General features: G+C 36.8%; 2 protein-coding genes across 6 annotated transcripts; both read right to left on the reverse strand.

Moving 5' to 3' along the window:
* Nucleotides 1-6,855: 6,855 nt before the first annotated feature.
* On the reverse strand, nucleotides 6,856-45,092 carry MS3_00009371 (uncharacterized protein). Of its 5 annotated transcripts, none has more exons than XM_051217738.1 (7): nucleotides 44,847-45,092; nucleotides 44,713-44,808; nucleotides 43,676-43,853; nucleotides 43,352-43,513; nucleotides 42,234-42,413; nucleotides 41,146-41,241; nucleotides 40,108-40,473 (listed from the first exon to the last, which is right to left on the reverse strand). In XM_051217738.1, the coding sequence occupies exons 1-5, from the start codon at nucleotides 44,982-44,984 to the stop codon at nucleotides 42,403-42,405; spliced, it is 585 nt and encodes a 194-aa protein (XP_051065179.1). In that variant the 5' UTR covers nucleotides 44,985-45,092; the 3' UTR covers nucleotides 40,108-40,473; nucleotides 41,146-41,241; nucleotides 42,234-42,402. The 5 variants fall into 5 exon arrangements, with proteins under 5 accessions (XP_051065176.1, XP_051065179.1, XP_051065178.1 ...); XM_051217737.1 differs by having other exon boundaries at nucleotides 42,296-42,418; nucleotides 43,352-43,648; XM_051217739.1 differs by having other exon boundaries at nucleotides 42,296-42,418; nucleotides 43,622-43,853.
* MS3_00009372 (uncharacterized protein) lies at nucleotides 19,594-21,672 on the reverse strand. The gene has a single exon (XM_051217741.1). The coding sequence runs from the start codon at nucleotides 21,622-21,624 to the stop codon at nucleotides 20,782-20,784; it is 843 nt and encodes a 280-aa protein (XP_051065181.1). The 5' UTR covers nucleotides 21,625-21,672; the 3' UTR covers nucleotides 19,594-20,781.
* Nucleotides 45,093-72,089: the final 26,997 nt, after the last annotated feature.

Below are 72,089 nucleotides of genomic sequence, written 5' to 3' on the forward strand. Positions count from 1 at the left end.
TTGAATGTGCCAATCAAAAATACTACTATCTTATCTCATGAATAGTAATATAGGTCACCCAATAGCACAAAAAGTCAACTTTGCTGTCTTTGTCTTAACTAATACTCACTGCCAACGTCAAAGTGTACCACAATCATTACATCATCGAGCTCTACAAATTACCAAATTTGTATTTAATAATATCTACAAACGCTTTAAACTAAATAACAATAGGCTTCTTTGGTCATTTGTAGGTGTTATGACTACGATCAGTCCTACGAATGTTGACCTATATCATTATAATCCTAAATCTAATAAGATATTTTATACACGTTTCTTAAGTTTTACTGGCCTAACCATATTAGAAAAACCAGATAAACTGTAAAAGAAACCATACTTTGTTGCAAACATCATGCACAAAACTAATATGCACTTTAATTTATCCAGATCACCACTCATTAAAGATATTGGAAGCTAGACTGGATTATTATTAAATAAATTGGATGTGTCTAGCAGTGGAATCCAGTACACACGTTTTGTCCGTTTTGTAATCTGTCAGATGAAGTTACTGTCATGCATATTGAGGTCCGAGGAACAAGTCGCACGGCTGATTGTAGGGGGCTGTACTATCGTCAGACAACCAACATGTACAGCCGAGCTGCATTATCACAACAGAAGAGAGGGGCTGACAGAGGTGAACCCTGAATATTTCACACCTCACTTAAATTTATGGAAGTGACAACAGCCCTCATACCTTATCTCCAACAGCACCTGAGATTATTTTGTTCACCATCCGATCCCTCCCAATCCCACGGCCAACTCTTTTCGCATACTTTTGCCATCAATGCTAACGGTTTGAAATTACTATGCATTATTCTTGGTCTCCTGAGACCACTCCAGAAACGTGTTGGTGCATTTAATGTTCAAACCTTGGTGTGGTAAATCGTCGAAAGCTAGAGCAACACATCGTCGCCTCTTCCTTGTCTCTACCAAGGCTCTCGCTGATTGCAGCTTGGAAAAGTTAAATGCCTTTATATGGTCATAGTATCGTGTGATATTGATCCCTAAGTAGTTAAACTAAACCAAAACCAAAGAGACCTAGATGGATATTATAGTACTGAGTTCAGCAAACAGATAATGGTGACCGTCTACTGCGACTATGCACAGATGATCGTCCATTTCTAGCAAGACCTAACTTAACCGCCTGATGAGGAAAATTTCACAATCAACTCATCGATGGAGTCAAATAGATCACGTTTTCATTAGCCATCGCTAGAGAGGCCCGATTAAAAAAAGTCACTCAATCAGAAATACATGTTTAAAATCGGATCATTCACCAGTCCGAGCATGCATCTGTCTCCATTTTATTGGGCTTAGAAAAGCTACGAATGAGTAACCCACCAATGTTCGGCTCACTGACGACAAATATGAGGATGTATCTCAGAGATAAGCAGAGTAGGAGTAACTCACCAACAAATTGATATCTACTCCGAGGTGGCTCGGTATGTTATCCATGATGCTGTGAAAATGGCAGTGATATCTGCCAGTAATTTAAACGTCACCCAAAGTTCAGTAAGAAATAATGGATTTCAGAGGCGACTTCAGAATTGATAAATGCTTGAAACTTCAGCACTTATGGCTCTGAACATGATGAGAAGTGAAAATGATTTCACCATAGGCTGATGGAAAGCCTAAGAGGTAAGTGTGAATAGCGAAAGCAGGTGGAGTGTGAAAGACAGCAACAAAAATTAGCAGCAGACAACTGTTTAGGCTTATCAAGGGAACAAATATTTAGAACCCAGCTAGTAGTGAGATTATTTCGGAAAAAGATAGAGCTGTTATTCATCCTTATTCCAGAGGATCTGAACGATGTGCATAATACTGCAAGGAACAGTCAAACTGACATTCAGCTACACCTCATTTGCCCACTATCTGCATTCAACCTGAATGTCAAATTTATATATGTTTTACGATTCTCAGTGACGTTGGATAGGCTTTGAGCAGTATAAACGAAGTGAAAGCAGAAGAGCCTGATAGACTAAACCCCAATAATTTCCAGAATGTTAATCACATCTTAACAGTTAGATCCCTGGAGTATTAGCAGGAATCTGAAAATTTGGTACTCTTCCATCTGGCTAGTCTCGATCTCTGGCGAACTCACTTCGTAAGAAAAACAAAAGGAAAGACTTTAACTAACAGTGTCTAAAATACTGGGCTCAATATGAATTCAACGCGCAACCAGAGGCCATGAAGAGCGAACCTGAGAAACCTGTCTATTTTAAAGACTGGACGTGGAGGGCGTCCCACTCTTTAACCCTGAGGTTCTCTTCCAGTGTCTTTTACTGAAGAGCATATCAAAGAACAATATGAAGCTTGCACAAACTCTCTACTTGAACACTACTAGTTGAGTCACAGCTTATGGCAAACTGTTTTAGTGGCCCGTGGATCTGACTCCAAGACCGTATAAATGTTTGTTATCGCCTATTCTCGTATATCATCGTCGACTTAAATCGTGTTATCCAATAACGGAATTAAATAAGTCGAATAACGAGAATTGACTTGAGAATACATATATTTCGTACATGAAGCGAATAAATTAAAGCAAATCAAAATGACACACAGGGAAGATGGCTGGGAAGACAACTCCATTTTAGTCAAGCGTTACTCAATAGTTATAGTCAGACAAAATAAAGCTACAGACATGTGATTAATGGAATAAGAAGGTCACACACATATATGCTCATATAAAAACAGTCAAGACTGATAAGCGAACAATTGACAAGGTCAGCATATGACTCAAGTAGAATGAATAGATTGGTTTGTCCAAAAACTAGAATCAAGTATATGGGCTTAAAATAATGACAGACACTACACTGTCACTCAAGTGGAACACATCAAATGGTATTCGTAAAGATTGTCCACCTTGCCCACTCGTATTTGATTTTATCATATACTTGCTTTCAGAGGTAACACTTTCACAGCCCGACATCTTAGGAAGTCGGCTTATCAGGACATTTACTCGTTGACTTAGAATACTCACTCAACTCTCATCCAAAATCCAAAATGTTTCTTCAGATTTGACTAGTGTCGTCGTCCAAAAAAATGATAGTCAGTAAAGTAGTCGAACCTACCAACCACCACAATTATCCTGAGAGTCTCATCAGTCCTGATGGACTGGTGCTTGACAAAGTCTCGGCAACATTTCAGAAGGCTCGGCTGGTTTTTACTAACTTGCGCCACTTGTGATGTTGGCAAGATATCGACCTGCCAATCAGATACCAAGTTTGCTGTGTTCTCCCCTAGCAAATCTACTACAATCAGTTTTAGTTATGGTCAAATTTTGTCAAGCCCTTTTATTAACTTACCTAACAGACAACGTTGTTCGAACAGTAACAATTCGTGAATTTTTTTTACTATTATGATTATTACCGTGTCTGTATATATGTGTACTCCTGTGCATATGACAGCTTACGATCATATCTCCCACTAGCTAAATGTTAATCGCATAAATATCGTTCATTGTGTCATTCTCTTCACTGTGCACATATGTACTCGAATCCTATTATTATCCTTTGCATTGCGTTGCTGTGCCTTATTCGATTTGACTACAAATTTGCCTCTGTATTTGTTCCCATACAGGCATTCGCCAATCTACTTCAAATTTGCTAGATGCGCTTGTAGCTTTGTTATCCGTGCTATCTGCTAGTAAACTGTAGTCGCCACTTCTTATTGCATCCTGATTTCAATCGATATTGGAATTTATATAATAACAATTACAAAGGTGATTGATTACCAAAACAAATCCACCACACTCCTTTATGGGTATGAAACATGACCATTAGGAATAATGGATATTTGTTGGTCACTGGTATTCGATCATAAATGTCTTCAAGGCACTGCTCGTGTATCTTTGGAACACAGAGTGAGCAAAACCTAGGTTAGGATTAGCATACTAACTAAGAATGGCAAACCGATTGATGAGTTAGTAATTTTCATCAAATTAGATGAATGTAATATGTGTTACGTATGTCCAGCCGCCGTCTATCTTTGCAGATGGTTTTGTCGGATGTACGCTAGGCTGTAAGAAAGCTAGGGGTGGCCGAAACAAAACATAGCATCAGTTCATGAAGTCGTGGACAATGGAATTGAGCAATGTTAATAGGTGTAGACTGACCAGTTCGGTTTCACGTGACCATCATAACCGATGATAAGAGACTTCGAATGATGTGACTAAATATCATTTGCGAGGTCACAGGTACATTGGTTCTTTATCTTCGTCAAAATTCTAAGCCTCTGATTACCTCAAAACATCTCGCAGCGTTTCCATTTACTTATTTTTATTTTCTTGAATAAAATTTTTAATGCTTAAACTTTCCTTTTACCACTGACGCTATTACTACCTATCCTATAATGTAATTCGACCTGACAATTTGATCTCTTCATGTTATGAAGTATGTCAACTTGAACCGATATACGCACGTACTAGGTTCTACGTTGCGACTGACTAACTGATCATAAATATCTAGTTGAAATGTAAAAGTAAATTATTGTTCAAGGTGCATGACATGACCATAGGCAGCCACTTGGTCATATATTCTTTAGAAACTTAGGAAGAACACAACTAACTCCTATTATCCGTGAAATCATGCTCTTTGGAAGATACCTTCATTTTCAAAAGGAAATCTAGATAACGTGTATGATACAATTAATTACTGTCTATGAGAAAACGGATATTCTCAGTAATTTCTAAAGGAACATACTACTGAATATGGAGATAAGTCGATAGTTTATAAACCTGAAAATAGGTAAATTTTTGTTTGATTTTCATTCAAAATTGATCAAACAATAAGTACAACTAATTAAAGGTAAAACGTAACTTTTTAAAGTACATTTTCCTCTATGAAATCGATTCTACAATACACAATATGATACTCAATAATACAGACAAAATCCGATAAGTATTCATTGTATATCACCTCTAATTGCATATATATATCTGTTTAAATAAATATCCACATTAAAATGGAATTCAACTTGTCTCAATGAGCACATTCTACATAATCTACAATGAAATATAATTGATAAATCATATTCTACACATTGTCATTCTTAGATGGTGGTTGGAGGTAGTCTACAAGAAAACCCTGTGGACTACCTCCAACCACCATTTAAATCTCAATATATATCTGCACTAATAAGGACTAGACACGCATGACATTGATCGCCACCCAGTGATCAATCAATTGTGATTGTCATTCTTAAATAAAACCAATTGTATTATATATGCATCGATTGAAATTAACATTATCTCATGTAACCATAAAGGAAGAACGGATTTGTAGAAGAAGCAATAGAAAAAAACAATAAGATTAACAAAATTGTGAACCTAAATAGGAGAATATACATGTGTTATAGTTATAACTGCTATTCGGTATATTTAAAAATACTCTATTTCAGGTGATATATGTACAGGTAAACAAGTATGAAGACATTGAATTGATCAATTGAAGTAGTTCGCTTACCATAAGATCAAATGATCATTGAAGTCTATTACTTGTCCATATCATTCTAAAAACTCGTCTTCATTTGGTGTTAAACATTTTCAGATCAGTTTAGTTTTACTGTTCGTTGAAAGAAATCTCCGGCTTATCATTTTCGAATGTTTTTACAGAGCACTAAACTTCATACCGTATTCTCTCATGATAAATCTCCTTTCAGGATTTACTAAGTTTGTAGCTAACTCCTCTTCATACGCGTCCTCAACATTCTGATAATTAAACTCGGCCCAAACAAGAAAATGTTTATGAACATCCGATTTATGTCTAGGTCATGGAATGTGCTACATAATAAGCGATTATCTTACATCAATCGTCTCGCACAGTGACTGATTTTGATAACGCCTTATTATACCTATCTTCGTGGTGATATTCGAAGACACCAGCTTGGACCGTGATAATCGATGTGCTTAAAGTTGATGATTGCTGAAAGTAAACAATTTTGTGACTACAGTTGAATCAGCCAATCACCAACATCTGTTCATTGATTTGACAGGACAAAAGCATAACTGATGTTTCCTAACCCATTTGTGTGTTCGAGTCATCTGTAATATTTACAACATCTGCGTGAATAGTTATGTAAAAGAGATCTGAAAGTCTTCAGTATAATCCATTCTTTCTTTCATAAGAGTCGGTATTAATGAGAGCAAACGGAGGGATTACAATGAGGAAATACCATGAACTCCAACAATTCTCATTCACTGATTTTACTTCTAATCAGGCGACAGACAAAACTGTTGATTAAAGTCTATTCCAGGATCATCTATCCTATGAGGAATGGTGATATGTCCCAGTTGTCAATACCACATAAAGATATTTCATGAAGGATATAAGAAATATGATAAGAAATTGTAAATGATTGACATATCTTTTAATTCCCATTCCAGGATTGTCGTAATCGGAGGCTTTTGTTACTGCTAGCTATTGTCCATTGCTTTCCTTATTAAGTGTAGTTTCATTGTGTGGACTTGCTATGTTATCGGCTCATATTTTCCTTTGTTCTCCTATTTTCTAGCTCTCCTCGCTCACACTATTCTACGCACTTCTCTATAACACAAAGCACTTCCTAGTTAGACGAGGAACGCTACATCCGTAAGTTCCTGTAGAGTAACCAAACGATCTGATCACAAACAGAGGGATTATTATGCACTAAGCAAATAAAGTTAACACACATATTGAACAGTGAAACCGAGATCTCGGAACGTGAATCCTGAATGCCAACCCTAACCACCGGAAACCTTAATAAGATATGTTTAACTCTAGAGATCATTCTTATCTCCTCTTATCTACGTGATACAGCTCAAGTAAACAACACAATAACTAAATAACAAAATTATATTTGGTGAAAAATATTTGAAATTAACTGAAAAGATAAATAATGTACATAGCTGAATCAAAATTCCACTTAATTACAGAAAAATTCCTCTTGGTCAATTACGGACCAGAAGGTTAAACTCAAGCTGACCAGGAAAGTACCAATAGTTTCCTGTAACACATTGACTAAATACCATTATATAGTCATTTATCTTGTCATCACTATCACCAGTCATTCGATCCAGCATGAAATCGAAATTCTTTGTATCTGCTGCGTATGCTATGAATAAGAGACCAGCACCTCCAGATAGACTTCCAAATGGTTGAGATTGTCGAACAATTTTATATTTCTTACTAGCTTCAAACTCGTCAGCTGTCAGTATGAGATGAAAACAACAGTTATTGACAATTGTAATGAAACATCAAAACAGAGTTTATTCTATTCAATACACAAGATGTGAATACCAAATAATCAAATACTATGTCTTCAATATAAAAATACAAATTCAAATCCATGGAACCAAGGTCTCTCAGAAATAGGGTCAATGAGGAAACTACTCATAAACCAGTGAATATCCTCAACGTATGTCACATTCAAGTGTGAAAGTGAATGCTAACTAATCTAACATTGAGACAGATCAGTAGGAATTCAGTGTTAAGTAATACAGATTGATGTAAAGCAAACAGATTTCTACATACTTCATTCAAGAGTGGTACATTTCTAAGATTACCATACTTGCGGTAAAAGTCAGTCAATTATTAATTTGGTTTCAGAAATGTGGACGGCTAAATGAAAAGCACTGGACAAATCCAAGAGTTAAATGACCTTCAATTCACTCGCTCCCTGGCCGAGTAGTGTATAAGAATTTCTAATGAACTTCATATGTAGATGAGACATCTCTCAATGGCAATCTGAACCTTAACTATAGGTACATCTTCACTGAACATCTAAAGAATTTCTGTAAAGTGTTTTATGAAGTAATGAAATACTCTAAACACAATATAATTATGCTACAGTTATTGCTTACATCCAACCATTCTGGCAACATGTGATGTATTCGGTTTTCTTATCAACTCAAAGCTGTCTTTCAGAGTTCGACCAATCCATTTTTCTTTTGTCTCATCTACAAAACAAAGTATGTGACAATAGACTCTCAAGACAATAGTCATGATCATGCTTCCTTGAATATTACTTAAGGAAGTGAATACACTCGAATGATTCTACTTCGTACATCCATAAAAGGTTAAAAATTCACTGTTTTGCCGATTTACAAGTGTTAATGAATCAAAGTTTGGCATTGTTTTAGCGCCTTCATTATGAGTCTTGTTTCAGTACCATCCACAGTATACACAATCAAGAAGTCACGTTTATCTAGGATACAATCACAAATAAAAAAATGAACATGGAGGTTGAAAACATCGAAATTTACAAAACATGTCATTAATGATCCCAATCTAGAGTTGTGTGATACACTGAATTTTTCAGATATCAGCGAACGGACTGAATAGACATGTTGCATTACAGGCACAAATAAAAGTTACACGGCCAAATAAACGGATGAAATTATCCTTGTCATCCGAACCAACTAAAATTGTAATCAGCAACCAGAACACATCGTTACGCAATAGTCACTGATCTATTCTTACATTTGGCATAGTTGTGTATACACATATGACTGCTTAATTAGATAACCAACCAGCGTTAATGAATCATGAATAGAATTCCATAATTACATATGAATGAACAGTAAACATTATTTGCAATAGTTGCTTAAAAGAGGAAGTGTTTGTTTAGAACTACACATTTCATCACTACTCCAGATCACTAAACACAGATTTCATGACCAATTAAATAAAGGAGTTATCTATCGAGTGACAATGATTTTATTCACAGTACTGACATCACAAAGCTATCAATCATTATTCACAAATATTGATCTCATTTGGCTTTTTCGTTAAAATGTATTTGGAATCTAGAGGAAACTAATGCTTTCTATGGAGAATTATCAATCAACACAATTAACTGGATATAGAATGAAAATAGTTAATCTAAGCCGATCAGCCATAAAGAAAAACAAACCTAGACTGGATGGCACATTTAACGTAAACTCACAACAGAAATTTCAACTATTCAACCATAGATGATTACTATTCATTCAAAAGCATATCTCTTACCAGCTGTCTCCTGGAGCGAACTCATATTGTGAACCCATTTCTGGACAAGAGCATAACTTCCACCTGTACGTTTGTTGATCGCCACCTCAGAGCGTTCATCCAAACACTTAGGGTTCTCCGTGCCTCATTACAAAATAGAATACATAATATAAATGTTAAGATTATGTTGTTGCACCAAGCAACTAATCTAAATTAAGTAGGCAATTTTAATTTTTTCAACCACGATCAACTCAAAGAAACATATAAACTTATTACAAACGAAGATCCCTTCGATTGATTCTCAAAGCATTTCTCAAAACAAGATTCATCAACACCATAGTTATGACATCAAGTCAATTTACTTCTGATGAAGAGAACCGTTCAAATGTTTTCATTTGTGAGGAAGATACTTGAAACCATTAGGAAAGTTTGGTAGACTTCTGACTGTCCGACTGAGAAGCTTTCGAACAGATAACACTTTTAGGGAGCAGTAATACTTGAGTGCTCTTAATGACCTGAAAAGTAGACTACATTGTTAAACACTCTGCAATTTACAACAACCTTTTGATGAACATAAATGACTACATTATCTATACAAGCAACGGACTTTGTACTCAGCTCCAGGTTAAACATCTTTACATACACAAGTACAACACAAATCATTCACTAACATGGAACTAAGATAAACATACCATCAACGAATTCACTCAAATCACGCCCATCGCGATAAGTCCAACCGTAAATATCTTCAAATTTATCCACACATCCACGTAGCATATTCTGAATGATGGATCTTGCCAAATCGAACAACATGCCATGATTATTACATTTTGCATGAACAAATATATCACCACCTACAACATTAATAAAACAGCTGTTTAAGAGTGAAACTTAGAAGTACCCGGTTAATGAACAGTATGTTCACAAACACCAATTTACTCAAATCATATGTGGTTGCACTACAAAAATACAAATCACAGCCAATACCTAGTCAAAATTGCATCGAAATGCATGCAAATTGCTTAGAAAACCATAGACAGTTGAATTAAGACTATTTTACTCACTTAAATTGTAACAATTAATCCTGAAAACTAGCAAATAAGTATAATTCAACTTACCTGATTTGGGCAGTTTACCATACTTTCCAGATCTTTCACGATATTCATAGTTTTTGATGCCCCTGAAACGGAAACGAGGACTGATCTTTTTGAAATAGTCAATTCCGAAACCAACACCATATAGGATCTCATTATATTTTTCACACATATTACGTGGACAAATCTGATTAATATATTTCTACAATGAATGAGAAAAGCACACACATCGTGCTGAATAAGTAGTTTATTGAATCACCAATGACCACGAAGCTTGAAATATGTACAGAAGAATTTCAGTGTCCAAACGATTACTGTGTACAAATCTCTTTATGTATGCAAGACATCGATATCCTAACTACTTTTCAGACAGGCTTATAATAAGCCTAACACAACAAAGTCAGTTATTCTTAATTGCCATACTTTACAGCCTAACTCTATGATCTTCAAATCATGTTCAAACGAACGAACAGGTTTATTACGTATCATCATTAGCTTCTACGATGATAATTTAAGTCTTGAAAGGAAACGCGTTTAGTGCAATATAAGTAATATAATGACAGCACGGTATCAAACAGAGACACTAATATGGTTAACATTCAATCTCCATCTACTTTATGCAGGTTTTATATTGCTTCGTTTCATATTCTTTACGTCAGAGAGATAACACAAGTTTCCAATGCATTTATGATCGATTTCAGGTCATGTAGACTGCAAAACGGCGGAAGTACATTCTTTGATGACGTACGCTGTCAACATCACTTGCATCACACAGAGTATCCAAGGCAGGGATGAATCAGGCATGTGATCATCACAATTTCCCTCATTTCATTTTATAATCCATATAACTTGTTTGTTAACTGACCACTACGTTGCACCTTTACCATATTATACGATATTTTAACTCCACCCTTTTCCTGTCAGCCGCATTTTTGCATGACGTGCTCATGTCTCAAATCGAACTGGAATAGGTAACAGAAGGACACAGTTGAAAACCATAGCAAATAAACTTTATCTACATATAGAAACACAATTGCCTGCACACAATCTTTGCATAAAATTGAAAAGATTCAAAATTATCTAAAATACCTCGATTCTTCCAACGCATCCCAAACATTCTCGCGATGCATTGGAATTCAGGTGGATTGTCAGATATAAAGCATGAGATTTAGTATCACTAACAACCTGAAGAAATAAGGCGTTTAGGAAGCGTGAACGTTTACTGATTGTTGAGGGACAGTGTGAAGGAGATTGGCTGTCACAAAGTTTGATTTCGCGTTTGGACAAATTAAATTCGAATAGCAACTCATTAGTAAGCACAGGAAGCATACAAATTTCCTTATGCAACGGCATATACACATACTTATGACTTCCCAGCACTTCGGAAAGACCTACAGTAGAACATAACACCACTTTTCTTAAACAACATACCCCAAGTAAGAACTGATGTGAACTGCATGACCCTGACGTTCAAATTAGTTCAAATACTATCAATCGACCTTCAACATTTTAAACTCTAATCCAATAAACAATGTCTCAATTGCGAATTAGAATGAACCCGATTATTTATTTGATCTTGCTTACCAATGTCATGGTTCAGAATCTAAATTTAGGCGAATTTTTCGTGGTCTCATCGATGTACATTTGTGAACTACGATTTTCTTACGACTGACCTTTTATTGTAGGTTTTAGACTGAGATTTCCATGCGATAATACAAATTGTATAACTCTTATCAGATACCTAACATTTATAAGCTATTTCTCAGATAACATGTACCTGTCATTGAGTTTTAATCCCAGATATTCTACGTATGTGAAAGTCAGTTTATAATAATAATATGTCACTTCAGTACAAAACAATGCTACCTATAGTCCAAATAACCTTTTATGGCTAAATACAAACAATTTATATAATATTCATAGTTAGCTTAACGCTTACTTCTTTCTGATCGCATTTTATAAACGACTACGGACATCTATGTTTGCCGTCACCATAATCAAGGGGGTGAACCATATTTAATGCTTTTCAAGGCTTATTTTCATGAAAACTCAATCTGTAATCCATTTTTGACTAGAAAAATGATGATTTGACTTGTTTGACTTTGTACTGTTAAAAATAACCATATTACGCCAACTACATATTTACTTAGGTGGTGAGCACGAAATACGTCAAACTGCTTATAAATTGGAATAAAAACTATCTTCCAATCACAAAGACTACGAGAAGTCGCGTATGATGGAAAAAAGATGTTAATAGCTGATAAATAACGACACACAAAATCCACGACAATATGTTACATGTGCGCGTAAACCCGTGACCTAACACGCATAGTGTGCCCCCTGACGCTCAAATTAGTTCAAATACTATCAATCGACCTTCAACATTTTAAACTCTAATCCAATAACCAATACCTGAATTCCCAGTTGGCATTAACCAGATAATTCAATTAACTGCTGGAGCAATATGAATGAATAGAAATGCAAATTCAACAACCATGTGAGACGGATAGATAGAAACACTCTGAATATAATAATAAGAAAAAACCGTAGTAAGCAGTCATCTGTCGCATTTTCCATGATGGACCTGTATCATGTATCCTTTCAGTGAAAAGTATGGTCAGAATTTCACCCTAATAACCGACTATAAAAACTCCGTCTGTAGCTCTTCTAGAGTTACTGCCGGTCCCAAGACCAGGCAATGGAAAAGGGTTGAGCATCAGGTTAGCGACCGCATCCCGTAGAAAACTAATTCGCTGGATAAACGATAACCAGAAAAAAATAATTCAGACCATTTAAAATCTGTCGCGGGAGTTAGAAGGTCTCCATTTGGAAGAAATATGACACCTCATGGTGAAAGCCGACTCTCTTCGGATGTCACGAGGCCGATACTCCCTACAACAACCAGAGCAACAATGTTTACAGGCCCATGGAACGTCCGGACAATGTGGTAGACCGGGAAGACCAGTCAGATAGCAACAAAAATGAGGAAATAGAAATTGGAAGTACTGGGAATCAGCGAAGCCCACTAGACCCAAGCTGGACAGAAAAGGTTAAATACGGAAGAGATGCTGTTATACTCCGGTCACGAGGAAGAAGATGCTCCACACACTCAGGAAGTTGCTCTAATGCTGTCCAAAGTAACACGAAATGCACTTGTAGGATGGAAATCTCACGAATCCAGAATCATCAAAGCATCATTCAAAACAAAGAAGGAGAGGATTACAATGAATATTATCCAATGTTGTGCACCCACAAATGATAGCAACGACGACATTAAAGACCAATTCTACGAGCGGCTGCAATCAATCATAGAGAAGCGCCCAAAAATGGACCTCACCATTCTGATGGCAGATCTAAGCGCCAAAGTCGGAATAGACAACACCGGATATGAAGATATCATGGGACGACATGGACTAGGAGAGAAACGAAAATGGGGAGAGATTTGCAAATCTATGTGCATTCAACAAATTGGTCATAGGCGGCACAATATTCCCACACAAACGTATACACAAAGCTACACGGATCTCTTTGGATCACACCACAGAGAACCAGATAGATCATATTTGCATCAATGAAAATTCCGAAGGACAATGGAAGATGTGAGGACCAGGAGAGGAGCTGACATAGCTTCAGATCATCACCTGGTGGTGGCCAAGATGAAACTGAAGCTAAAGAACAACTGGACAACTGGACAAACAGCACTACCAAGGTTCAATATAACCTTCCTTCAAGATGCTGACAAACTCAATTAATTCAATATAGCTCTCAACAACAGATTCCAAGCCTTACAGGATCTACTCAAAGAAGAAGAAACTGCTATAGAGGACAACTGGAAAGGCATCAAGGATGCATTAATTTTAACGTGTGAAAAGGTTCTGGGCCTAAAGGAACACCATGATAAGGAATGGATCTCTACAGCAACACTGGGCAAGATCAAGGAAAGGTAGAACAAGAAGGCGGCAATAAACAACAGCCGAACACGAGCAGAGATAGTCCAAGCACAAGCTGAATACATAGAAGCAAACAAGCAAGTGAAGAGGAGCATTAGAGCCGACAGGAGGAAGTACGTGGGAGAATTCAACAACAGAGGAACAGGTGGGTAGAATACTTTGAGGAACTCCTGAATAGGCCGACTCCAATGAATACACCAAACATGGAAGCAGCACACACAGATCTTTCCATAGATGTCAATCTACCAACGACGGAAGAAATCAGAATGGCCGTCAGACAAATCAAGAACGGGAAAGCTGCAGGAACCGACAACATACCAGCTGAAGCACTGAAGTCAGACGTCGAAGTAACCGCAAACATGCTTCACCTTCTATTCCAAAAGATTTGGGAGGAGGGACAAGTGCCGATGGACTGGAAAGAAGGACACCTCGTCAAGATTCCAAAGAAAAGCGATCTGAGCAAATGTGAAAACTACAAAGGCATTACACTACTGTCAAAACCAGGGAAAGTTTTCAACAGAGTGTTGCTGAACCGGATGAAGGATGCAGTAGGCGCCCAACTTCGAGATCAACAAGCTGGATTCCGTAAGAATCGGTCGTGCACAGAGCAAATTACAACACTGCGCACCGTTGTCGAATATTCAGTTGAGTGGAACTCGCTACTATACATCAGCTTCATTGATTATGAAAAGGCATTCGACAGTGTAGATAGGAGGACATTATGGAAACTTCTTCGACACCACGGAGCTCCTTAGAAGATTGTCAACACTATCGGGAACTCATACGACGGACTACAGTGCAAGATGGTGCATGGAGAACAGCTAACAGATGCATTCCAATTAAGAACCGGAATCAGACAAGGCTGTCTACCCTCCACCTTCATTTTTCATTTCTGCTGGTCGGCTGGATTATGAAGACCTCGACATCTGAGGGGAAACACGGCATGCAATGGACAGCTCAGAACCAATTAGATGGTTTGGACTTCTCAAATGACCTAGCCTTCATATCGCATACACACGAACAAATGCAGATGAAGACAACTGGTGTAGCAGCAGTCTCTGCATAAGTGGGCCTCAGCATACACCAAGGTCCTCAAATACAGAACGGAGAACAGCAATCCAATCACTTTTGATGGAGAAACTCTGGAAGATGTAGAATCCTTCACATAGCTGGGAAGGACCATCGATGTGCAAGGAAGTTCAGATTCAGACGTAAATGCAAGGATTGGCAAAGCAAGGACAGCATCCCTACAATTGAAGAACATATGGAACTCAAAAAGCTTTCAACCAATATCAAAGTCAGAAACTTCAATGCCAACGTCAAGGCAGTTCTACTGGATGGAGCTAAAACTTGGTGAATTGCAACAACCATCATCAAAATAGTACAAGTATTTGTAAATGGTTGTCTACATAAGATACTCAACATCCAATTGCCAGATATCATCAGCAACAGCCTTCTGTGATCCTTACGAGACGCGGAAAAGAGGAAGGTCATGCGACACATTACGTCGGATAATAGAAGCAGATATGGAAAGGATGAATAGAACTGAAAGGCGCTGGAAAGGATTGCCCAGGACAGGGTTTGGTGGAGAATGGTGGTGAGCGGCCTATGCTCCTTCACGAGGGGTAACAGGGGTAAGTAAGTAAGTAACAGACTATTAGCCATTTATGTCAAAGTAGAATGTTCCTGTTCACACGACTAACCGGTTACAACAATGTACAACAGTTTCTCCGCCTCACGACTTCCTGATCTAGTATTAGTCTCTTACAGCTTTTGGGAAAGTCGACAAGTCATGAAAATTAAAAGGTTCCTATGTATTGACTTTGCTTCACTAATCGTTCACCTAAATCATTGTTATAATATAAATCTCAAGGGTGTTTGGAATCGAAAGGCAAAGGAAACGGCATCTATGGTTTGTTGAAAAATATTTACGACCACAAATTTATAAGCATATCAAACACATTCGGCGATGAGGCGAATAAGTATGCGTGAGCAATTACATAGGCGGATTTATAGTCAAAATGTATAAGGGAGAAGCAATGTAAAACAAATCCAAATATAGGATTTGAGTGCATATATACATGAAGAGGAGAATGAGTCATCGAGCGCTTTTTAAGCAATCAACATTTCGACTAGTCTGTCATGTAATCTAGTTATCAAAACGGTAGTATTCATGTAACATCGCCCGTTAGAGAGATAATAGCAGGGCTTGACCGCAATCAACCAAAGTCTAAACTCGTTAAAGGATAGTTCCTATGCAAAGACATAAACACCAGAAGACACTGTAGTGGCAAATATAAAAGCTGAGAAATAGGTTGATCGTGAATTGCATGACGCAAGCAATTGCGTGCGGGCTACCCTCAAAACTATCAAGGAAAGCGGTGAAACCGACATTACGTTGAGTAGAGTTAATAGCTATCTTTCATCTAACTTGCCGAACAATCGTATTGAAAGGAAACGTTTTCAATATCTTCGTCGATGTGACTCATTAATGGCTGTCGACTCATGTATTGTGTTTGGTGATCGAATTTTTATTCAGGAAGTATTACGTCATAAGGTTGTCAAATAATTTCACAGTGGTCAGCCTAGAAGCAACAAGAGTTATGCTTAATAACTCTCAGTGGACAAAAGACATCGAAATCAAATGCTGTAACTGTCCATCTTGTCTTCAAGCTGCTTTGAACCTTCGAATTGCGAACCACAGCACTGCCCGATGCCTTCTGGACCCCGGGAGAGACGTCATGAGGATTTCATAGGTTCAATTCACGATAAGATGTTCCTAATTATTGTGGATTTATTTACGAAGTGGTCATAAGTATATCATTTCCACAACTCCAAAGCCTCAGAAACAATCCTTAAGTTCAAATGATTCAAATGGTTGTGGACGGAATAGAAGAAGCTTTCGCTTAACAGGCTTCCGTATCTAGTAGCAGGGGATCACCAAATCCTCCAGGCAGGAACCTAGGTATGTTAACAATAAAAAGGAAAAGAAATTGGTAATCATAATGTGATGCTGTCCTTGGTCCTTAAGAATAGGTCAAGTTGCCTCTTGAAGGACTCCTGAGAAGTCGCTTGGACTAGCTCGGCCGGCAGCGAATTCCAGCTTTTGACAACTCTTAAGGAGTAGAAGTTGTGTCTACATTCCGTCTTGCTATGTTGTGTTTCCAGTTTCTGGGTGTTACCCCTTAGGTTATTATTCGAACTAAGCTTAAGTAGGTGTTTAAGAGGATGTCCAGAAGTGTTAAGAATACTATAAGCCATTAATAAATCACTTCTAAGACGCCTATATTCTAGTGGGTAAAGGTCTAGTGAACGGAGGCGTTCTTCGTAAGGCTTAGATTTGAGTCCTCGAACTGATTTCGTGGCTCGCCGTTGGATACGCTCCAAAGTGACCTTGTCCTTCTGGAGTGAGGGAGGGAGTACTATGTTCCCGTACTCTAAATGGGGACGGATAAAACTATTGAAGATTGTGTGGAAAGTTCGTCCGTCAAACTGTCCAAAAATGCGCCTCAACGTTACCAGTGCAAGGTTTGCTCGGAAGGCATTTTTGTCACAGTTAGCGTAAGACTTTAAGTCATGGGGTACCAGGACTCCTAAATCTTGTCTGCTTAGTTTAGGTGTTTTGAATTCCTCGAAACATTAGTGACTGGTAATGGCTCACCATTCATTGCACATTCACTTCAGGATGGATGGATTAACGAATCTACCTTCCCCTCCCTATCATCTCCAATCAAATGGACCAGCAGAATGTTTTGTTAACATCCCATTCATATGAACTGACACAACACCCAGTTGGATTGAGGGTCACATATAAGTGATTCAATTCGAACGCTTTAATTTGCTGGCCAAATATTTTCATTCAGAAAAAGTTATTTCACATCTCTTCAACTGTCATTTCTTTCGTGTTTCATAAGAGCGTCTACTTTCTCGTGATTTCATTCGTGAGGATAAATTTGACGTGGATATTTGCAGGATAATCACAATTGTAGTCTGATGAACTTTTCTGTTTTCCTTGCGTTTAAAAACAGGAAAGTGTGTGTGGGTTGGTCTGTCTGTGATCGAACTCACCACTCACACAAAAGCAACGTGAGTATGTAACATTTCGTTGTAATAAAAGTGTCAACTTGTAGTGCTTGATGGTGTATCATAACTGAATGTGATTATTTGAATGAGTAATTTACAGTTAATAGCAAAGGATCGTTTAGGATTTTAAATTTTCTCGTCATCGATGTCCAAGTGAGCATCTGATCGGTCTCAGTTTCAGTATGCACGCTCACAGTGGATGCTTTGAATATATTCACAAGCTCGAGCAGTTTACAATCGGGATACCATTTAGTAAGTGCGGAAGTGTTTGTGTAACAGAGAGATATCCCAGAAACTTTAGTTAGATGGGACTGTATAACTGAGTATTTAATTTCAAAACAGGCCCGTCAAAACACATATTAAGTAGTTGGCGTTTGGTTTTGAAAGTTATGGTTGGGAGCAGTGTTTGTGAACATATCGGAGTACTGTTTCTATAATCATAGATATAAATGGCTATCTTGTTTTCTGATTTTAAATCTCAGAGATATATTTATTGGTGATGAGACTAGAGTATTGTCAGAAACAGGACGTAAATAAAATAGACTTGCGTGCAGCTTTATACAGTGGAGTTATTATAACTTAGTTTGAGTAGGATGTTCTCTATATTTGGCAAAGTTGAGAAACAAACAAAGAAAAATTGAGACGCTATCGGTAGCAAAGTAATGTAAAAATATCTCAAGCTTCAAAGACGAACATCTTGAACATATGAATTATCGCACATCAGAATGTGACATGACCAGGCAACAATATTCCACGAAGAATCCTCAAATGCTGGTATCAATTAAAAGGATTGTTTTTATATTAAATTACATTTCAGTAGAAATATTTACTTTTTCAGCTCATTCTAGAATAGTCGAATCATGGTGAGCCATAAATGCAACTAGACAGAATTCTAAACTTGACGAGCTCGTTACTAGAAAGCAGTCTTCGGACAGCTTGATGAGTTCAGCAGCAGATAGGTGGTGATAGATGATAAGAGATAGAAACGTGATGATAAAATAAGATCTTTCATTCACTGAATTTGTTTGATCCAATAGATAATTTGAGCACATATCAACTGTCATAAATTTCTCAGTATTAATGTTAATCTTATCTCCTTAACTGCAGCATATCTTTGTCAAAAATGAATTCAGTGTATTAGAATACTCTAGATAGCGTACAATTAGTGAATGAACGATATTTTATCAGTGTCGTAGAATATGAACATTTACAGTGTCCGATAATCGGTTTGCAGTTAGAGAGAAGGATGGTATTTAAAATCCATTTATCGCCGTTATGATCATTGTTATTTTGTTTCGGGTTTTATATAACTAACGTCTCAAGTGGATTGTAGTCATTATATTCGTACTCATGACAATGAAAAATGATAATAGTGTAGGATCCAAACTATAGTTTGGATGTTGAAGAATAGCCGACCGAGGACCTTAGACACGCGCCTTATCCTGTCGAAATCAAAACAAGTAATCGGGTAAATTGCGGTTCTATAATTCATAATAAATTTAATGTAAATCATTACCTAAACAAATATTATCACCCGGCTATTCAACCAATGATTGTTCAATCAATTAAATCTAAATTACAATAAATAAAGAAGTTGATAGAAGATGAGGAAAAATTACCAATCACAACAAATGAACGTTATTCTATCCTGACCGGATAGATCACACACAACAGGAGGAACAAATCAATATGGCTACCGCCAAGAACAAGTGTCAAGTAAAACAACGCAGATGCAGTTCAGGAAGAAATACAAACTTAGTGAATGCGTAATAAAAACAAAAACTATAACAAAAAATACAAATATTAACAATTCAAATGTAATCAAAATACAACAACGTACGACTAATGTGATCAGTAGGAATAAAGTACAAGTATATACATGGAGGGATTTTCACCAACACACAACACATTCAAAATGGATCTTACACCGGCTACCAAAATCCCTTTATACCACACAAGCTACCTTGATGCCTACGGTCATGGTTCATAATATGACATATCACACCATAGGAACGAGTAGGACTTACAACAGTACGCCTACTCGACCTAACTACATCAATTACAACAAAGACTAGTCCAAAGATTCAAGGAGACCTGCTTCACTTGTTCTCTTGTGACCAACAATAACAGTCTTGGTATAGACCTAATCACTCTTCCCCAAATTACACCCATGCTGTTGGATGAGAACCTCGCTGACAATTCAATATTTATCTTCTGCTGATTCGACTGTTGCACAAACCTCCTTAATTCAGAATCTGCTCCCATGAAGCTTGACGCACTATCACTGTAAATCTCCGGAGGTTTCCTTCTTCTTCCAATAAAACGTGATAAGGCCATTATAAATGAACCAGTAATCAAACTATACATCAGTTCAATATGTATTGCCCATGTTTGCAAACAAGTAAACACATATCTATATCCTTTTTCCAATGACCTTCCTACGTGTGCTGGTTCTTTATGACAATGTCTAATTATCATTTCCGTCACTAAGTGTCGACTGGGTAAAATTACTGGATGTTCAAAAGTGTTTAATAATTCTGAGTAGCTTAGACGACCTGTAACACAGAGTAACCCATCAAGCATTATCGGTGATAAGCCTTTCAGATCATCATGACTTACTGCTTTACTTCTGTTTCTAAATTCATTAAATAATTATCCACAAACTTCTTTCTGAACCATCAATAAAATTTTACGCTTGGCGATGTCAAGTTCTTTGACCTTTAAACATCCTAGATGAACGGATCCTTCATGACTCAGTGAACGAAGCACCATCAGAAATTCTATGAACATTCTAAGCCAGGCTACGGCGCTGACTAATTTCAACCACTCGGAGTAATAAGAGAGAATAGGTGACATGTTTTGCTTTATACTACTCAAGTTAACCACAGCAGTTTTTCTAAACTCAATATCGTCAGGAATAGGTTCCGGACAGTCAGTGATTCTTATATAAAATTCGCCATGCAATAAAGTAGGACATTTGAACCAATATTCAAGATCGGTCATTTTTTGCATACTTCCTCTACATAATAATTCACTTATCTGCTTAACGAAACTCTTTGCTTGATCACAATTGGGAATGGATATCAAGCAATCATCAACATAGAAATTATTCTTGACATCACCTACAACATAACCATCATAACCGACAGACAATATTTGGGCCGTCTTATTTAAGGCAAAGTTCGCGCAAAACGGCGATGATGTGGCACCAAATGGATGAGATGTCATTTGAAACTCGGATGGTTCCCTCGACATGTCTCCCCCCTGCCACCACAGAAATCTTGAAACTCCTCTATCAGACTCAGGGACCTTCACTTGCATGAACATTTCTTCAACATCTGCAGGGATTGCAACTGCCTCCTTGCGAAAACTTATTAATATACACCTTAACTCAGCGGTGGTATCGGGTTCTTCATAAATCATATCATTTATGGAAACCCCTGCAAACTGTGCGGCACAATCAAGGATCACTCTAAGTTCTTCTGGTTTTTCCATGTTTAATACTGCATGATGAGGTGAATATCATCGAGGGCGATAATAAGACTGCAGATATATTTCAAAGACATTCTCCGCATAAGTCTTAGTAAAATCACTTTCAATACTTTTGATATACCTGATGTGCAGACTGTCATCCTTCGACAACATACCTTTCAAACTTGGTAATCTACGGTTTGCTACTTCATAATTATCCACTTTCATATCTGGATTCTTTTTCCACGGTATAGAAACTACAAAATGACCGTTGTGGAAGCGCGTGCCACCTCCCACAATCTTTATAGCCGCCTTGTCGTCTACTGCTAATGATTTATCACTTGAATAGGCATCTGAAAACTCTACGTCATAAGGCTTACGTATTTCGTTCTCTAATGCCTGTATCTTACTGGTATGATTAACAACTCTTTTCCTATATTCCGAATATGACGCAGGTCCGAAAACCGTCCACCCTAGCAACGTTTTCACAGCGTACGGGTTCTTCCTTCCACCCAACCGTTGGTCTAACACCCAATGTGCTTCTGGTACGTCGCAACCAATCAACAGTAAAACTTCCTCAGAGTCTAGACTATCTGTTGGCACATCACTTAAATGCGGCCACTTAACTAGGTTGTTCATTGCTGACTTTGTTGGCTTATGGCCTGGTATACTTGCTACAATCAGAGCTCCTTTAATCGTAACATGTTCACATCGATCTAAAGAATATACCTCAAAAGGCGCACTCGTGACCTTCATTGTTCTATTTCCGCCCACAGTCTCAACTACCACTGATGCTTGGTCTTCGCTCAGTCCGAGAGACCTCAAACAGTTTGATTTTATCAGTGTCGCATCAGAGCCGTTGTCCAACAGAGCATAACACACAATCTCGGCTTTTCGCGATTTCAACCGTACGGGAATCATGCCTAAACACACGTGACTGATTAGTGATTTAGTATATCTGCAACAATTTGAGATACCAGGTTTCTCACTCTCGCTGTGCAGCAAAGAATGGTGTTTCTTTTCACAACCCTCAACGTTACAGCGCTTTGTCAGCTTACATTCCTTAACTCTATGTCCTTGTCTAAGACAGACGAAACAGATACCCTTGATTTTAGCGTGAGTGTGGTGTTTGAATGGACTAATGATACCTTTGTACTTGTTGAATGCTCAATTTCGAATTCTAAATACAATACATTCGTTGGTGCCTGTGTCTTCTTAATTCAATTGCGTTAATCCTGGAATTCCTAATTCATACGACAATTAGAAAACTATAGTGAGACCATCGTTCTTGAACTGTAAGCGCTAAGAACTGTGGACATTTATCAATGGCATGGTCGTAGGAACACATACTGCATTTAGTTTTCGTTGTCGAACTATTCCCTTGCTCTGATTGCACGTGACAGTTCGTCTTTACGTTATGTCCTTTTCTTGAACGGTTTGCTAACCGTCCAAATCTACCACAAGCCACTCTCACACGCGATGCGATAAACTGAGTGAGCTCGTCGAAGGTCGGTTCCCTGTTATCTTCAGTCAATTTATCCACCCGGTCCGCCCACTGGGCTTGCATAGGTTGAGGCAAGAGTCTCACTATTCTTTCCAAGGTAACTAAGGAATTTAGATCAGAAGTATAATCCATCTGTTCCAAGACCATGGCACAGTTTTCCATTTTAATAGCCAAGTTTGATAGTTGGTCCCCGTCAATATACTCGAAATTCACAGCACTCAATAAGTCCTCTAGTGTTTCTCGAGCAATCACGTGAGACTGTCCAAAAAAACGTTTTAAAATCTCCCTTGCTCTTTTATAGCCAGAGGATGCCTCCATCATGACGCAACTTTCAATAGCTGTTTTAGCCTTGCCCTTACAATAGTGTATCAAATAGAGCAAGCGCTGGCTATCATCCGTGACTCTTGATGCTACATACGTCTCAAATTGCCTTATAAACTTCCAATAACCTCTTGGCTCTCCATCGAAATAACTCAGTCCAACGTTTGGTAGTTCTGGGACAACAACATGAGCTATAGGCAATATGCTCTTTCCTAGTAATTCAGGCCTTTGCTCCTCCTTTAAACTAAGATTTCTTACGTCATCTGACATCGAATTAAGACTAGAATCACTATCATGATAATCAACCCTATTTAGGTCTGAACCATGACCCTTAAGGACGTCAAAAGGCACTTGCTTGACATAGGGGATTCTTCATTAACATCGACGAACTTTGAGCATGATCTCCTTCGACGATCAACTGGCATTATAAGCGAAACGACCAATTATTTCCAGAAAATCCGCGAACGATTACCAAAGGATTTCGGCCAAGTAATATTTGTTTAGAACGGTAGGATCCAAACCACGGTTTGGATGTTGAAGAATAGCCGACCGAGGACCTTAGACACGCGCCTTATCCTGTCGAAATCAAAACAAGTAATCGGGTAAATTGCGGTTCTATAATTCATAATAAATTTAATGTAAATCATTACCTAAACAAATATTATCACCCGGCTATTCAACCAATGATTGTTCAATCAATTAAATCTAAATTACAATAAATAAAGAAGTTGATAGAAGATGAGGAAAAATTACCAATCACAACAAATGAACGTTATTCTATCCTGACCGGATAGATCACACACAACAGGAGGAACAAATCAATATGGCTACCGCCAAGAACAAGTGTCAAGTAAAACAACGCAGATGCAGTTCAGGAAGAAATACAAACTTAGTGAATGCGTAATAAAAACAAAAACTATAACAAAAAATACAAATATTAACAATTCAAATGTAATCAAAATACAACAACGTACGACTAATGTGATCAGTAGGAATAAAGTACAAGTATATACATGGAGGGATTTTCACCAACACACAACACATTCAAAATGGATCTCACAACTAGGATGAAACGGATGTCCAGTTACCTCCAAGTTTTCCATCATGATCTAGCTTAATCGACTCATGAATTTAACATAATACATAATCTATACAGAAACATTATATTTCTATATTTATTTTACTTTTTATTAAATGAAACAATTTAATCATTATAAGATTTTCGTTAAACATAACAAAATGGATTTAAATTTTTTAAAATTTGAGACCATGATCTATGTTAGACTATCATTAGAAACTTGGAAGCATTCGAAAGTCAGTTCGTCAAAAATTTAGGATGCTTCAGCGGTGCGCATTCACGATCTCACACAAGGGATCCGAATCCAAGACCTCCGGTCTCGAGTGCGAATTTCTGACCTCTAAACCAGTGAGCCAGTATCCAACGTTCTTAATGTTTTATTTCAACCGATTCACAAAATTGAACATTTTGGAATACTGAATTTATGTTTAGTGGTCAATATTTCCGGGTTCATTTATATGAATTAATTGATTAGGCTAATATAAAATTTGTGGTAAATAGTAACTACTTATTTATTTGCTTTCGCCTATTACTCCTCATGGAGGAGCGTAGGCCAACTACCAGCATTCTCTATCCAACTCTGTCCTGGGCAATCCTTTCCAGTCGCCATTCACTCTTTTCATATCTGCTTTTGATTCCCAAAGGAGTGTGTTTTTTGGCCTTCTTCTATTCCGTTTTCCTTCACGACTTCAAATCAGCGATGAGTTCATGATGCAGTTCAATAATTTCCTATCCTATCCACTTCGAAAGTCTACTCCTAATTTCCTCCTCAGTTGGAAGGCTGGTTTGTTTACTCCATAATAGGCTGTTGCTGATAGTATCCGAGCAAAGGATGTTGGGTGTCTTCCGTAGACAACTATTTATAAATACTTGGTTGTAGTAGTTTTTCACGTTTCAGCTTCATTAAATATATCAACTGTGTTGACGTTCGTATAGAAAATTGTGACGTTGATACTGATTGATAGTTGTTTTGAGTTTAATATGTGCTCCTACTGTAAGAATGAAGTCCTTGTTTTGCAATGCTCGCCTTCACATTTGCATCAGATTGTCCATGTTCGTCGATGGTACTACCCAAATACATGAAACGTTCCATCTATTCACAGGTTTCTTCATCAAGTGTGATTGGACTGCTTTTCTCTGTGTAGAATGTGAGAATCTTGCCCTTTCCTTTGTTTATGTTGAAGCCTACTGATGCAGAGTTTGATGCTGTACTGTTCTTCTTAACCTGCATTTGCTGGTTTGTGGACAATGGTTACCTACAATTAAACTGTAATCAGAACATTCGAAACATTTTGATCATTTCAAACTATATAAATTAAATTAGGTCAAGTAATGTCCACAGATGTCTATTGAAACTGTAGACGATTAGCTTCAATTGTGATGTAAATGTTTTTGTGCTTATCAACAATGGCGTATATAAAGTTTTGATAGAAATTGATGGTGTATTTGGAGAATTCAAATCATTTCTATTATAGGTTTAGTTTGGGAAATGATGATTGAGATGTTTTTGCATAGAAAGACCTTTTGAAGAATAAACTCTATCACATCAATAATGTCTCATAATGATCGATTAATGATGAACAATTTTCAATCCACTTTCGAAATTATTTTTAGTACAGCTAATTTATTAAATGGGTGTTTTGATGCAAGGACTGAGTCCTGACAAGTAGCACACGTTAAATATTTAGAGTGTTATCATGGAGTTTTCTACAGTTAGAGATGGTTGATAATTCCAGTAAGTTTGATGAAATCCCCAGTGATGTTATCCAGTGTAGGATATGATATATTCCAATTACAGTCTATAAATGTAGATAGTATGTGATTTGGACTTCGGTTAACACAATCACAAGTGAATGTAGAGTGAGAGGTTCGTGCGCAACAATGCGTTTGTTAGCAGTCAACAGTGTGTCATGCTATTACACAACGGAAGGAAAGTGTGTTCAAGGTCATACACTTAAACAACACGTACAATCATTTAATGATAAATGTACATGCAGTAAAAATTGAAAAAATAAATGCAAATAACATCAAAAACTATTTACAAAATAAGCTTATCAGGCATATCTCCACACTACTTTTACTTTGTACCCTGAGTCAAACCTCAGTAATATTCCTACAATGCCCATTGTGGTGTATGCTACTTATGTCGACAAATATTGTTATGTATGCCTAACAGTAGAAGGCTGAAAAAATTGAATTGAAGTGAACAGGAGTGTAAAAAGAGAGCGATTTCAACAATAACAGGAATGAAGGAACAATTAAGTTTGTGAGAAACAACGGATGGAAGATGTGTAAATGAAGTATTCTATGTATGGTTCTTATAATTTATGAAGGCAATTTGTAATTTCGAAGTGAAGAATAAATCCGTTTTCCCTACTTCAACTCTCTTTTGAAAACACTGATTAGATATTCACAAACTACCATTTCCTCTAGTGTTGTCTTACGTTTTACTGCTACAAAAGACCAACAGATTAAAATATTGAATAGTGTGCATATCTTGTAATTGATAGACCGACATTTCAACTGTGCCACAGTAAAGTAGGTCAATAAAAATCAAGAGGGCTTTCTAAATTCGTTCCAAACTTCTGGTAGACAACAAAGCTTCCGAAAATTACAAGATAAATAGACGTGATAAACTATTCCACCTATTGTCAACAAGGTACTTTCCGTACTTATGATTTTGATGGAGTTTTGTACTCTGAGCTGGATGATTTGATCGTTATTCTGTATGATATCATCAGTACAAGCTTTGAGTAGAATTGAGGTGCTAGAATTTCTCCATATATGGGTCTTAACTGCTCCTGTCATTTACAGGTTTAAGGTCAACAAGAACCAATCAACATCCAGGTCTACAGAACAAGCTGTGATCCATATATAGAGAAATTCTACCCACGTATTACAACCATGGAAGAAGAGGTTGTACCAGTTTTTTCGCACATATAATAGTTTTTCCGAATATATATCTATCGCTAAAGAGACAAAGTAAAACTGCATTTGACAGTCTTCTACTTATCTAGTAGACAGCTATGAACTCAATATCCGCTTGATTGAGTAAGTCGTGTTCACAAGGTTTTAACTATTGAGAATCTCATTGAGCCATTTCCGCCAGTTTTCAGCCAAGTCAGGTAATGTTCTCGAATTCTTTTGGATAAAATACACATCGAACGACCTATTTACCTGGTCCTACCTTAAAAAGTGAACTGATAATTCATCCTTGAGGTTATTGATGAATATTGATCAGCTGGAGAATGCTGGTCGTAAAGTTTCTACTTTTGTTTATTGTACTTTGCTAGTACCATTGTGGTGTTGGTTACTATTTTAAGCCCACATAACTTATCCTAGCTTCTGGACAGACCATTTTATTCATTCTCCTTGAGTTACGTCTTATTTGCTCGTCGAGTAAGTCAACTATTTTGTTCATTCATCGGATGTATAGAGTTCAAGATGTTCACCGCCTGCGTAGAATTGTGGGATGCGTTTGGTTCGAAGTCAGGCTTAGCAATTTCGTGGTGTCGTGATCTCTCTCCGATTATGTCGGAGACAGCGTGGTTTACTGAGTAAGCTATGTGGGCTTGACATAGGATCAACCATTAATTCATGTTTAGCAAAATTTTATCATCACTATTTTTGTAATCATTATCATTTTAAAAAAATAAGTATATTTTCGACCAAACGGCATTGGAAATCAGTTCACCAAAAAAGGAACTAGTAATGGTTGATACTATTGTGTGTGTTACTGATATCGACAGATATAAGTAGTGTGTATCATCAATCGAAAGTTGAATACCTGGAAGTAAAAGGTTAAGTAAATCGAAGAAAAGAGAACGTGAACAGTGAAATGAAGGAACAATGATGTCTGAAATGATTGATTGATATTTTGTAAATGAAGTATTAACTGCATGGTTCTCAGATTTTACTATGAAATTCCTTTATTTTGCATTCGGATATATTTCGTTGTCCTTTATTAATGTTATCATTCACTATACAATATCAAGACCATATGGGTTACTTTCGCTTCCAGACAAGGAAATTTTTTCATTCTTCATGAATCACATTTTGACCTTGTTAATTGCTCACTTATCAAACATGACTGTTTAGTGACTCACATTTATCACGAGAACACGACTGGTTTAATAAAAACAATTACTATCATAACCAACTGTACCAGTGTTTGTTTTAATGTGCTTTTGTTTGACTGTGCTAACGACAATTATTTTGTGCTTCTATTCATATACACCCACTTTGATTGTGGCCTCGTGCGAATTAGGTTACGTTCTGTAACCAAGCTTATATCCTGACACGATCTCGGTATCCTTTCGATCGCCAGCGAATATATCTCGATTTGGTCCATTAATTGCCTTCTGATATTTGGCTTCTCGGGGATTTTATGGATTTATTTGGTTACGTTCAACCTTCGCCTGCTGATTTACTTGACACGCGATCCTTTGTAGCGGTGTTCATAGTTAATCTCGACTCGACTCCACGCTACAACTGTTTTTATGTGAACGAATGTGTGTACAATTCTTATCCTATTCATCAGATATCTGTAACCTATTTTGTGTGATTAAATCCTTATTAAATGGAGTTGGGTCACATGCCTTCTCCACCACCCTTCACTCCGTTTTGTTTCGTTGTCTTCTTCTCTCTCTCTTCGCCTCGTTTCTCTGATCGTTTGTATAGATCAACTATTGCATTCTCTTATTTGACTAACTTAATTCAGTTATTCATTTATACAATTTAATTCGATGGTTACAAAAGAGGATTGACAGTATGTAGCAATCAGCAAACGATCTAACTTAAGTCAGATAAAGAGGCCACTATAAAACGTTTTACTGGGCCAATCTTTCTTATTTTTGTACACTTTTACTCACCGAAGAATAATCTCACCAATGTTCATTTTTAATTAAATATTCTAGCATATTTTTCTACTTGATGTATAATTTGCTTCTTTCTTCCTAATATCTGAAATGTTCTATAACATACCCATGTTAAACAACCTAGTTATATAACATATCCTTGTGGGCCAGGGTAATTTTACATTGGTTTTCAGGAGAACCAGATACCATCCAGACTTTCACGTGACAACCCAAACAGTACAGCTCAATCCCGTTTAACAGGAGAGCCAGAAACCGACCAGGCCTAACAAATATAACCCAAGCAGTACAACTTAATATCGCTTCACAGGAGGACCAGACACATATCGGCTTAAACGCTTCAATCTGAATGGTACAGCTCAATCCTGTGGCGCAGCCACACAAATAACTAGCACCGTGGCGAACCATTTGGTGAATCTATCTACTTCGATTCAAAATATTGTATTCCATTCACTCTCGGTATATTCAGATATTTTTGTTAGAAATCAGTGGGTATAGTCAACTAGTTTAGTGTTATACTGACATAGAGTCCCAGACAACCTGCTGATCAACTCTTGGATTATTATTCTTGAATGATGAGATTAAAGGCATACATTTAAACATTCTAGAAAAATCTCATAACCGTGATATTTCGGTAGTTTCATAAGTATTACGATCATCCGATTGAAATGTTTAGCTTTGAGATCATCGAAACAAACCTTCATTATTCAACGTTATTCTGATTTACATCATATAGTGAGGTGATTGATAACATTAAAATAAGTGACTTGTAGCGCACACAATTTATTCGGTACAGATAATATTGATTAACTATGAAGTAGGCTAATGAATGATGATTTCGCAGACTGTCAGATCTGAAAGTCATGGTAATAATCTAGTATAGTATGTTTATAGTTGTAAATTTTTAACGAAGAAATGTAGAATGAATGCCTACTTTCATTGAGTTTTTTACAGTGAGTATTAGGATTGTAGCTAGTGAATTGACAATAAATCACGAAACAATCACGCAAAAACTGTCACGCTCAAGTGGTTTCATAAAGTTGTTATATAGCCCAGTGGATGAAGAAATCGGGAAGTAGCACTGGAAGTGGATAGGACATATACTGAGTAAAGCACCCGACTGAATCACAAGACAAGCACCCGCATGGAATTCTCTAGGCCTAAGGAAAAGAGGAAGACCAAAGAACACATTACGCCGTGATACGAAGACAGACAAGAGAAGAATGAACAAAAGTTGGATGGAACTGGCGAAAAAAGCTCAGGACAGAGTGGGTTGAAGAATGTTGGTCGGAAGCCTATGCTCCATTGAGAGTAACGGGCATAAGTAAGTGAGGAAGTTGCTATGTAAATACTTCCATCACGGTGATAGTTGTGTTTTCACTGTCTGTTTTGCAGAACGTAAATCATGGATCTAAACTCACATAGACTCTATAGCACCATTCAGCATCAAAAAATCGACTTCACAGATGGGTTGACCAATTTTTCAATGTGATGACTTTTCAAGGATTTCAAAAGATTCATTCTTTCAACAGTTTTCAACAGAGTAAACTAACAAAAATATTATTATAACCTGCTTTGAACTGCCTAAAGTAAAAATGATCTTGACTGACTAGAATTAAATTAAAGCTTTAATCCTTTGGCTTCTCTAAATCACATTTACCTGTATGCTTTACTACTGACATGGATTAGTTACTTATAAGGTTTTAAATCTAAAACTGCATGTTTAACCACTGATATTTACGAGGTGCTTGGTCGGTCATTCTCAATATATTTAGACTTTCTAGTCAGTTTTCACATGAGTCCCGACACACAACTTTGACATGACATAGAATCGAACAATAAATGGCTGATTAACAGAAGAAATTTTAATTAATTTGAGTTAATCAGTAATTCACCAAATAGTTCTATCTTCATTACTTTGTTTACCGATCTTACTATAACTTAAATCACACAAATAACAATAACGCATTAAACCTTAATAAACAGAGTATAAATACGTATTTTTCACTGATTGCGAAAATGACAATTTCCGAATAAAATCTCCACAAATAATCATAAGCACATATTGTGGCTAATAGATCTTCTTTGTAGGCTCAGTGAAATGTCATCGAGACTTAGACAAATCATCTTGCAGTTGGGTCACTGGATATCGAACAGTTCATCGATCCTCGTCAAAGTCAATGACATGCGAAACGCATCAGTTAATCGTTTGCCGTGGACTGGCCCATCAGATAGTAGTCTCACTATCTTCCTTGTACTTGTTCCTACGAATGTATTTCTGTAATAACGTGCTTTGTGTTATACGGTCTTCAAAGCATTCATAGTACTTTGATACGTTGAAGGGGTAATTCAAGTAAGGTGCTGACCGCAAGGCGTGAATTCGAATTTAGCTGTTAGTCACACCATTTCCGTCTAACTTCAGTAGACCCCCAACCACTCAACACAGATCATCAACGTTGATGCTGTACACCTTCATTTTAGAAATTCGAAAACTAAATCCAGTAAGAATTAAATGGTATAAGAATGACAACAATGTTCAACTGGATGTATCCAGTTACAATGAGGAGTGGAGAATGTGGATCTTTCCAGAGTTTCAGATTTATTTGTAGAATTAATGGTTTTGCAAAATGATTGTTACCTACGGTTGATGTTAAGCACTGAATACTCCAGGATAATGTGACATATATGAAGATAATGTACTGTTCAACAGGAGGAATAGAAACGGTTGGTGAATATATGATCTTATCCTGTACTTTGCAAGGATATTTAGCGTTCAAAATAAGCTTTCAAGGCCTGTTAATATCAAACTGGTTGTATGAAAAATTGATAATGGCTAATGAATAATGATGGACGTTTCGAACAGTCTACTCATTTGGCAGAACATTTTAAGAGCTATTCAATAGCTACTAGCTAATAGTAAGTAGTATAACATTTTACACAACAATGTTATGCAAATCGAACTGGTTCATGTTAATAAATGTTAGCAATTCATGAATATTAACCATACATTCACTTCAACTAAATTATTTTCATACATGAATTGGCCATCAGCCCTTGCTGAATGTATTTTAAAGTCATAAACAAGCATTTGCTAGAGAAGTTCATTGGTTGAACTAAAAACAACAACTGAAAACATCTTAAAGATTCTCACATGCATCAAACATGATCAAATCTCGGTACGTTTAAATAATCATTGATCAGTTGTGCGTTTTATGAAAACTTCAAGTGAAGACAATGAAACACAATCATGTAATTTGAAGGTGAACGTTGCCAGAAATATTGGATTTCATATTCGTCTAATAAACATGATATAATCTCATCATTTATTTTACCTTATCAGTAGGAGGATCGGTGGAGATTGTAACATTTTCACATTTGGACACACGATCACACATCGATTGGACCTATACAATGTACACCGTTGGATGTTGTTTCAGTGGTCTAAAAGTTAGGCGTTTGCGCGCAAAACCGAAGTACTTGAGTATGATTCCCGCATTTGAGATTGTGGATGAACACAAACATACTTGATAAGAACATTCATAGATGAAATAATCTAACGTCCACTAGACTCAATAGCTTTTGTTATTGTCATTAATTCTAGTGTAATATCTGACGCGAACATAACAAAACTCCTCTAAAATAGGATTCGATTATTGAAAGCTACAGAGGTAAGGTTAAACAGGTTGTTAGCATTAATGAATTCATGATGATCAGTATCTCCAGTGAATATATAAACTCTCAATGATAAAATCACTCAACTCCTCAGGCATTACTTATAATTTGTGAGTAGAAATCAATTTGATACTTGATTAGATAATTTATGATTCAGAATGATCAATAAAGAAAGAATTTTTCACCATCTTTGAATATTGAATCAACAGTATGTATGTACCACTAAAATCCAGCAGGAGCGATCGTCATCCACGAGACTCATTATCTGAATGTACCTACATAAGAAACACAAGAAATTGAATCATCTTTGTCAAACGTTCGCATAATCAGTTTGAGCTCCATGTGTGACTGAAGAAAAACATGGAAAATGTGTTCATAATACGACATAAATGTTGAATATCTATACTTTGTACTCATTTCACTTACATCGTACTAATGAAAGCTGAAAATCATAATTTCTTTGACGACTGACTTTTTTTAAAATTACGTTATACAACTTTATATGAATAAGCACTCTTCAACTACATTACTATGCGGTATTTTAAAGTTCACATCAAAATACGAAACATCATCAGAGTGTAAAACATCAGATATCGAATTGGAATTCATCATATCATATATAACCGTTTCTATTGCTTTGATACTATAACTAGTGATCTTCAATCTGGTGTAGTGACTCACATTTATCACGAGAACACGACTGGTTTAATAAAAACAATTATTATAACCAACTGTACCAGTGTTTATTTTAATGTGCTTTTGTTTGACTGTGCTAATGACAGCTATATTTTGCTTCCATTCTTTTACTCACACTTTGATTGTAACTTCGCGCGAATTAGGTTACGTTCTGTAACCAAGCTTGTATTCTGGCACGATCTCGGTATCCTTTCGATGCCACGAGATCGCCAGCGAATACATATCGATTTGGTCCATTAACTGTCTTCTGATATTTGGCTTCTCGGGGATTTTATGGATTTATCTGGTTACGTCCAACCTTCGTCTTCTGATCTATTCTGGCAAGTGTTTCTTTGTAGCGGTGTTCTTAGTTAATCTCAACTCGACACCACGCTACACTGGTTTACTTGAAACAATTTAGTTTGATATACTTTGTGGGGATAACTCGCCATTAACTGACCAAATAATGATAGCTATTTCAACATATTTCAGTACTTCTTGCCACTATACATTGCTACTGATAAGTAATCGAACAATCGAGATGAGATCCAGTTGTTCAGAGTTCTGACATCAGTCAGTTCACGATATTGTTCAATGATTGTCTGATAAAACCGATATTATCTGACGAGAAAAAGGAATTATCATAGTTATGTTTTTCAAGAACTCATTAAATGGTTAACAATATATGGACGTTTCCGTAGTCATCAGAACTATTACTCACCTAAGAACAATAAATCAAATTAAATCTGAAAAACATTATTTTACATTCAGCGTTACCAAATTATTTGAGTTAAGACATGAATCCTTCAATAGCAACACTGAAGTTTGAATTCCTTGATGGATGCGCAGTTGGACTGTAAACATTTGAATATATACATACTATTACCATGAACACACGACGAACAAAACATTGCTCAATGTGATTACGTTCCTAGAGGAAAATCAGTAAATGTACCCTAATGCTTCTATGCACATAAATAACTAGTAGATAGTGTAGGTAATATATAGTGAATTTGTTTGATCAAAGTTGATGAATTCTTTGTATTAATAAAGTGTTTGGGACATCCAACAGTAATCTTCTGCTGGTTTCGGAACGGCAGTTAAATGTTCATAAAAGATTATGACTTGAAATACGTAGAACTACAAATGTACGACATTACTTCGCTCCTAAGTGGTGAACGGGAGATATCCGCCTGCAAACTAAGGGACATGTATAGTGCATAGCAGTTCACTGTGATCTACTTTGTGGTTAATAAATGTCGCTTTTAAGAATAGGGATATTCATAGGTTGCTAGTAACAGGTGATAAATAATTCCGAACACTTGGTCGTATATGTTTGGACCATGGAGAGGGCTATTCCATCGTGAGTATGGCAACTCAATTGACAGGATCGTGAAAATTTATCGACTAAGATTATGTGAACGTTTTACGTAGACTCACGCATCAAATGCCTGGACAAACGATGGTGTGTGATGTAGATGTAGGTTGAATGGAAACTATTTGTGACCAAATCAGGCCATAAAATTACTGGCTATGAACTGAATCATATGTGAGGCTGTTGACTTGCCGGTTGAGATCTGCTTGATTATCGTCACCAATCGTTAGAGGCGTTTATGACATAACTCAGGTTCATTAATAATGGCACAAATTCACCCAGATTTTGTCTTCTTTAGACCTTAGGCTTTCAAGCTATCTCATGACGTTTTCATCCTACCATCGCCTATTTTCCTCTCAGATCGTACATTTGATGGTTAATATTTCCTTTTATCACTCACAATGTTACCACTTATGCAACTCTTGAACTTACACTGACAATTTGATGTTGTTGGGGTATGGCAACGTGTTAAATTTAAGTAGTACGTTTCTGTATAATGCGTTGACCTATTCAATCAGCATCATTCAATTAACAACATTCTATTCATGACTAAATTGACTTTTGGAACATATCTTCGATGTTTGAATTGAAATGTGCTAATCAAGAATAGTATTAACTTGTCACATAACTAGTAATATATGTCACTCAATAGTTTGAAAGTTCAACTTTTCTATCTATGTCTCAACTAATAGCCACTGCCAACGACCAAATGTATCACAATCATTAAATCATCAAATTACACTGATTCCGGTTTAATACAATGTGATGATTATCCAGTGTAGTTTTTGTTACTGTTTCCCAGTGTGACATTTTATTTTGTGTAACAAACAATATTCTTGTATTCAACTGACCTGACCTGAAATCAGCATGACATGTAGCATATGATTCAATATAAGCTTAAGTATGCTTGATATATATGATTTTATACAAAGTACTACGAGTGATGGGTGTACGATTCGGCATATCAATGAGTATATTTTTGACAGTGGTCGTTGTCGTAGTGCTTTGAGGCTAATAACTCTTCTTTCGTATCAGTCTTTGTGTTCTTACTCTCGTATTTTGGAAGATAGTGGTGGTTCCTTGTTTTTTACAAATAAAAGTATTAAGTGATTCAGGCATCAGAAATAGCGACGACCAGTCACAACACTGACATATTGAAAAAAAAATTGAGGGTATATCTCAAGCATATGTCGAGAAATAGTTACTCAACCTATAAAGTAATAATCACTTCCAGGTGGCTTGGTATGATATCCGAATCCGTGTGAAGACTACAGTGATATTTGTAAGTAACTTAAAAGTCACCAAAAGTTTAAGAAGAAGTAATGGTTTTTAGCGGCATCTACAGAAATGATAAACGCTTGAAAATTCAGCACGTATGGCTCTGAGCATGATAAGAGGTGAAAAAGGCGTAAACATAGGCTGTTAGTGAGACTACCTCGGAAAAAGATCGGGCTGTTATTTACCCTCAACCTAGGAGATGGCATCGATGAGCATAACACTTTGAGGAACAGCTCAACTAGCCTTCAGCTTATACTTTCAAGGATTTTAGTTAGGCTTTAGCGGTTAGATTACTGGAATATCAGCTGGAATCTGGCAGCTTGGTGTTCTCTCATCTGACTAGTCTCGACCCCTGACTGTCCCACTCCGTGAGAAAGAACAAAATTCCTCTTGTGACGAAAACAGAGGAGTCACTCTAACTAACAGTGTCTAAAATACTGGGCTCAATATTAGTTCAGCATCATTGAGATCCGATTCTTTCCCTCCAAATCGAAAATGTTACTTTTCGAACAAACAAATGTGCACAAACATCCGATTTATGTCTAGTTCATGGAATGTACTACATAATAAGCGATTATCTTCTATCAACTGTCTCGCACGGTGACTCATTTTGATAATGCCTTATCATTGGATGGATGGATGCTGAAAGTAAACAGTTTTGTGACTACAGCTGAACCAGCGGATCGCCAACATCTGTTCATTGATTTGACAGGGCAAAAGCATAACTGAGGTTTCTTAGCCCATTTGTGTGTTCGAGTCATCTGTAATATTTACAACATCTGCGTGAATAATTATGTAAAAGAAATCTGAAAGTCTTCAGTATAATTAATTGCTTCTTTCATGAGAGTCGGTATTAATGAGAGCCAACGGAGAGATTGCAATGATAGAACAGTATGAACTTCATTCACTCTCACTTGCGGATTTCCAATCGAATTGAAGAGCGCCCATTTCTCTTAGTACTTTGTATAAAATCATATATATCAAGCATACTTAAGCTTATATTGAATCATATGCTACATGTCATGCTGATTTCAGGTCAGGTCAGTTGAATACAAGAATATTGTTTGTTACACAAAATAAAATGTCACACTGGGAAACAGTAACAAAAACTACACTGGATAATCATCACATTGTATTAAACCGGAATCAGTGTAATTTGATGATTTAATGATTGTGATACATTTGGTCGTTGGCAGTGGCTATTAGTTGAGACATAGATAGAAAAGTTGAACTTTCAAACTATTGAGTGACATATATTACTAGTTATGTGACAAGTTAATACTATTCTTGATTAGCACATTTCAATTCAAACATCGAAGATATGTTCCAAAAGTCAATTTAGTCATGAATAGAATGTTGTTAATTGAATGATGCTGATTGAATAGGTCAACGCATTATACAGAAACGTACTACTTAAATTTAACACGTTGTCATACCCCAACAACATCAAATTGTCAGTGTAAGTTCAAGAGTTGCATAAGTGGTAACATTGTGAGTGATAAAAGGAAATATTAACCATCAAATGTACGATCTGAGAGGAAAATAGGCGATGGTAGGATGAAAACGTCATGAGATAGCTTGAAAGCCTAAGGTCTAAAGAAGACAAAATCTGGGTGAATTTGTGCCATTATTAATGAACCTGAGTTATGTCATAAACGCCTCTAACGATTGGTGACGATAATCAAGCAGATCTCAACCGGCAAGTCAACAGCCTCACATATGATTCAGTTCATAGCCAGTAATTTTATGGCCTGATTTGGTCACAAATAGTTTCCATTCAACCTACATCTACATCACACACCATCGTTTGTCCAGGCATTTGATGCGTGAGTCTACGTAAAACGTTCACATAATCTTAGTCGATAAATTTTCACGATCCTGTCAATTGAGTTGCCATACTCACGATGGAATAGCCCTCTCCATGGTCCAAACATATACGACCAAGTGTTCGGAATTATTTATCACCTGTTACTAGCAACCTATGAATATCCCTATTCTTAAAAGCGACATTTATTAACCACAAAGTAGATCACAGTGAACTGCTATGCACTATACATGTCCCTTAGTTTGCAGGCGGATATCTCCCGTTCACCACTTAGGAGCGAAGTAATGTCGTACATTTGTAGTTCTACGTATTTCAAGTCATAATCTTGTATGAACATTTAACCGCCGTTCCGAAACCAGCAGAAGATTACTGTTGGATGTCCCAAACACTTTATTAATACAAAGAATTCATCAACTTTGATCAAACAAATTCACTATATATTACCTACACTATCTACTAGTTATTTATGTGCATAGAAGTATAAGGGTCATTTACTGATTCTCATCCACGAATGTCGTCATAGTGAAGAATTCTACAGACGTCGGGTTATCTTGTGAAAATTATGTTTATACGAATATGTGTTTACAGTGGAGGCACATACTGCGTAATCACTACATTGAATGAAAACGGAATTTATGTTGATTAAAAATCATGATGAGTAAGCGTAATTTTGACATTTCATCCTGTTATGTCAAATACTACATAACGATATTTCTTGAGGGATATAAGAAATAAATAGGATAAGAAATTGTAAGCGTTTTACATATCTTCTAGTTCCTATTCCAGGATTATCTTGATCTGAGGCTTGTGTTACTGCTAGCTAATGTATATTGCTTTCCTTAGTAAATGTAATTTCATTGCGTGGACTTGCCATGTTATCGGCTCACATTTTTTGTTCTCCACTTTTCTAGCCCTCCTCACTCACACTATTCCACGCGCTTCTCTATAACACAAATTACCTCCTGGTTAGACGAGAACCGCTAAGTACATAAGTTTCTGTAAATGAAACCCGACCAACAAATATCTCTGAATTTTTTACTTCCACAATCGTATACTGCTTAGTTGTCGATCGACAACAGCAAACTAGAGGATGTCACACACGTCCGAAACACAGTTTATCAAACATAATCTTTGCAAAGCCTCCTACCATAGGCATAAATACAGACATTCAGTTGTAGCTCTATTCCTCAAATCATAGTTAACTCAATTTCGTCTCTTATTACAGTTGATAAAGATTCTTGTTAAAAACAGGTAACGTTCAACCGCAACAACCACAGTGGTTGGTAAATGTTCCTAAGCCAAACGCCAATCGATTACACAGTAATTCATGCGTCAAGCATAAAAGCGTTTGAAACCTTTTTATCATCTTTCACAACTGATGTAGATCCAATCAAATAAAATATGGTGCCAAAATGTTCAGCTTCACCTCCTCTTATCTACGTGGCCCTGGTATAGCCGAAAGTTGGGTGGGCCCGCCCTCCCTCTCGAAATGCTCTCACACAGCCACGCGTATACAGCTTCTACCAGGGAAGTCCTACTCACTGCCTTCTCGCACCAAGGGTGTTGTTTACGAAAATGAGAGGAAGAAAAGAGAATGTCCGGCGCTTTGACCGGATTACAAACCAATCGTGCACATAGGCTCCAGTATCCTGAGGGAACAAATGGCGTATCAACCAATTGTTGGCCACCGGCTACCATGGGACTGCATCTCCTCACGATGTTCCACTGCCTTGTGGGTCAGACCATTAGGTCAAAGGCCCGGGTGTGGCCCCCTAAGAAAACCACCTGCTTCGGTCTAGGCGCTCGGGCAGTATCACAACCCACACACAAATATGATGGTGTGGCGCATATGTATTTGGTGCCCTCTTGTACCAATATTTATGTGTTCAAATAAAATAAAAGAACTAAATAGTAAAACTACATTTGGTGCAAAATATTTGAAATGAACTAAAAAGATAAATAGTGTACATAGCTGAATCAACATTCCACTTGATTACAACAAAATTTCTATTGGTAGATTGTGGACTAGAAAGTTAAATTCAAGCTGACCAGGAAAGTACCAATAGTTTCCTGTAACACATCGGCTGAAAATCATTAAATTATCATTTATCTTGTCATCACTATCACCAGTCATTCGATCCAACATGAAATCGAAATTCCTTGTATCTGCTGCGTATGCTATGAATAAGAGACCAGCACCTCCAGATAAAGTTCCAAATGGTTGAGCTTGTCGAACAATTTTATGTTTCTTCTTAGCTTTAAACTCGTCAGCTGCCAGCGTGAGATGAAAACAACAGTTATTGACAATTGTAATGAAACGTCAAAACAGAGTTTACTCTATTCAACACACAAGATATGAATACCAAATAATCAAATACTATGTCTTCAATATAAAAATACAAATTCAAATCCATGGAACCAAGGTCTCTCAGAAATAGGGTCAATGAGGAAACCACTCATAAACCAGTGAATATCCTCAACGTATGTCACATTCAAGTGTGGAAGTGAATGCTAACTAATCTAACATTGAGACAGATCAGTAGGAATTCAGTATTAAGCAATACAGATTGATGTAAAGCAAACAGATTTCTACATACTTCATTCAAGAGTGGTACATTTCTAAGATTACCATACTTGCGGTAAAAGTCAGTCAATTATTAATTTGGTTTTAGAAATGTGGACGGCTGAATGAAAAGCACTGGACAAATCCAGAAGTTAAATGATCTTCAATTCACTCGCTCCCTGGCATATTAGTGTATACGAACTTCTAATGAACCTCATATGTAGATGAGACATCTCTCAATAGCAATCTGTACTTTAACTATAGATACATCTTCACTGAACATCTAAAGAATTTCTATAAAGTGTTTTATGAAGTAATGAAATACTCTAAAGAACATTCACATAGAAACGTAATATAAACATGATACAGTTATTGCTCACATCCAACCATTCTGGCAACATGTGATGTATTCGGTTTTCTTATCAACTCAAAGCTGTCTTTCAGAGTTCGACCAATCCATTGTTCTTTTGTCTCATCTACAAAACAAAATATGTGACAATAAACTCTCAAGACAATTGTCATGATCATGCTTCCTTGAATATTACTTAAGGAAGTGAATACACTCGAATGATTCTACTTCGTACGTCCATAAAATGTTAAAAATTCACTGTTCGGCCGATTTACAAGTGTTAATGAATCAAAGTTTGGCATTGTTTTAGCGCCTTCATTATGAGTCTTGTTTCAGTACCATCTACAGTATACACAATCAAGAAGTCACGTTTATCTAGGATACAATCACAAATAAAAAAGTGGACATGAAAACATCGAAATTTACAAAACATGTCATTAATCATCCCAATCTAGAGTTGTGTTGTACACTGACTTTTTCAGATATCAGCGAACGGACTGAATAGACATGTTGCATTACAGGCACAAATAAAAGTTACACGGTCAAATAAACGGATGAAATTATCCTTGTCGTCCGAACCAACTAAAATTGTAATCAGCAACCAGAACACATCGTTACGCAATAGTCACTGATCTATTCTTACATTTGACATAGCTGTGTATACACATATGACTGCTTAATTAGATAACCAACCGGCGTTAATGAATCATGAATAGAATTCCATAATTACATATGAATGAACAGTAAACATTATTTGCAATAGTTGCTTAAGAGAGGAAGTGTTTGTTTAGAACTACACATTTCATCACTACTCCAGATCACTAAACACAGATTTCATGACCAATTAAATAAAGGAGTTATCTATCGAGTGACAATAATTTTATTCACAGTATTTACATCACAAAGCTATCAGTGATTATTCACAAATATTGATCTCATTTGGCTTTTTCGTTAAAATGTATATGGAATCTAGAGGCAACTAATGCTTTCTATGGAGATCTAAACTGAATTATCAATCAACACAATAAACTGGATATAGAATGAAAATAGTTCATCTAAGCCGATCAGCCATAAAGAAAAACAAACGTAGACTGGATGGCACATTCAACGTAAACTCACAACAGAAATTTCAATTGATCAACCATAGATGATTACTATTCATTCAAAAGGATATCTCTTACCAGCTGTCTCCTGGAGCAAGCTCAAATTGTGAACCCACTTCTGAACAACGGCGTAACTTCCACCTGTTCGTTTGTTGATCGCCACCTCTACTCGTTCATCCAAACACTTAGGATTCTCCTTGCCTCATTACAAAATAGAATACATATTATAAGTGTTAAGATTATGTTGTATCAAAACTAGTTTTCATCATACGTATTATGCGAAACGTTGAGCTAAAAATTTTCATCACTAGTAATGTATCATGATCACACAAATGGTCGTCGTGGTCCAATCGATTTCAACATGTGAGTAGATGAAAGCTAGCTAGCAAACGTTCCACCAACTTGATAACAATTTACATAAACCTATTACCAGTCATTCAAAATCACACTCAATATTCATATAAACTGAAACTTGTTCTTTATCGGTTATGCCAATGAATATTTTCAGCAGCACACCATGAAAATCATGAAAGCATTGATAAAAACTTAGTATATATATATATATATATATATATATATATATATATATATATATATATATATATATGTATTACTCACTTTCGCAGAATATGCATTGATTTTACACCAACCAACTAATCTAAATTGAGTAGGCAATTTTTTTCAACCACGATCAACTCAAAGAAACATATAAGCTCATTACAAATAAGACCATTTAGATTGATTCTCAAAGCGATTCTCATAAGAAGATTCATCAACACCATAGGTATGACATTCAGTCAATTTACTTCTAGTGAAGAGTACCGTTCAAATTTTTTCATTTATGAGGAAGATACTGAAAACCATTAAGAAGGTTTGGTAGATTTATGGCTATCTGACTGAGAAGCTTTCGAACAGAACACACATTCAAGAGTGAAGTAATACTTGAGTGCTCTTAACGACCTGAAAAGTAAACTACATTGTTAAACACTTTGCAATTTATAACAACCTTTTGTTGAACATGAATAACTACATTACCTATACAAGCAACGGATTCTGTACTCAGCTTCAGGTCAAACATCTTTACATACACAATTCAACCACTAACATGAAACTACAATTTACTTAATTACGTACCATCAACGAATTCACTCAAATCACGCCTATCTCGATATACCCAACCGTAAATATCTTCAAATTTATCCACACATCCATGCGGCATATTCTGAATGATGGATTTTGCCAGATCAAACAACATGCCATGATCATTACATTTTGCATGAACAAATATATCACCACCTACAACATTAATAAAAGTTGTTCCACGGTGCAGGTTAAAAGTATCCGAAAGCCATGTAAACTACTTACAAAACCCTACACGATTAAATTAAAGAATATTTCACTCACTTAAATTGTGACTATAAATCCTGAAGACTTGCAAATAAGTATAATTCAACTTACCAGTTTTAGGTAGTTCACCATACTTTCCAGATCTTTCACGATATTCATAGTTTTTGATGCCCCTGAAACGGAAACGAGGACTGATCTTTCTGAAATAGTCGATTCCGAAACCAACACCGTATAGAATCTCATTATATTTTTCACACATATTACGTGGACAAATCTGATTAATATATTTCTACAATGAATGAATAAAGCATACACAGCATGTTGATTAAGCACTTTATTGAATCAAAATTGACCACGAAGCTTGAAATATGTACAGTAGAACTTCAGCATTCAAATCATTATTGTGTACAAATCTCTTTATGCATTTTTCTGACAGGTTTAGAATAAGCCTAACACAACAAAGTCGGTTATTCTCAATTACCATCCTTTACAGCCGAACTCTATGATCTTCATATCATGTTCAAACGAACGAACAAGTTTATTACGTTACATCATTAGCTTCAACGATGATAATTTAGGTCTTGAAAGGAAACGCGTTTAGTGCAATATAATATAATGACAGTACGGAATCGAACAGAGGCACTAACAAGGCTAGCGTTCAATCTCCATCTACTTTATGCTGATTTTATATTGTTTCGTTTCGTATTCATTACTTCAGCGAGATAACACAAGTTTCCAACCAATTTATGATCGATTCCAGATCATATCGACTGCGAAACGGCGGAAGTACATTCTTTGATGACTTACGCTGTCAACATCACTTGCATCACACAGAGTATCCAAGGCAGGGATATATCAGGCATGTGATCATCACAATTCCCTTCATTTCATCTTATAATACATATACCTTAGTTGTTAACTGACCACTACGTTACACCTTTACCATATTATACGATATTTTATTCCCACTCTTATCCTGTCAGCCGCATTTTTGTATGATGTGCTCATGTCTCAAATCAAGCTGGAATAGGTAACAGAAGGACATAGTTGAAAACCATAGCAGATAATTTTTATCTACATATAGAAACACGATTGCCTGCACACAATCTTTGCATAAAATTGAAAAGATTCGAAATTATCTAAAATACCTCGATTCTTCCAACGGATCCCAAACATTCTCGTGATGCATTGGAATTCAAATGGATTGTCAGATATAAAGCATGAGATTTAATATCACTAAGAACCTGACAAAATAAAACGTTTAAGAAACGTGAACGCCTACTGATTGTTGAGGGGCAATGTGAAGGAGATTTGCAGTCGCAAAGTTTGATTTTCCTTTTTGACACATGAAATTTAGATTGCAACTGATTATTAAGCACAGGAAGCACACAAATTTCCTTATGCAACGGCATATACACATACTGATGACTCCCCAGCACTTCGGAAAGACCTACAGTAGAACATAACACCACTGTTCTTAAACAACATACCCCAAGTAAGAACTGATGTGAACTGCATGACCCTGACGTTCAAATTAGTTGAAATACTATCAATCGACCTTCAACATTTTAAACTCTAATCCAATAAACAATGTCTTAAATGCGAATTATAATGAACCAGATTATTTATTTGATCTTGCTTACCAATGTCATGGTTCATAATCTAAATTTAGGCGAATTTTTCGTGGTCTCATCGATGTACACTTGTGAACTCTGATTTTCTTACGACTGACCGTTTATTGTAAGTTTTAGACTGAGATTTCCATGCGATAATACAAATTGTATAACTCTTATCAGATAGCTAACAGTTATAAGCTATTTCTCAGATAACATGTACCTGTCATTGGGTTTTAATCCCAGATATTCTACGTGTGAGAAAATCAGTTTATAACGTGAATATTGGCTCGCTTATATCCTGCTTCTTAATTAAATTAAATACAAACTCTTAAAATAACGGAAATTCGTGGATATTATATACCATATGAAACATTCCTGTAGCACGCCTGTGTATTTGAATTAAATTTATCGCGTTCACTTCTTGTTAATTCAGCACGACCCTGGCATTTCGTTATACCTTATGACAAACATTCCAGTTAAGAGGCTGCGCTTATTCTAGTCAGTGTGGTGGTTATTTTGGATCTGTATATCTTGTAATTTGATTAAGTGCGTTTAACTCAATATAATAGGGTTTCTGGATTTTAGAAGCTACCGCATTGTCAGTTTGGAAATAGGTTGGTCACAATATAAAGATAATGAAATGAAAAGTCGAATGCGGATAAAAGACGATTATTACGAGAGTAGAAAATATCTTAATTAGTTAATAGTGTGAAATAAAGTGGAGTTAGACTTCACGTAGAATGCTGTTTATATCCATGTTTACACTCAGTCTTTCATTAATCAGCACTTATACTACAATGAGTATTAGTGAAAGTAATGTGACATTTCGGCCGCGTTATGCGCCTCTTCTATTTCCTCCTTTGAAGATTGGGAAAATGTAGCCTACAGAGACTGCTAATTTATTATAGATTGCTTGTGGCGTTACCTCAGATATTCTAGTTTCATTCTCTTAAAAGCTCTGATTCTCAAATAAAGGACGCGTTCGGCATGTCATGAGCGGTAATGCGTGGAAGAAGTTATGTGCCACGATATAAGTTGACAAGCTAGTTAAGTATGTGACAGTGATGGAGTATCTCCGAATACGCTCTATGCGTTAGTCATCACCGAATAAGAATCACGCATTGCACGAGTCAGTGATTCTTTTTTGAGCTGCAGAATCCAAATTGACATGTTCCTTTTTAGTGAGCTGATCGAACCAACACTCCTATGGGAGTCAATTCCAGAAGGAAGCTCATGTAACTACTTGAATTGATTAGTTAAGAGCTGGCCGTAAACATCTTGGTAATGTCAAAACATTTTAGCTTAAGTGTTTACTCACTTCCCTATTTTATGTAGGCGTTGTATTTCTTACTTTTCTACATTGAATGTTGAATAAGTTTATGTGTTTGGAAAGATAAACAGTTTCCATAACTGTTTTGTCCCACGATCTTAATAAATACCTATTCACTGGTACTTTGGTTTCTTCTATTGACGGAACGAGGGGTGCCCAATATCACAAAACACTCACTGTCAGCCGCCACCTGTCTAGTGGCCATGGACTGTGTTGAAGATGCTCTCTATGCTCTTATGCAGCTATGATATGAGGCGTCCACATCAATCCGGAGTATCACGTCTGTGTCCACATAAAATATGACTGCATCACAGTGGTTACTTCTTGGATGTGCACGGGCATAGGTATTTTCTACCAGTAACTGACCATTTGCTAGCAAATAGACTAAGTTGGAAAGTTCTACATTCCACTCTACTTTCGTGGTGCCACTCATATATTCAGTCAGTCGTGAACATTATGGTTGTCGCATACTTTCCGTGAAAATACCTGGTTAGGGTTGTGTCCTGCTTGCCGAGTATTAGGAATTATGTACTGAAGTTCCCAATCTCAAGAACTTGGTCAAACAGTGGCTTTAGTATTGACTGTATTATCTTCCCTTTTCGGGTTCAGTACATGCGGTGTAGCGACCGAACAGTCAATATTCGTTTGGAACAACGGACTGACGAACCCTAAATTTATTCGATTAGACCAGACCAATTTCCTTTGTATAGCTCACAACGCGTCTTTGAGATACTCGTATTATATTATATCAAAACACAAACTCTGTGCTCAATATAAACCGTTCTAATTACGAAAACAGAACAAATTACATCACAAATACAAAATACCTCAAACGGTACAGCCTGTGCTATACAGTCAGAGGTTTTTCTAACGCAGAGTAGTGCGCTAAACGATGAAAGAGACAGTTTATACTAAAGGGTTTGATACCTGAGAACCAATACAAATATTCCCAATAAGATGGGATCCAAATATCTATCTGCAGGGATTGCAGCAATTCTCCAAAGCAGACAGTCAGAAGGTTAACAGTCACAAACTGAACCATGCCGTGATCTTAAGCTTAGTCAAACACAACCTTACTGTCAATGGTCCGGCAACACGCAATAGAAAATTAGGTAACAAAAATAAGTCTTTAATCAAAATCACATAATAAAGGCTCGAATGGGGAAGACTGAAGAACAAAAGACATGGTTGAACGAGATCGAAACAAAGGTTGGAATATACAAAAAAGAGAAGAAACAAATGAATGAAAATACTGTTCAACAAAGAAGCTGCAGAAGGATTTTCACTGTTCTCTTTCCGTTACATGCAGTGTGTCGGAATTTTCGTCCAATCAAGAACGTTATGACGTCCATAACTGCACAACACTAGCGTGATTTCTTCAACACGGGTGATTTGTTTCTATGTGTTGTTGCTGTAAGATCTAAACTATGGTTTGGACTGCCGGACAGCTGCCTGGATGAGTTAGATACGCGCCCTCGCCCGTTTGAAACCAAAACAAAGTAATGGGGTAAGATAGCGGTTCTATAATTTATCATAAATTTGAGTGTGCATTATTACCTAAACAAATATAACCACTCAGCTATCCAACCAATAATTGTTCAATTGATCAAATCTAAATTACAATAAGTAAGGAAGTTGATAAAGGATGCAAGAAAATTACCAATCACCACAAATAAATGTTATTCTATCCAGTCTGGATAGATCACGTACAGATTCGTTCAAAAGGTAATAGTTGACCGTTCTATAACACAGTGAGTTTTCAATTCTGGAATAGTGCCTCAATTCACAACCAAAATGCAGGATTCCAGTCAACACCGGTCAAGCAATCAAAAGCAGAAACAAACCAATATGGCTGCCGCCCAGATTTAGTATAAAGTAAAACAACATAAGTGCAGTTCGGGAAAAAACATGGAGACTCAATGAAGGCGTGATAAAAATAAAAACTATAATAAAGTACAAATTATAACAACTCAAATGTAGTCAAAAAGTTAACAAAGTACAACTAAGAGGATCAATAGGAATAAAGTGCAGGTATATACATGGAGGGGTTTTCACAAACACACAAAGCATTCAAAATGGATCTTACAGTTGCAACTTTGAAGTGACTGTTCATACAGTTCGTAATACCATGAAAACATATCTTCTTATCCATGATGACTGTAGGCAGGCATGTTCCGGTTAGGGCTATGATCCTAATATACGAATCAAAGCACATGTTTCTGATGTCAGCCTATAGTCCTCTTGCGTTGCTACAGAAGTCCTGGATGATTTATCGCACAACTCGGTGCTGCTTCATAGCATCATTAGTCTTCTGGCTCTAATGCAACGTGTCGTTTAACCTGGGCTGATCAGTTCCGTGGGATACGGACGGTCTTGGTTTTTGGCACGTATGACGTGTCCTGTTAAGGAGACCGTGGTCCCTATGTTCTGTGCTGTGGGTTGCTGGCCAAGGTCAACTGGCATCACGGTGTTCATCTTTGAGGCTTCTCGATATGACCATAGTGGTGGTTCATCGATATGTGTCAAGCCTAAATGGTCTCAGTTAAATCCTCACGGTTTCATGGGTTCACATTCATAAATGAAAGAGACTCACTGATCGAAAAATGTGACCGACTAAGTAGCCTGGACGTATTAATTTTCATGAAGTCCTAGACGTCTGCTATACAGTTGCATATCGTGTTCGTGATCTCCATCGCGACCACCACATTCTAACTCAGGCACTTCATGAATCACCATGCTGGTTGGCTCTCGGTTGTTTGTTGTTCATTATTTCGGACTCAGAAGGAGGATTGTTTCATCAATGCTACAACTTTGTTATTTCATCTGGTGTATTGTTTATTCATTCAGAGCAAGCGCACAAGAACGACAAACAAGCGTAACAGTAGTATAATCCCGTAGTACAACCTTAGTAGGGCAGCATCAAACAATAGTTAATCCGGTCACAGCAGAAGTTACATTCAGATGCCGAGTCACTGGTTCTTACGAGCAATAAGTGTTACTTCCTTACTTCCATACGCCTGTTACTACTCGTGAAGAAGCATAGGCAGCCCACTAGCACTCTTCACCCAAACCTGTCCTGGGCAATACTTTCCAGCTTCTTCCAGTTGTTATTCATCCTTTTCATATCTGCTTCTACTTCCCGACGTAATGTGTTACTTGACCTTCCTCTTCCCCGCATCACTTGAGGATTCAAAGTTATGGCTTGCCTCGTGATGCAGTTTGATGATTTGTGTAATTTATGTCCCATCCATTTCTATAATCCTTTCCTAATTTCCTCTTCAGCTGCAAGGTGGTTTATTCTCTCCCACAGAAGGCTGTTGTTGATGGTATCTGGCAATTGGATGTTGAGTATCTTGTATAGACGACCATTTATAAAAACTTGTACTATTTTGATGATGGTTGTTGTAATTCTCCAAGTTTCAGCTCTGTCTAGTAGGACTGCCTTGACGTTGGTATTGAAGATTCTGACTTTGATATTGGTTGGAAGTTGCTTTGAGTTCCACATGTTCTTTAATTGAAGGAGTGCCGCCCATGCTTTGTTAATCCTCGCCTTTAATTCTGCATCTGAACCTCCTTGTTCATCGATGATGCTTCTCAGCTATGTGTAGGATTCTATTTCTTCCAGAGTTTCGCCATCAAGAAGGGTTGGATTGCTGTTCTCTGTGTTGCATTTTTGGATCTTGGTTTTTCCTTTGTGAATGTTGAAACCTATCGATGCATAGGCTGGTGCTACACTGGTTCTCCTCATTTGCATTTGTTTGGTTGTACGGGCTAGGAGAGGTATGTCATCTGCGAAGTCCAAATCTTCTAATTGGTTCCGAGATGTCCATTGTATTCCGTGTTTTCCCTCAGATGTCGAAGTCTTCAAAATCCAGTCAACCGCCAGAAGATAGAAGTGGTTTCCATAACATTGTCTCATCTACACTGTCAAACGTCATTTCATTATCATTGATGTATAGTGACGGGTCCCACCCAACTGATTGTTCAAAGATAATCGTAGTGTTGCAACTCAGGCTGTGCACGACCGACCCTTACGGAATCCAGCTTGTTGATCTCGAAGTTGGGTGTCAACTGCGTCTTTCATCCGGTTCAGCAACACTCTGTTAAAGACTTTCCCTGGTATTGACAGTAGTGTGATGCCTTTGTAGTTTTCACATTTGCTCAGATCTCCTTTCTTTGGAATCTTGACGAGGTGTCCTTCTTTCCAGTCCATTGGCATTTGTCCCTCCTCTCAAATCTTTTGGAATAGAAGGTGAAGCATGTTTGTAGTTACTTCGACGTCTGACTTCAGTGCTTCAGCTGGTATATTGTCAGGTCCTGCTGCTTTCCCGTTCTTGATTTGTCTGACGGCCATTCTGATTTCTTCCGTCGTTGATGGAGTGACATCTATGGAAAGATCTGTGTGTGCTGCTTCGATGTCCTGTGGATTCATTGGGGCTGGTCTACTCTACCCATCTGTTGCGCTGTTGTTGAATTTCAGTGATTGGCTTGCCTTCTTTGTCTTTGACCGGTCTCTCTGGTTTACTGTATTTCCCTGCTAGTTTCTTCGTTGTTTCATATTTCCTTCTCTAGCAGCCTTTTCCACCGTCGTTGCTAGTTCTTTCACGTATTTCTGTTTGTTGGCTTTATTGCTCTTCTTCATTTGTTTGCTTGCTTCTATGAACTCAGCTTGTACCTTGAATTTCTCTGCTCGTGTTCAGCTGTTATTAATCACTATCTTCTTGTTCTTCCTTGTTTGATACTGTCCAGTGTTTCTGTAGAGATCCATTCCTTATGATAATGCTTCTTGATGACTAGAACCTCTTTACACGTTAGAGTAAATGCTTCTTTGATACCTTCTCACTCGTCTTCCATAGTAGTTTCTTCTCCCTTGCTTAATGCATACAGATTTGCAAATCTTTCCCCATTTTCGTTTATCTCTCCAAGTCCATGTCACACCATGATATCTTCATATCCAGTGTTGTCAATTTCGACATTGGCGTCTAGAACTCCCATCGAAATGATGAGGTTGTTTCTTGAGCACTTCTCTACGATTGATCGCAACCTCCCATAGAATTGATCTTTACTGTCGTCGTTGCTATCATTTGTGGGTGCATAACATTCATTATAGTTCCCTCCTTCTTTGTTTTGAGTGGCGTTTTGATGATTCTGGATCCGTGAGATTTCCATCCTACAAGTGCATTTCGTGCTCACTTGGATAGCATTAGAGCAACTCCCTGAGCCTTCTTCTCTTCGTGGTTGGAGTATAGCGGTATCTCTCCCGTATATAGCCGTTGTCGTCCAGATTGGGTTCAATGGGTTTCTCTGATTCCAAGTACTACCAAGTTGTATCTCCTCATTTCCGCTGCTATTTGGCTGGTCTTCCTGATCTCTTACATTGTTCGTACGTTCCAAGTACCTGTAAAAATTTTGCTCAAGTTTTTAAAAAGGGCATCGGCCTCGTGGCTTCCGAAGGAACTCGGTTTACATCATGAGGCGTCAAAATTCTTCTAAATGAAGACATTCCAACTCTTAGGCTAGTGTTTAAATAATTTAAATTATTTTTTCTAGTTAGCGTATTTTTAGCAAGTCAGTTTTCCACGGGATGGGAGCGCTAAACCCACATCCAAACCCTTTCGATTATTATGAAAAAACTTTCTGAAAACTCACAATCTCACCTGCAACCCATAATGATAAACGGTTCGAGTCATTTCAGATTCTCGGCACACAAACGGCTTGAACAATTCATTAAACTTTAACTATTCAGTCGATCATGACTTCACATGTCTACTTAGCTTTCTTCACGACCATAGGAATACACTAATCTAGAAAATTAATGAATTAGTCCAACCGTAAAAGTTTGTGATTCACATAGCACTAGTATGTGTCTGTGAAATCAGGTAAACCGGAATAACTCCTACCGTTCCCATGATAATCCTTTTGCATAAATAAACTTACTTACTGGTTTTCCAGAGGCAAGTTGATCGATTCTTAAGATCATGAGTCCAGTCAAGTTCGACTTCGATTCTTCCACTTGTAGAAGTTTGTAACGTCTACCTAGAAATAAACCGACCAACAACAAAGTGATTATATGAAAACAAACCAAACCTAGTACCTCGGCTCGTGAAAATACTCTCACCTCACCCTAGAGAAATTGAGTAACTAGTTGCAAAAAACGGAGGTATTTTGGTTCAAGTCACCTGTGAAATATGACCCTACAGACATTCAGTCAACACACCTGAAACCCTGTCTCCATAATGTTAGAAATAACGAAGAGATAATGTGGTGTTTGAATGAACTAATGATACCTTTGTACTTGTTGAATGCTTGATTTCGAATTCCAAATACAATACGTTCGCTTGTGCTTGTGTCTCACTTCTTAATTCAATTGCGTTAATTCTGAGATTCCTAGTTCATAATACAATTCAAATAATTCAAAACATTATATTGGCGTCGCGATGGAGCCTGCAATGGAAAAGTTAAATATTCATCCAACTCCTGAAGCTTTTGAGGATTACTTGGAAAGGTTCAAAATCTGGGCTATGACCAAGGAAGATGATGAGGACGTTAATATTGTGGCACACTTCCTCACATTCATTGGGAGAGAAGAGTACAGCTTATTAAAAACTTTGGCATATCCAGAAAAACCTATCTATTATTAAGTCATGTAAAATGCACCAATTTTGAATGCCGTGAAAGGGCGAAGTTTCATAAGATGGTTCGTCAAAATGACCTAAAGGCTCGGGAATTCATCCTTGAATTACAGAAACAAGCTGCCAAGTGTAATTTCGGTGATCAACTTCATGTGCAACTGAGAGATCGATTAATTGGAGGAATTAACATACCGAGTTTGGAAAGAGAGCTGTTAAAAATGCCAAACTGTTCCTTTCAAGATGCTAGAACTGCATGTATTAACTACGAAGCAGTCAATGAACTTGATATCCAGTCGATGAAGATTTCTAATACTTTTCTTAGTCGTCCTGATGAACTACAATCTCAGGGTCAATCAAACTTGCGTTCATTTAACAGTGATTCCTATTCTTGTGTAAATATGAAAAGTGTTTCAACAAGGAGTTACAAAGCAAATCACAAAGGTGAGATGAAGTTTGGTAAATGTTTATCATGTGGAAAGTTTCGTGCTCGCAATTCATGTGTATTTCGTAATGCCAAATGTTTTAAATGTGGTAAAGTAGGACACATTCAGTCAGTATGCAAAGCTACTGTTCATTTTGCTTCAAGCTGTACTAAATCTTGTAATTTAAATTTCAATAATTCGGATGTTTCTAATGATCATTTATCTTTATCAACGATTTCAAAAGACAGTGCAGAGTCATATGGCAGTTCAGAGTTACATGAAATCCAGAATTCTTGTGAGACAACAGTTCCTAATCAACCGAGATATCAGAATTCTCATGCTATTGTACCAGGTATGACTTTTCCTAATGATTCACATATTTCTAATGAAATTACTTGCAATTCGGAGGAAAATATGTTAAATGTACCTAATCATGATCAAAAACCTGATGTGGTTCGGATAGATGCTGATTTTTCTAACGATCATACGCTCTGCAGTGACAGTCCTAATGAATTTCATGAGAATATTTCAGAAGAATCAAATCCTGATGTCATATCATATATTACCTCTCCTCATAATGCTTTTGGTCCTTGTGAAAAACCTGTTCAATGCGAAGCACGAGTACTAAGTGACATCGAGTTTGATTACATTTCGGATGATTTCATATCAACTGCTGTTTACCCTTATCACAAAAACAGTTCTAATGTTTACACTAAACAATGTGAGAAATATGTTTTAAATGAAGCCACATTATTCATAACTTGGGGATATAAAGATCCAACATTATATCGTGGGGGAGGATAGTGTTGAAAAATCTATGGTTCGAATTCAAGATATTAATGATTTCATTACAAAACCGACATGCTGGTTATATACAATTCCAGGTGAGTCTGTTCCGATTTCGTTTGTTAATTCCAATACTAATGAGCACTTTCTAGATACTACAAAGTTTTTATTTTATACAATGTCGGACAGACTCAGGATGAACATAACAAGAAGACGTACAACCGATTACAAACACTTATACTTCTCAGATAATTAAAATAACCCATAGTGTCATTGAATAAGAAAAAGAGAATTCAGCGAAGAAAATTTTCTTTTCGACGAAATCATTTACTTAAGCTGTACATTCGTATATATAGTTATATGGAAAATGTATGTCTATAGAAGGATAGAAAGGGTTGTATCACAAAAAAATGGATTCGACAATAAATAACAAATGAGGTTAACGTACTAATCAAGGGGTAAGGAAGAACAAAATTTAAGGGTCAGATAATAGTCCAATTGACAGATTGACAGATATGAAGAAAAACGACAAAACAACAAAGGTCATAATAATAAACTGAATGATAATCAAGAAAACTTGTAAAAGGTAATAATAATAAATGATGAAAGTTTAAAGTGCAAAATAGTAATTTAAAAATATGGATAATAATAAAAGTGCATTAGGAAAGAAAAAAAAAACAACAACAACAACCTAGCAACATACCCATTAAGGCCAAGGAAGGATAAGAGGCTGGACAAATTACTATTTTGCACTTTAAACTTTCATCATTTATTATTATTACCTTTTACAAGTTTTCTTGATTATCATTCAGTTTATTATTATGACCTTTGTTGTTTTGTCGTTTTTCTTCATATCTGTCAATCTGTCAATTGGACTATTATCTGACCCTTAAATTTTGTTCTTCCTTACCCCTTGATTAGTACGTTAACCTCATTTGTTATTTATTGTCGAATCCATTTTTTTGTGATACAACCCTTTCTATCCTTCTATAGACATACATTTTCCATATAACTATATATACGAATGTACAGCTTAAGTAAATGATTTCGTCGAAAAGAAAATTTTCTTCGCTGAATTCTCTTTTACTTATACTTCTATTTAAGCTGTGGCGGATGTGGTGTTTGAATGAACTAATGATACCTTTGTACTTGTTGAATGCTTGATTTCGAATTCCAAATACAATACGTTCGCTTGTGCTTGTGTCTCACTTCTTAATTCAATTGCGTTAATTCTGAGATTCCTAGTTCATAATACAATTCAAATAATTCAAAACATTATAGATAATCGGCTAGATACTTTCAGAGTTTCTAAACTGCGGACCTTATGTACGTTGAAAACATACCACTACGAAATTGTGACTTGTCGAACACATGGTGTGTTTGCAAGAAAACTAAGTAATTCATTGCACATATATTTTCACTTCTCTGGAAAGCTCGGTGCAACTATCTTCGCTGAAAAAAATTTGACACTAAGAAATATAGAGAAATGCATCCAATTTTTACAAGGACGTCATCGAGGATGATGAGGTGTTGAAAAACTTATCTTGTTTTATCGGACCAACAATATTTTGTAGCACAAGTGTCACCACTTTTTGACTTCGTCCGAGGTCATATCATATGGGATATGCAATTCGCGGTTGGTGTTTAGAGTCAGCGGCAGTATCAAACGTGAGTATCAAAGACATTTACTCTAATTTTTGTTATTTGAACTGTTGTCATTGACATCGCGCGTATATTGTGGTTCAAGTGAATAAACTTGGTGTAATTGTTGAGTAAATGGATTAATTTGTCACCGTTTTTTCATTAGTTCAAGCCATGCCGTTGGGTTTCACAAATTACACAGGATTTCATTTGTTGTTAACACGTGTACATTCAAACAGCAATAATCCCCATTCACATTTTGTAGTGAAAATCCCGGCTTAACATTTCCGAGGAGATCATGCAGCAGTGACTCCAGGTTGCAAGCCTTAGTCATTCGCCACTACAAGATGCCATAAGAATATTCTTGCAAAGCCTAAAGATCGTAAACCTGTCGATCCAGCCAAGAATTTCACCAAACTGACGAAAAACTCCATTGATGATCATAGGCATCCCTTTATGTTTACACTCAACTTATGTTCATCCATCTACAACAATTTTCTCTCCCCTGCAACAGCAAATACACAGTTCAGGAACGTTTTTGAGGAGCGGCTGTGTCAGCATGCCGTGACAACTTGCCATAAAGGGAAAGTTATTAGAGAGAACATGAAATGCATCAGGAAACCATCTGTAGTACATATATAACACCAGCAACCTCTTTGAAAATAAATTTGCACAAGTCAGTGATCATCTCATTCAAGTCACAAGAACTACTAGAGAATCATGAAGCAATCCATAACAGTCCTGGTGATAGAAAATTCAGTACAGTCACAGGTGGCAACCCGTTTGACAACATAACACACTATCTTGGCAAAATTCCCCTCTATTAACCTTGTATTTCTACTTCGAAACACATACCTCAATATTTCCGACACTTCCCTACCTCAACAGATGTTTTAGCCAACTGTTGGGCGTAATATTTTCACTCCATTAGAACCATTATTTACATACCATGTTGATATGAGTGACAATCACTTTTCAGTGTTAGCCGACCCACTTGTTTCAATAAATTCATGACCAGCCTTCCTAATCAGTCGCGACGTACAGCATTCGCATACTAAACAGACCATACTTCACTCATCCCTCTGATTACCAAACGCGAATCGAATCAATCTCCTGATCCAATTAACATAACTCTACAGAGAACAATTATGCATAACAGTCTCTCATTCTACATTTGTTTCGGGACTGCCGTTTGGATAAAGGAGAAGCGCGTGATGTTGGGTTAATAACCTCATGCCATAAGAGGGAACCCTGCCTAAAAAATGTGCTTGTGAAAATCACATGCACCAACTAAGCTCTGCCGTGAGAGTTGGATGGTCTTCATGTCGAAAAGTTATGAAGACTTATAGCGAAAGCGAATATTCAGGAGGCTGATGCATTTGACGGAAAGTAGAATAACAATTTAAGAAGCCATACAAATGCCTGAACAATGTTGTAGACCAGAATGGTCAGTCAAATAGCTGTAAAAATGGATGGATATAACCTGCCGGTGATCGGTATATGTGAAAGCCATTGAACACGAAATAGACAGAAAAAATTGTATTCTGTATAAATTATCTATTTATTTTATTTTAATACATAGATATTGGTACAAAGAGACACCAAATACATATGCGACACGCAAATCTCATTTGATATGTGTGAGGGCTCTGATACTGCCCGGATGTTCAAACCGCAGCAGGTGGTTTTGTTAGGAGACCACACGCGGAGCCTTCGACCTAAAGGTCTGATTCACGAGGCAGTGGGGCAATGTAAAGAGATTCAGTCCCACGGTAGAAGGTGACCAGCGATGGGTTCATAAGCCATTTGTTCCCTCGGGGTACTGGAGCACGTGTGCACCATTGGTTTAGAATGATGGTTTTCCTACTCCCACAGGTGGACTCTCCGTGTCCACCAACCCAGTGGAAGCGCCGGGCATTCGCTTTTTGTCCTCTCAATTTCGTAAATAACACCCTGAGCACGTGGAGGCAGCGATTACGACTTCCTCGGCAGAGACTATATACGCGTGGCCATGTGAGAGCATTTCGAGAGGGAGAGCGGACTCTCACCACTCTCGGCCGTACCAGGGCATTTGGGTGCTCTGTACAGTTTATGTTGTGTTTTGATCGTAAGAGGAGAGTGCCTCGCCCACAAGACGTTTTACCGGTTCTGTTCAAAAGGGAGAAACTAATTAAGTCCCGGATTGCACGAAACGCGCGTCCTTGATTTCACTGCAAATCACCATCAAAATTTGCTGATAAACGAATGTTATATTGAGTAAATTATCACAATGAAAATATAACAAAATATTGCACTGAGTAATTATTATATTCACAGTTTGAAGTGAAAGTGACAGTGAAAGAAATACCAGGAGATAAATAGGGGATTTTTGTGTTCCTTTACCCTCCCAGGAAATTCACTTCTATACGGGGATACATAACGTGTACACCACTGAATCGAAATCCAACGGATTAATTGTCTAACTTCACTCAATCCATGATCATGTGTTTAAATGTGAAAATGCTACAATCTCCACTGATCCTCCTACTGGTAAGGTAAAATAAATGATGAGATTATATCATGTTTATTAGACGAATATGAAATCCAATATTTCTGGCAACGTTCACCTTCAAATTACATGATTGTTATTCATTGTCTTCATTTGAAGTTTTCATAAAACGCACAACTGATCAATGATTATTTAAACGTACCGAGATTTGATCATGTTTGATGCATGTGAGAATCTTTAAGATGTTTTCAGTTGTTGTTTTTAGTTCAACCAATGAACTTCTCTAGCAAATGTTTGTTTATGACTTTAAAATACATTCAGCAAGGGCTGATGGCCAATTCATGTATGAAAATAATTTAGTTGAAGTGAATGTATGGTTAATATTCATGAATTGCTAACATTTATTAACATGAACCAGTTCGATTTGCATAACATTGTTGTGTAAAATGTTATACTACTTACTATTAGCTAGTAGCTATTGAATAGCTCTTAAAATGTTCTGCCAAATGAGTAGACTGTTCGAAACGTCCATCATTATTCATTAGCCATTATCAATTTTTCATACAACCAGTTTGATATTAACAGGCCTTGAAAGCTTATTTTGAACGCTAAATATCCTTGCAAAGTACAGGATAAGATCATATATTCACCAACCGTTTCTATTCCTCCTGTTGAACAGTACATTATCTTCATATATGTCACATTATCCTGGAGTATTCAGTGCTTAACATCAACCGTAGGTAACAATCATTTTGCAAAACCATTAATTCTACAAATAAATCTGAAACTCTGGAAAGATCCATATTCTCCACTCCTCATTGTAACTGGATACATCCAGTTGAACATTGTTGTCATTCTTATACCATTTAATTCTTACTGGATTTAGTTTTCGAATTTCTAAAATGAAGGTGTACAGCATCAACGTTGATGATCTGTGTTGAGTGGTTGGGGGTCTACTGAAGTTAGACGGAAATGGTGTGACTAACAGCTAAATTCGAATTCACGCCTTGCGGTCAGCACCTTACTTGAATTACCCCTTCAACGTATCAAAGTACTATGAATGCTTTGAAGACCGTATAACACAAAGCACGTTATTACAGAAATATATTCGTACGAACAAGTACAAGGAAGATAGTGAGACTACTATCTGATGGGCCAGTCCACGGCAAATGATTAACTGATGCGTTTCGCATGTCATTGACTTTGACGAGGATCGATGAACTGTTCGATATCCAGTGACCCAACTGCAAGATGATTTGTCTAAGTCTCGATGACATTTCACTGAGCCTACAAAGATGATCTATTAGCCACAATATGTGCTTATGATTATTTGTGGAGATTTTATTCGGAAATTGTCATTTTCGCAATCAGTGAAAAATACGTATTTATACTCTGTTTATTGAGGTTTATGCACAGCTCCGCATGTGTAATCGAACAGTTGACATGAGATCCAGTTGTTCAGACTTCTGATTTCATTCAATTAAAGGTATTGCTCAGTCATCGTTTGATATCACATACATTATCTGAGGAGTCAGGAGGGTTTCATGTCATTAGTTTAGTCTGTTTCTTCTGTTTCGACTCAACCTAATTTAAATTCTATGCATCTATAATTTCCCTAAAATCCATTCTGTTGCTTTTCTTCCGAATCCAAAACCAAATGGTTTATATTGTTTAACTTCAGTCACTACTTAAATATCCTGGATTGATTCTACAGTCAGATTTTGAACTGATTCCTCTCCTTTTTACATCTAAAAGTCTATTCAAACCTTCTTTAACTGTTATGTTGATTTTTTTGAATAGGGTAAACAAAATTTAACTTTATTTGAGCTTATTGTTTAACTTGTAACATGGTTAAGTGTTTTATGCAAACATCTCAGTCATAAATAAGTTCACTCGTGATACGAATAACCTAGAAGTGACATTTGTGTTTGATTCACTGTGTGACATAGCTTTGAAGTGTTTGGAGAAGTACGAGTTCCTATAACACTGCAAACATGGATTTCTAATGATAACTGGTCAGCGTAAAATCCAACCTCAAAAGTTTCTGTCGATTGTCTCTAACTACTTGAGAACAGATCAAGTTCATTGTGATATCAAATCATATAGTCCAGTGACCACTTCGTAGATAAAACAGAATTGTTTATTACTCAGTAATCAATTAGTCTAAACCGCATAATACTCAATGGGAATATTCAAGTAAATAATATCAAGTGAATCTATACTTCAGTAATAACTAAGTGGATAACGCGATGGCGTTTGAAGCGGACGGTACTGGGTTCGAGCCCCAGAGTGAACATCAAAAAGTCTGAGATGCAGGTACATCAAGCTGACCAGTCCCAAATAGGATGAAACGCGCGTCCTGGATTCCACTGCTAGCCTCTATCCATCTTTGCATACAAATGCTTGTGAAATAAAGCTATATTGAGGCAATACGCACAGTATGCACATACACCAATAAAAGAGACTGATCAATTGCAGTGCTAAACATCAATGGGAAGATTCAAGTAAACAATACCAAATGACTTTTATGTTAGTATTCAGCGTTGTTTAATCTTTTGATTAAAATCCTATAGAACATCGAAAACAGCACAACATATCTGATATTTTAAAGAACTAATGCTTTAAGAAAATATCTTTATTCATGAGTAGTCAACAGTTTGGACTATCATTCCTTTATTTCTAACAGCTTGACGTGGGGTTTCTTTTTTTTTTCTTTTTAGTTGTCACCAAGTCTATTTACTGTGATGTCATTTACTCGTGTCCTGTGTTCTTTAACACTTTGGGAAATTCTTTTACCAGCAAGTGCTGTAGCCATTGATTTTATACGAACACGTATTGTAGACATGTCCACTGAAGAATATTTTGATTGGTTATGTCAAGTAAGCTTTTCATTCAATTGTTCATGTATTAACCATTGAATTAGGTCCAAAGTTCTTGATTAGGATATGAATTTTTTTCATTCTAAAACTTCAGATATTCCTTATTCCCAGTTAATAAATCAACATTCTAAGCAAGTTTCTCTTACTGTACAACTTACTTCAAAGTATAGTAGTGTCAACAAAGTGCCTATGATACTTGAATATAATTTACATTATAAGCAAAGATGGCTAGCAGTGAAATTCAGGATGCGCGTTTCGTCTTAGTTGAGACTCGTCACCTGGATATACTTGTATTTCACATTAGATGTTCACTGTGAGACTCGAACCCAGTACCGTTCGCTACGAAACGTGCGTCCTGGATTCCACTGCTAACCAATACCCATTTTTGTTTATAAAGCTTGTGACTTTATGCAACATTAAAACAGTCCGCACAGTATGTGCATATGCCAATAAGAAAGACGGATCAATTTCAGTCCTAAATAACAATGAGAAGAGTCATGGATGTGTCAATCAGGAATTCATTAAATGGTTAACACTATATAGATATTTCCCTGGTTATTAGAACTATAATGCATCTGCGACCGACAACTCTATTTGATTTTGAAAGTAATATTTTTATATCAAGCGTTACCTACTTCTTTTGAATATACAGATGAATCCTTCAATCGTAACACAGAGGTTTGAATTCCTTGAATGAAATATGTCACTGCTGTAAACACTTGTTCGTATACACATATTTTTACAAGATTGTTCACTATGAGTACGTTCCTGAATGAGAATCAATAAATATCTCATTATGTCTCTGTGCACTTAAACGACTCGTTGGTTATGTGGTTAACATGTAGTCAATTTGTTTAATTACGGTGGATGAATTCTGCATCTCAACAAAACATTTCGACAATCAACAGTAATCTTCTCCTAATTTCTAACCGATAGCTAAATGTTCATACTCGATTATGCTTTGATTGAAGTAAAACTTGAAATTCGCATTTTCACCTCGCTTCTAAGTGGCGTATGAGATATAACCACCTGCACCCTGAAGGACGTGTATGGTGCACAGCAGTTCTACGCGTTCTACTTTGTGGTTAAGAAATGTCGCTTTTAAAAGTAGGGATATTCATAGGTTGCTAGTAATAAATGATAAATAATTCCGAACAATTGGTCGTATATGTTTGGACCATGGAGAGGGCTATTTCATCGTGAGTATGGCAAGTCAATTGACAGGATCGTGAAAATGTATCGACCAAGATTATGGGAACGTTTTACGTAGACTCACGCATCGAATGCCTGGACAAACGATAGTGTGCGATGTAGATGGAGATTGAATGGAAAGTGTGACCAAATCAAGATATGGAGTCAGTGCATGAAGATACTGACTGTTAAACTGAGCCATGTGTGTATGTGGTGACTTGCTGGTTGAGATCTGTTTGATTATCCTATCCAGAGACTTATATATGAGCTCACTTAAAAACCTGAATGTTCTTCATTCAATTGTTACTACTGACTTCTATGGAGTTTAGCACTAGAACTCACTGTTGTGTGTCGTACCAAATTTCTCAGATTTGTTCAGTATGTGTAAAGCAAAATATTTAAAGATACGTCTAAATCATTTCTGAACGCTGTAGTCAGAAAAAGAATTACAGACGAATCTTCAAAGGAACTGATTTTCAACTTAGCTAACCTAAGATCAATCAAAATAGAACTTTAAGTTAAACACATCGGTTTCAGTTCCTCTAGTCAACAGAGAAATTCGATTCAGAAGTTATATTTTAAATTGTATACCACGTCACATACAAAATGAAACCCCTGCGTGAAGACATACGTTATGGGTTCTAATCAAAACTAGTTGCTATCGACAACTAATTTCACCCCATACCATCATTCAAATCAAAATTATGGGAGAAGCTTATTATAACGCTTCGCAAGACGTTCAATCAAGGGTAATTTATTTCAATGAACATATTGAACTAATGATCTAAGATTGTATGGATGGACTAATTTAAATCCATAGAACAACGATGATGATCGTGGGAAATTTAGGCACATCTATACGGGAGATTCAAATAGGAACGTAACTGCGTTATGCGAAACTCAAATAATGAAACAAAATAGCTCATTTAAACCAAAGATTTTGCCACGAAGAACGAGATTACATCACGTGGATCACATTCAACCATTCATGTATGGACAAACCTAATCACATAAATCTGATGTGAAAATTTGACAGTCTATTGTAAACTAGCCTCGTGGCTAGCTAATGAACTGGAACGAATTAGGAAAGAAATGAACAAATTCGTTATTGACGATACTTTTGAATAGACCAAAATAAATATATCAAATAAACTTATGATTTCACGTGACCAATCTTCACTTTTGTCAATGTTCTCTTAGAATAAACAGTTGACAACACCAACCAGTACTGCCAACGCAATCCGGTACCACTCATACAATTCAGTCTTTTACTAAGACCATGTGCTATGAATGTTGCATGAATTTAGCTGCTACCATGACTTGGTGGTCAGACTCGTCGATAGTGATTTCTCAAGCCAGCTTTTTTGGTTGCAACACATGTTTCTTATGATCCCACTATGACAAACAGGTTGTTTGCAGAACGGTTAGACTAAAAGCATCAAATTAAGGTCTGAGAAACAAGCCGTACGGCTGACTGTAAAAGGCTGTGACAGTAGTACGGTATTACCAACATATACAGTCGTGCTGCCTAATCACAGCAGAAGGAAGGGGTTGACAAAGGTAGACCCTGAAAACTTCACACCTCATCTTAACCTTTGGATTTCCGTCTCCAGTCCCAAGCAGTTGTTCGTTGTTCAATAGGCTCTGCAGATATACTCTCAGGTCTCCAGAACCAGCACTAATCCATCTTCCCTTTTAGCTCCCTTAAGATATTCTCACTTGTAGTACGCAGCCAGGAAGTGATACAGTTATGGTGTCGCATAATATTGATCACCGAGCAGTTGGAATAAACCAAGCCCAAAGGAACTTAGATGGATCTTGCAGTGCTGAATTCCCCAAACAGATAATGATGACCGTTTGCTGCAACTGCGCATAGTTGTATTCCTTGATTTAAAGACGGCGTCTACATCTTTTCATCTTGAGGATCTCTGCGAGTGCCTGTCACTGAAGGGCATATCAAAGAATAATATAAACCTTGAACAAACTCTCTGCTTGAACACTACTAGTTCAGTCACAGCTTATGGCAAACTATCATCCAAGTTGAACACATCAAATGGTATTCGTCAACATTGTCCGTCTTGCCAACTTTTGTTTGATTTAAACATATATATGCTTTCAAGATGACACTTTCATGGTCCGACGTTTTAGGAGGTTGATTTATCAGGAAATGTACTTGGTAACTTAGAATACTCAGATGATACATCTCAAGTTGTTGAAGATGCTGAAAACGTGCAGGGTAATCTGACCTTTATATGCAACGATGCAAGCATCATTGCGATCCGATTCTCTCCCTCCAAATCGAAAATGTTACTTCAGATTTGACTAGCGTCGTCGTCCAAAAAATGATAGTCAGTGAAGTAGTCGAACCTGCCAACCACTACAATTATCCTGAGAGTCTCATCAGTCCTGATGGACTGGTGTTTGACAAATCCCCGTGAAGTTTCATGTAAACGAGATATCTGTCTGCCAATCAGACATCAAGTCAAACGAATAGCAGTTTGCTATTGTGTTGAATGTCGAAAAACTTTGAGTGTTTAAAAAAGATAAACTCGCGCCACAACTGATCTGTTCCACAATCTAAGTAACGACCCATCCACTACTAGGTTGATTTCTTCTAACAATAGAACAAGGGGGTACTCACAGGCTTGGACAATCTGAACTCCGTTTTACACACGAAAATTAGTTTCTGTTCTGCTATTTGTTCATCGTTGCTTAGTCGTTAAGGTAGACCTTCTGATTTTCTTAAACCTAAACCTGGCATATATAGGTTTATATATATAGTCTTTGTATCGCAAGTTATCCGTTATGTTCTTATTTTACCCCGTACATATTATAGTAGTATGTTGGTCATACAACACATATCAAACTTAATCAAGACCGAGATCCTGGAAGATAGGTGAAACTTGTCACTGTCGGAGCTGAACACCTATGACTACGAAAGAATTTGAAACAATATTAAATCTAAGGGAATTTGGCACCAGGTTTTTTGCTTTGATCTTTTTCTCTCACGTGCTAAGGAAGTCAACGGCCTTATTTTAAGTCCACTGAAACCATAACCACTTCCTTTTCAAAGGAATCATTAGGTGGTATCTCGCCATTAAAGTTTTCGTGCCATCTACACGTTCTAGTGGACAACAACACACTGGGTGAAGGAGTTTTAACACAAAGATCGATGCAAACTCTCCCATACCACGTCCAAAACTATCGAAATGAAATTGTTCTGCTGAACGAAAATATTTTACTATTTCTAACACTCAATGGGTATCATCAAAACTTAAGACTTTCGTTGAAGAAAAAGATAAAAAATCAGACGAAAAGTTTCCAATTTTCAAAATTAACATAGTTTCTTTATAGCTACTCTCCCAAAAAACCTTTGTATTCAGAAAGTCCAGTCACTCGAACCTCTGGCCTCCTGAATGCTAGAGCAAACCAGCCTATAGTAAACATGACTACACTATCTACTTGCACTGATTAAATATCCATAATACTTATGACTAATGAAACTAACAAACTTATAAAGTGCAAACCCACTACTTACTTATATGACTTCGGAAAATGTAGCTTCCATATATCATTTACACCTACATCAAGTCATCAACTAGTGGCCAACATAAGAAATAAATTCCATTCCCACCTTAAGCGTATATCCTACTTTTCCGGGCTAGATAGTACTTTTATGTACTGGCAGTCACGTACCCGGTTATAAAAGTCGGTTATCATAGGCTGAAGGTCATGTATTGGATTGAGTTTAATGAGGGGTCCAACATTTGGTAATTTCACACATTTGCATATATGCATTTTCAAGAAGTAGTTTTTTGTTTTCATACTTTTTCGTACACAAAAAGGCCTACATAGTGTCTAATTCCTTCCACATTAGAAATTCATTCTGGAAGCCAAACACTTACATGAAATCAAGCAATTATTAATTATATATGTGTATTTCCTGTTTGTATCTTATTATTTTATACAGAAAGTGAAGCAGTTCTTCACGTTTGACTGGTATTCTTCATTTCTTTTGAAGTAGATCGTTCTTCAGTTTTTACTTGAGGGTGACTCAAAATGCAGGTGAGTGAACAATTGATAGCCGGACAGAGCATGAGAAATCATAACTCACCAATATGGCGTTCGGTATCCCTCTCGCGGCATTTCCACAAACATTCTTGTTTAGTTTCCTTACCCTCTTTTCCCTTATAACCCTTGTTCACCATACAGAGGACACGTAGCAATCCATCGGCGATAATTGTAGAAGAAATTAAGTGCTACGAAACAAGATAACAAGCTAGTTAGTGAAATTACGCCCATAATCTAATGTCGAATGGTGACGAAGTTAGTCTTTATTGATTGAAAACAAAACACTGAGCGAGATGATAATTCTCTCTTGGGCTGTGGAAACAGAACTTAGGTGTTCTTGATAGATAGGTTGGTCGAACAGACGTTCCTACGGAAGTCAATTCTAGGAGGAGGTTAATGTAACTACTCAGGTTGGTTAGTTAGGAGTTGATCTCAAACAACTTAGTATATGTAAAAACTATAGAGCTCAAGCATTTATTCACTACCTTATCTCGTATAGGTATTATATTCCCCATTATCTTAAACTGAATTTTGAAAAGCTTCGTGTGACTGGACACGTAATCTCCGACTCCACTGTGACTGCGCCACGATCTGACAGGGTAAAAATGTGACTCAAGAAAAATGTAAAAATTAACTTGTTCGGAAGCCTGAATAAGCTATGTGGACGTAACATAATAACCGACACTACAATCACATAATGTTCGCAACAGTTTATTTGATTATATCCCCCTAGCAATCTGATCAGAAATTTCTCAATAAAAATAATAAAACGTCAAAATTTTTACTGGTTCACTAAACAAGTCGTTTAATCAAATTAATAATACTGAATGCGGAATTGTTTTTAGTGTTGTGGTGTTAGCTACTGATATTGACAGATATAAGTATTATGTAACATTAATCGAAAATAAAATGTCTGGCGGCAGAAGGTTAAGCAAATTAAAGAAAAGAGAACGAGCTGTGAACCACATGTGGAGAAATTTGAACACTTCAGTCCTAAATAAAGTTTATGTTGATAATGTCCTTCAGAAGAACAATGAAAGTTCCACGACCAAACCACTCAGCTCAGTGAACAAAACTCCAGCAACATCGTCAATACGTATGTTAGCATTGAATAGATGATTGTGAAATAAAACATGCTAAAAATGCATTGAGTGAACGAAGAATATAGTAAATGCTGAGTGATCATAGAAAGCAAAGTAATTGTGAGAAGATGAAAACCAATGCAATAGTTGATTCGCTGAACTGTTGACACAGTAGGCACTTCATGGAGAGCCGTTTGGAAAATGAACCATATGGTAATTCTTTTAATTGAACGCGAAATTCGGTTTCCTAAGCGGCGAGACTATAATTTATGGACGAACCAATCATGAATTTCGGCGCAAAATTCATTCATACATTTGGTTAAATAGGGTTTTGGTATTATAGCTGATGTCAGTTCGCGATGAAAACACAGTAGTAGTATAGATGATCATCCAATCAGAAATTCCACATGTGACTTGTCACTTTTTAGATGCTTCTGGCAAAACTTCTATTGAATGCTGTGGTAGACAACATTTTGTCGAGCAAAATTCAATCAGATTAATGCAGTTATACAGAGGATACACTCTATCGCCAATCAATTAATCGAAATTACTTCGGTTAGTTTCCTTTTTTGTACTGTTCTTAGCTTCGTTAAACCCTCACCCTGATAAACGTTATCGCGAAAACCCCATGGGATTGAATTCAGAAGGCGATAAGAAGCTGCGACTACAATTTATTAGCTGATCAAGCGGATCATAGAATTACAAACACATCAAGCGAAATCGAAACAAAAAAGGCCAAAGAATCTTCATAAGCCAATATTAGAGGCAAATTTTTAGTCAGATCAAATCAAGGCATGGCGAATCAAAGTACAGTTTGTTTTTATAATACAAGCGCATATACATAAGTGATAGAGAATAAATCATCGAGCCATATTTAAGCGTTCAAGATTTCAATTGGACAGAAATACAAAGAAATAAACAAATTGTCACTATGTTTATAAAATTATCTGTCAGATGAAAGGTTATAATAGGGATTAACCGTTATCATAATTAATTGTAAGAGTGTTGCAACAATCACTCCCCTCTTGTGAACAAATATATATGTCTGCGTTTACAAAAAACGTTGATGAACTGAATGGAATAGTTACAATCGTTTAAATATATCGGCTTATAGGAAATTAGAAAGAAGCTAAGGTGTCTGTTAACATTTTCTGTTTATCTGAGTTCGTGCCAGTCCGTGAGATTATACCAAATACTGATAAAAATGTAAACATAAAATATACATATAAGCGTATAAATATACAAGATATACCGAGTTTCATAGTATATAACATGAGCTTAATACACCGTATGTACACAGTGTAGCTAAATAAAGATGCAGCCATTGATTGATTTCAAAGATTAACATACCATCTAATCTGGAAAGAGAACTCATGCAAATGTTAAAGTGCTCCTTTCAAGATACTAAAACTACGTGTATTAATTATGAGACAGTGTATCACATTGACTCATATATTTCATGTGTACTTCGATTATGTCTGTCCAGTAGTGCTTCTCAGGATATTATTGTTGACATTGATCGTATCAACTTCATCATTTCTGTTGAGAAGTTGAAGTCATTATATTCTTATGCTACAATTATACCTATCTAAGTTCATATTTCGAGTATTACTGGTCGTAGTCTATTCTATTCTTAGGTATTTTAATCTTTTAGTTAGGGACAATAAATCATCAATGATAAATTGTGAATTTCTCATCACTGGGTGGGAATCGTCTATGATAGGTTCACAGACAGCTTTCCCTATTGACCATTGGAAATGGTTCTAATGGAGTGCACAATAACTTCCTAACTCCAAAATCTCCTTGTTTTCATCTGCAAGCAAGAAACTTTAAAATCTTGAAAACAAACATCATTTTTATCATTGTTGCAAAATTCAAAAAGCTGGAGGGGAAAGGAGGGGGTATAAAGTCCCAAAAGCGGAATTACTAGATCGTACAGAAAAGAAACAATGATGAAGTCGCTTAAACAAAAAAAGTTTCGTAAAAAAATTCTTTTTCTACAATTTACGGAAGGTCTGCTAAAACAACTCAATAAATCTGTGGTCCATATGCGAGTCAGTCACAACAACCGAATATGTTACAATGAATCAGGTGAATCTGCTCAAATTTCACTTGTTAATCCTGATACCAGTGAGCACATTCTAAGTTATACAGCGTCTACATCCAATACACAGTCAGACAGACACACAATGAACCTAATTAGAAGAAGTACGACTGATTACAGAAATTTGGATTCTTGAATAAGCTGTGGCGGAAGTGGTATTTGTACGAACTAATGATTCCTCTGTATATGATTACCTGCTTATTATGAATTCCAGATACATTAAGTTCATGTGAGTTTATCTAGTTATGTCTGACATAAATTGTTTCAAGATTTACCAGTTAGTGCATTAATTCAAACACTTTTAATCATAATACCGTATCCTCTTCTCTATCTCCTTCGACTTCCTCCTATCGTCAATATACACAGATATCTTTACTCGAACCACAGTTATCGTGACTGTGAACATTACGTGGTTGAGTACGCAACTAGTAGTGAGTGAATAGGATGGAAATTGCATGACCATCTTCCATTGTACTAGGGTGTATACTTGTCTCTATCCGACACGGTATACTATTAGATTCAGACCCAATCTCTCAAGTTTTGGGGAGATTTTCAGTAAAAAAAGTAAAATCTACTCAAAATTATGAAAAACGTTGGGTTTTTTATTAATAAATACAGGCCGATTTCCCTAAAGTGTAATAAGATACTGGAAAAATTTTGGGGAGTTTGAGGTTTGAAGTTTTGGTGATATTTCCCCAAAAATTTTCTAGAGTGGCTTTCCCAAAATGAGTCAGATTTCTCCCGAAATTGAGAGACTGGGAAAAGATGGTGAAGATTTATAGCTCAGGTAGATGATTTTGACAAAGTTTATGCTGATGATGTCATTCAGAAGAACGATGAAAGTTTCATGACCAAACCATCCAGCTCAGAGAACAAGACTTCATGAAAATTAATTCTGAAAGGTTCCACATACTGATGATGAATAGTTTTCACAATAATCCCAATATGATAGTGAACCTTATCAAATAGATTGAATTATCAATCTGAATCACTTCATCAGAGTTACTTTCATAAATAGTTCTATATTAAAACATCATTATTGCAAAATCAACTGCTAAGTAACTTAAATACATTCTAGTTTGAGACTTCTTGCAGAATTCGGAACATTAAGCATCTGTAGGATGTTTCTGTATGCAGTAATCGATTTGGAAGTAATCACTTAGGATTTATCATGAATGACAAGGTGTTTTATGGTTTGACTTATTGTTGTGGATGCGGAGGAATAGACCAATAATTATCATGTTAAGTCCAATGGTGTCCTTGGACTTTAAATGGACATTTTCTATTGGTCGATATCTGTTCACTTGTTGAATATTGTACAAAATGTTGTTTTCTATTTTATGGTACGATGTGGTATGCTTGATTGGTATATATACAAAGTATGTTTGAAATATAATGATTCATAACTCAGAGGCTGTGACTTGTGTTCTGGACTCAACTGACTGGGCTAGACAGGGAAGCGAGACCAGTAGAGACTCTAGGCCGTCCGTACGTGTTTACGTGTCACTGTAATCGATCGATAAGTACGCTGCTCTCTAATTTTCCAGTCAAGGACACAACAATTAGCACGGGGTAAAAATCGACACAACTTAAATTCATAACACTTAATTTATCTGGTTAGCATTTTTATAGTGAGTTAGTTTCCAACAAGATGGGGTCGCTAACCCTAAGCCTAACCCTCCTCTTTTATTCAAGCTTGAGAGCAGTAGTAGCACTAGAGGGGCTTCAGGTGGAGTTGGATGACAACACCATGTGTGAAACAAATCCGGTACTCCATAATATAAGTAAAGTGATAGGTCCTGGATTCGAATCGCACGAGTGACATAGTTGATGCTCACTGCTGAGGTGCCTCAATAATAGAAAGAAACGACCATCCAGTACTTTCAGGTTTACCATGGTGGTTTAGCTTTACTTGATTGATGAATTCAACTATTATAATTATTATGATCTCTACAAATCCCTTTTCTGATAATAAGCATATTCCTTTAGAATAATAAAATTCAAATGATTTGTATTTCAGCACAAGAGTAAATTCTGTTGAAATTAAGAACCTGAATTTCGTTTCATAAACATCACTCGACAACGACAACGTCTAGTAGTCAAGCGCTCGGGCGTGAGACTGATAGGTCCTGGGTTTGAATCTCGCGAGGCGGAATCGTGGACACACACTGATGAGTTCTATAAAAGGACGAAATAGTCGGCGAATGCTTCTATGTTTTCCATAGTGATCCAGTTTTAGCTGAATCATGATCTCAACTATTGAAAAACAAATTATTTGTAATA

The sequence above is a fragment of the Schistosoma haematobium genome, chromosome 5 (assembly GCF_000699445.3).
Source record: "Schistosoma haematobium chromosome 5, whole genome shotgun sequence".
NCBI classification, from domain to species: domain Eukaryota; kingdom Metazoa; phylum Platyhelminthes; class Trematoda; order Strigeidida; family Schistosomatidae; genus Schistosoma; species Schistosoma haematobium.

Excerpts from the sequence above, each read along its gene's own strand:
- MS3_00009372 (XM_051217741.1), bottom strand. The coding sequence starts at position 21,624 with ATGGAAAAACCAGAAGAACTTAGAGTGATCCTTGATTGTGCCGCACAG.
- MS3_00009371 (XM_051217739.1), bottom strand. The coding sequence starts at position 44,984 with ATGTGTATATGCCGTTGCATAAGGAAATTTGTGTGCTTCCTGTGCTTA. Across the intron at positions 43,514-43,621 it reads GATTTATAGTCACAATTTAA|GTGGTGATATATTTGTTCAT; the intron begins GTGAGTGAAATA and ends TTAATGTTGTAG. Across the intron at positions 42,419-43,351 it reads TTTGAGTGAATTCGTTGATG|GCAAGGAGAATCCTAAGTGT; the intron begins GTACGTAATTAA and ends TTTTGTAATGAG.